At 35.9% G+C, this 72089-nt stretch overlaps 3 protein-coding genes and 1 long non-coding RNA gene across 5 annotated transcripts in view; 3 read left to right on the top strand and 1 right to left on the bottom strand.

Annotated features, from left to right (window-relative positions):
* LOC115927152 overlaps positions 1-7886 on the top strand; it is a 12254-nt gene extending 4368 nt beyond the window's left edge. The window contains exons 3-9 of one of the 2 annotated variants that reach the window (XM_030992619.1): positions 1344-1427; positions 2399-2479; positions 2847-2930; positions 3555-3641; positions 5020-5319; positions 6354-6613; positions 7592-7886. In XM_030992619.1, coding sequence (XP_030848479.1) covers positions 1344-1427; positions 2399-2479; positions 2847-2930; positions 3555-3641; positions 5020-5319; positions 6354-6613; positions 7592-7726 — 1031 coding nt within the window. In that variant the 3' untranslated portion in view covers positions 7727-7886. The remainder of the gene's footprint in view (positions 1-1343; positions 1428-2398; positions 2480-2846; positions 2931-3554; positions 3642-5019; positions 5320-6353; positions 6614-7591) is intronic. The other variant, XM_030992620.1, reaches the window with a different exon arrangement.
* A 946-nt stretch (positions 7887-8832) lies between these two features.
* LOC115927151 lies at positions 8833-12994 on the top strand. Its single transcript, XM_030992618.1, has 4 exons — positions 8833-9246; positions 10097-10613; positions 10932-11050; positions 12291-12994. The coding sequence occupies exons 1-4, from the start codon at positions 8914-8916 to the stop codon at positions 12636-12638; spliced, it is 1317 nt and encodes a 438-aa protein (XP_030848478.1). The 5' UTR covers positions 8833-8913; the 3' UTR covers positions 12639-12994.
* A 4637-nt stretch (positions 12995-17631) lies between these two features.
* LOC115927359 (ankyrin repeat domain-containing protein 50-like) lies at positions 17632-38749 on the top strand. Its single transcript, XM_030993154.1, has 7 exons — positions 17632-17948; positions 18342-18423; positions 18823-19300; positions 34175-34464; positions 36947-37097; positions 37878-37914; positions 38470-38749. Exons 1-7 carry the CDS (start codon positions 17632-17634, stop codon positions 38747-38749), a joined length of 1635 nt encoding a protein of 544 aa, XP_030849014.1.
* A 29628-nt stretch (positions 38750-68377) lies between these two features.
* Positions 68378-72089, bottom strand: part of LOC115927150 — a 4439-nt gene continuing 727 nt past the window's right edge. The window contains exons 2-3 of the long non-coding RNA XR_004065453.1: positions 71745-71871; positions 68378-71246 (exon numbers count right to left, since the gene is read on the bottom strand). This is a non-coding gene — a long non-coding RNA (uncharacterized LOC115927150). The remainder of the gene's footprint in view (positions 71247-71744; positions 71872-72089) is intronic.

Below are 72089 nucleotides of genomic sequence, written 5' to 3'. Positions count from 1 at the left end.
CATTTATTTTCTTTATACTGAAAAAGTTGTGTCGTATAATATAGCCCCTCACCCCTTGTAAACAAATGAAGATTTACATGTACATGTATATACTTTCAGAGACAAATATTTTTTTCATATTAGTTTTATTGAAGGAAATAGCCCTTATTTTCAAATATTCCTCGATCTCTTCTAAATTTGAACTACCGTAAACAGACAAAACGTGTAGCAATGAAAACTAAAATATGTTTCTCTTCTTTTTCTTTCAATCAAATTTTGACTGAAGGGGCAGTGCAAATGAGTGTTACTTGATCTCTTTAAAGCAGATAATTACAATGTCTTTACCGGTACTCCAATTTTGACATTTTTAATATTAATTGATTGATCTACTGTACATGTATGTTGATGCTGTAACAGCCCTATTTACAGTTCTTTATTCATTTCTTTTTTAATATTTATTTTTAGATTTTAGAAATAATACAAGGGAATTTGATTTTATTTTTTTTTTACGAACATGTTATCTATCATGAAGGCGCTGAAAATACTCTACAGAATATTACTTTGTAAACATTGTTTCAGAGCTGTGTTGAGAAGTTCATATATTTTGAAAGGAATTATATAATGGGGATATGTCATTTTTAGGCATTTTATTACAATTTCATATCTTTGGCTTGCAAGTACAGCCACCAGAGCCTTTAAAAGGTGATGTGTCCCTCTTGCAGGCTCAAAATACAAAGTTTTGTAAATTCAATGATAAACAAGTAATAATACATGTATTAACTAAAAACTCCTCTTAAAAGTTTAGCACTGGAAAATTAGCTTTATGTTAAATTAAGTTAAATTCTTCACAGGGTAGAAAAGTACGCCAATAATTCAGTCTGATGTTTCAGACCCTTGTACTGCATAGTCTTACATTATGTGCTGAGTAAAGACAAAATTAGTTTAATTTTGTTCTAAAGCAGGTCACTGTTGTGTACAAACTACAAATGATACCCTTCACAGATCATTTTATTTAAGCTATTATTAACATAGAAGACATAAGTCAGTCAGTCACTAGCTCCAAAGTGTCTAAAAGTTGAGTCAACAAAGTAAGGAGACTAGGTCACTGGCTTCACTGCCAACTTATAAATTTCACAGATGGGACAGTTATGGGACAGTCTCATGAATCATTCCTGCCAAATTCTACTGGATTTGTTACCTGCAAAACCTGCAAAACCAAATTACCTGCAAAAGGGACACTCTACCATGGTTACAAGTAGAATCCATATTGCTAATTAATAATAAAAATGCTATATGACCAGATATGAATGTATAAATGTATATCATAGCATACTGTATTTGATAATTTGAATTTAATCTTACAGGTTTACAGACCCCTGGAAATACTGTCACAGAGCTTGATAGTGATGCTGAAGAGGATGCCCAGCCTTTCTCTGCCAGTAACTCGGGTATGTGTTATTCCATGAATGGCTCTACAAACGAGTGTGAATGCACAAAGTACCCCCTCCCCATTTTGATTGTGTTGCATAAATAACATTAAATGACATTGAAGAATTGGACATATTGTGCAAAAAGTAAATTTGGTTATTTTAAAATAGCAGTACGGTTATAGAAATATGAAAACACTTTCTAGTAATTTTGAAAATGAGAAATGAAAGAGTCTGATATAAGAATTTGAATTGTTAATATATCTTTGATTAGAGTATCTAAAGGTAAAGCCCCTTTAAAGTGTTGGGAGCCCGGAATTCGTCAACAATTTGATGGGAGAACTTTACTTGAATTGTATGATAATGTGAAACAGGGTGTCATTTATTACACACTTCTGTAAAGATTCAGGTTTTCTGTTGTACGCAGAAAACCTATATTTTGTATTCTATCATCAATATTCGACTCCAAACACATTTTTTTTTGAAAATGCTGCATCAAATTCTTGGGGCTCCCAACACTTTAGAGGGGCTTTAAGATTGGATGTACATGTAATATCAGTATTTGCAGTGCTTCATGTAACTGCTTATTATAATAGATATATGCATGTGCTTTATCAATACGCAAAGCATGCATGTGAAATTTCAGCTCATGTACTATTACTACCATTTGCAAACCATCAAAATGCATTTTGTTACACCTCCAAATAGATTCTGATGAACAGTAATATTAAATTACGAAAGCATGCTTATTTTTCAAGTTATTTAGTTGAATAAATCGATCACACATACTTCTTGAATTTAAAATATTTTTAGGTTCACACTGGGAAGAGAAACTCAGAACAAATCTTATATTGTCTTAAACTTGTAATACGAAGCTCTGGCAGAGGCAGAAAAATAATTTTTCTGAGATCTGACTGACTATATGTCATAATTGACAGTTAATTCCTGCTCAGCTCAAGTCTAATGCGGCATTATGTTTCTTTCATTTAAAGGTTTACAGTCCACTGCAAATTTCACAGAACTTGAGAGTGATGCCGATGACCTTGAGGATGCTCAACCATTCCGTAAATCAGGTATGGCCTACAATGTGTCATTATTGATGATAATAGCACAATACTTATGTCTCTGGAAAGAGAAACTCAGAAAAAATTCAACTTGTCTTGTACTTTTAATACAAAGCACTGGCAGACTCTGGCGAAAATCTAATTTTTTTGAAATTTATCTTGACTATATATATCTCATGATTGACAGATCCTGCTCAGCTCAAATTGAATGCAGCTGTTATCTTTCTTTCAATTGATAACAAATATATGATATTTGGGAGTAAACTTGATGTTGACAAAATAGAACTTTTCTCTGATTGTACAATATTATTATAGAAATGATATATCATGCAAAGTCAAATACATATTTTTGCTTATACCCATTGAATATTTATAGATTTACAGTCCTCTAGAAATGATATCACAGAGCTTGAGAGTGATGCCGATGACCTTGAGGACGCTCAACCATTCCGTAAATCAGGTAGGGCCTACAATGTGTCATTATCAATGATAATAAAGCACAATACTTATGTCTCTGGATTTTTTATAAAGGCAGTTTTCGCTTAGATTCTGAAATGTCACATGTTTCCTGTATGCGAAATGTCAATGGTCTCAGAGACATAGTATTAAATTATACAAGGAAAACTGTTAAATTGCTAGACTTTTAAAACTGACAGACACTATTGAGTGAGTGACTGATCTGTTAACAGTTAACATCAGTTAAATGTGAATGGTATATTATTATTTGTACACAACAGTAATCCACTTCTTGAAAATTAAAAAAAATAAACCTGATCTAGTCTTTATTCAGCACTAAATTGACAACCAAGTGATGCAAAAGTCTGAAAACAGACTATTTTCTGAGCGTACCTTTCTAAATGCGTTTTGTTAGCAGTGTCCTATTCAGATGGCTGGATTTCTAAAGTGAGGTATATAATACAGAATCATCAATAGATTCTGGGGTAACAGTGTTTCGTGCTGGCGCTTATTTCTCCATTGCACACAATTTATTTCTAGTATCTTTCTAGTTTAATGTGAATAATAAGAATTGCCCTATTTAGTAATTTATTTTCCTAACTTCCATTTGTGTCCATTTTCACATCAGGTAAAAGGAAAAGAGAGGTAACATTGCTTCTGGACTCATCAGGAAGTGAAGCGAATAGTGCTTTTGAGCAAGAGCGGAGAAAACGAGGTACTTTCAACGATCTTTTTTTTCTTCACAAGACAATACAAATATGTTACCTTTTGTTTGATCCTTTCTTTACTTAATTTTCCTGCAAGTTTAGTATATGCCCATGCAGTAAGCAACTTCATAACGAATATTGTATTTAATAGTTTTGCAGAGCTTTACAAAATATGGACCTGGATATTTGATTTTCATGTTCACCTAGAAGAGCTATTCCTCTAACTGTGATTTTGCCTCTTTTATACATTCCCATATTAGGATTAAAACCCGTCTACAGTGTTTGGAGCCCCAAATTCGCAGAAAATGTATTTAAAAAAGTTAAATTCTACTCTGTGCAATCACAGCCATAGTTAAAATAAGATATGTGTTACGTGGCAAAACTAAGCTTGCTTAAAAACAATTGTATGAATACACCCTTAGCAGGCTGGCGAAGAATATGACTTTGGACAGATTTTGTAACTTTCAAACAATTAATTGCCTGAAGATAGTACTGCAACAAATTTCGGGTCCAGGGTCAGCTTACCTTCGCTGACTTCTTACTTTCTCCCTCTAATGCAATACTCACACATCCTGGATCTCCAAACTTGCAAACTAGGGAAGTAATATTTCTACTCATTTACATACTACTTGATAACTTGGTGACTAGGTTTCATCTCTGCTGTGCTGACACTTCCGAGGCTCTTTGTAAACTCACTTTCTTTGGTCGTGACCTTTACCTTTTCTTTTTTAAACTCATCAATTCTTCACTTTTCAGAAGTTGACACTGCTAAATTACAATGCAATTATTGATCAAAGTGGAGACTGTCATAGATTGATACATTGGTGTATGTATGACACATTAACACAATAAGGTTCTTTTTCTTAAACATCTGTAATACTAGTACAATGAACTTAATAGTAGTTTACACCATGGTCATATGGTTACTGTCTTAAGATTTGCCCCATTAGTTCCCTGTTTATACTTTCTATATAGGTGAACGATGAATACTGGTAAAGTGAAACACTCATGGTACATTAATTTTTCTGAATTCTGCACTATTTATTTGACCGCGAAATTTATTTGTTTCTATATGAATTAAAAAAACATGTGAAAAGGTGTTTACACCACTCAATGCCAAACATGAAAGAAGTAAAATTGAAAATATTAACAGTCTTGAGGCCATCTGATGTTAAGCTCATGGGAGCATTTAGCATTAGGGCTTCATGGGCATGTTAAAGTTACAAGGATTTCTTTGTTCATGCTAGACATGTATTTACATATCTGCATATAAAATCGAGTTGTATGTAGCTCTCACTGCGAAGTACATTTGAAATCAAGAGTTCATTCTATACTGCAACCATATTATTATAAGCCGGAAATTTTCTGTGCACCTTTTTTTTACAGTCAAAACTGGTGGAGAGACGTTATTGTCCGTTTTCAGTGGAAGATGCTGCTCTTCCGATTGCCTGGCGAGAGTGACACGAGCAGATGCAGCTGCAGCCCGCTCAGCCTTCAAGGAGAAATCTTTGTGTGATCAGCGGATATGGCTTCTGGAGTACTTCAGGACTCATTCTTCTCAAGCTGAAGATGGGAGCTTTCAGTTCTCATTCAACATTGGTCTGGAGCTGGTGTGTGCTACAGCCTGGTACCAGGTGGTTGGAATTGTGAGATCAAGATTCTACGACTGGCAAAAACGGTTCAGAGGTGAGGTTAATAATTACAGGTATTGTGATAAAAAAACGAAAGTAGTATCCCACGGCATTTTTTCCTTTTTAATTTTTGGTACCTCATACCGGGTACTTATTTTGACCTACAATTTAGCATCATTTACAATGTAATTCTTTGAAGTCATAAAACAAGATGTTGCGGAAACCTATGATTTTTAAAGTATTTATATTCCTTTCTTTCATTCCTTCATACAAATTTTAAATCTTTTTTTGGTCCACACATAATTTTACTACCGTACAAATGTTCATGTAGATTGATTTCAGTTCCATCTCTTGTTCTCGATCAGTGTTTTCTTCGCACATTGGAAGCCAACTTGGCATTAGTTCCAATGCATGTCAAGCCTATTTATGTCTAGAAATTACAATAACTTCATGAGCATAGCATCTATGATACATGTGGATTTTGTGCTTGTTCTATCGCACATGGTGGGCACTCGATCTTCATTACCTAGTTCCTCAGAAATGACTTCAAGTTGTAGGTTCTCTTGATACCTTTCAAAAGCTTAATAACAACAGTTGGTATATCTTTGCGATATCCAAAGAGGTGGGTCATAAGCAAGTATGCATGAAAATACATTATGAAACTGTGGGTCCCATTAATGCAGAATATGTATCAGTTTTTAAGGGAAATTGAGTTCTGGGAAGGTCAGTTAATTTACTGATGGAATTTGTCTATTTATTGTAAAAGGCATAATGAAAAATTATTTAAAAAGAGAAAACATGGATTTATTGTGTATTATGTTTCTCACCAAAAAACACACAAATGAAATAAGGAACTCATTAAAGAGAATATGAATTGAGGCCAAGTTTTTTATTGATTCAAATTTTTAAAATCTCTTTAGAAATTCCTGACTTATACCCAAAAGAAAGCTTTTCTTTGAAAGCAAAAGTAGAGTATTTTTTTAAATTAAAAGAAAAAAGTCAAGATCATGATAAATAAGACTTTGTATTGGTTTTACTCAATTTTTTGTAATGCTTATCTTTTCGATTTCCCTGATTTCATGATACAAGATGGAATGCTCTACCCACTACCAGCCAATTTCAAAAGGAGAGGGTACAAGACTCAGAGAACTCTCAACGCAAAGACCCAATTAGACCGAATAGCACAGAGGTATGGGGACAGAATGCCTAACCAGGAAAGACTCAATCTCCCGTCATCCTTCACAAAGAGAGAGGTGTACGAGAGGGTCAAGGACAATGCAGAGGTGTGCTCAGAGTCACACTTCAAAAGAATCTGGAGGAGTGAAGAGCAGCACATAACGATCCCAAAGGTATCGTATTTTGAAATTCCTATTCACAATAAATATAGATTAACCTTATTCAGACTGCTTTAAAGCCTCTCTAAAGTGTTGGGAGCCCCAAAATGTGATGACCAAATTAATTTTACCTACATCGCATAATGATGTGGAATAGAATGTAATTTAACACTCACTAGTCAAGGATTTTCAAGACAAATGTTTATGAAGACTATATTTGAAATAATGCAAAATTTTTGTTTTGTGTTGTACACAGAAAACCTCAATTGTATAATATTTCATCAGTGTATCGTTTTCAAACAATTTTGTTTTAAAAATACTTGCAAAAGTGAGTGTTAAATTACATTCACGTACAAGTCATTATACAATTTAAGTGAACTCCCTCAACCAAATGTTTAGATGCTCCCAACACTTAAGAAGGACTTTAAGAGAGTAGGTCATGAATGGGGATACAATTTAACCCCCTTCCCACAAATCCTTATCAGAATGTTCAGACAGAAGTATTGTTTTTTAATTTTATTGACCACAAATTATTGATTGAAATGTTATTATAAATTATGTAATTCAGAGGCAGGATTTTTAAGAATTATCTCTATTTCCTATATGAAGCAATTTGAAGCCCAAACATTCTAGCAAGTTTTTAAAATAGAAATATGTTCTGAAAAAAGTTTTTTTTTTTAAATACCAAAAATGGTTCTAGTGTATTAAAAGTCTAAGACAAATAGTGTGCAGTGAATCTTTGGATTAATTATTGACTCTTTGTCAATTTTTATTTTAGAACTATATAAAGCCTATTCTATATTCTATATCAGATGGTATTCCATCTGTTTAAAAAAAACAGATTATCAAACTTTTGAATAATGTATTTCAAAATAATGTTTGGATGAAAGAACTTTTTTAATAGTGAACCCTTTGTTAAAGAAAACTAGCATGTTAAGTGATATATCAACATCCAACAAATATTTTATGTGAATTGAAATTCATTTTCTGCAGGTGAACCGCTTTTCAAAGTGTGACGAATGCACTGAATTAAAAGTCAAGCTCGGCCAAACCAATGACAAAGTGCTAAGGAGAAGTCTCATAACCCAACACCAAAAACATGTAGAGAAACAAAGGTACAGTATATAACATACTTTCAATTGATTGGTCTTTGAAACAATTTGCTACAACGAGTCTAATGTATACTCAAGGTGGAGAAATTTGATATTATTGTATTACCACAAGATTCAAGACTTCTATATAAGACATGGGACCAGCAAAATTAGCGTGTTATACCATGTACCTTATTATAACAAGGTTCCACTGCGGTAAAATCTCAAAAAGGAGCGAGAGATTTGACAGAGGTAATATAATCACAAAATTAAAAAAAGGAAAAACCCCTTGAAAAGACCTCAACCTGAAACTGCACAAAAATAGTTTTGTGCATGAGCAGTCACAACTTTCCTGATTATGATCTATGGTTTTTTTTATGGCATTCATGATTTTTGTGTACTAGAAAGAAAATCTAGGAATTAAGTGAATGACCCAGAGCCGGTATTCAATTCAATACTTAGCATAAGTTAGAAATTTACTAAGTAAATGGCTAAGCTAAGTAATTTACTTATCTCCTATTCAAATCGCATTTTAGACTTATACTTATGTAAGACAAAATCTAGGTAAAATACTAACTGATAAGCATTATGCCATCACACGGTCAATCAAAAGTAATGCGCAATTAATGCGTTGCAATAAATGCTATAACTGTGTGCATGTTATAATACTGTGTAAGAAAAACATATGCCTGCCAATCAAGGCCTCCAAATAATTGGCTTAAGTCTGGTAGGGAGCTGTCTTTAGGGTAACATACTTAACCAAAAGTTTGAATTGAATACCAAAATTGGCTAAGTATTTATCTAAGCCAAATACTAATTACGCTTAAATTTTGTACTTAATTATTGACTTGAATACAGGCCCTGATCTCTAATTATGTTATTATTTCCCTTTAATTCTGAATACATGTACAGTCAAACCTGTTTTAAAGCTCACATTTTAAAAAAAAATCACTAAAACTTTATATTTGTAGAGCAGTTTGCATGTTACTGAATCTCTTTAGGAAGACCACGTGTCCATAAAGGCCACTTTTGCCAGCTTCCTCGGGAAGATTGTTTGGCAAGTTTGACTGCACTGTGAATCCTCAACAATGTGTTACTCACTGTTGAATACTGAATATATTCTCAATAGTGGTATTCTTGTCCCTAATTTATTGTTTCAGCAGCAATGAGAGGCAGAAATACTACAAGCACATTCAAAAAGCGAAGGCAAGCCCAGACAAATATATGAGCATCATCATCGATGGGATGGATCAACACTGCACAGCAATACCGCAACTACACCCAGCACCCAAAGCCCTCAGCCACACGGACCAACTCAACACACACATCACTGGCGCTATTGTACATGGCAGAGGTCAACACACTTACATCGACGTCAAAGAATACCCTCATGACAGCAACCTCACCATCAACATCATCCTCAGCATTCTCATCCGCTACGCCGACTCCCTTCCACCAACTTTGTATCTCCAATTAGACAACACAGCAAGGGAGAACAAGAATCGACACGTCTTTGCCTTTCTCTCTCTCTTAGTGGAGCTCAATATCTTCAAAAAGGTGAACAAATCCCTTTAAATAATCACTACATATTCTTTAAACATAGGCCAATTGCAATTTCCTTTTTCAAGTTATACCCGGTGAACATCTTGGCAATAATGGCAATACTTTGATAATGTCATTAAAATTATAAGGAAACCAAAAGCTAGCTGCCTTCTCTTTTGTTTTTAAAGCCATAGGGTACTTGAAACTCAAACTCAAGACATGTATAAGTATCTTGTAGAGCTAATAAACTGATTTGATTTTAGCGTCATGAGGTCAAAGGTCATGGGGTTCATTATGCATGCTTATAAATAGCTTGTGAACGCATTATCATAAGAGCCGACAGATGGATTACTATCAAACTTAGGACAAGTATTTATCTTGCAGAGCCAGGTGTATAAAAAATTAGCCTAATCAAGATATTCTGGAAACCTGTTAATGGATTACATACAAACTTTTTAAAATTGCTTTTTTAAATTTATACCTGTTAGTTTAAAATTAGATTCCTCTAGAACTTGACCATAAACATTGTTAATATCTTAACTCTTTTTTTACAAGTTTATACTACAGTACAATACAGTATAAGTAATTGAATTGCATTCCATACCTGATGCGGAATCTGCTATTCAGTTATGTACATCTTCAAGACCTCACGTATAACATTCAGTCATTTCAGTTGTAAAAACGGTAAACATGTTGTTTTTTTTTGCGATGAGCGACACTAAAATCTTTCCTTGTTCTTGGATAGAAACAAACATTTATGCTAGTTTTTAACTTTTATGAACAAACTGAATACATAATTACCAATAATAAAAAAAATCTAATCTTAATGTTTTTTTTCTATCTAATCTATCTTCCTGAAATGCAGATCAAGGTTGGCTTCTTAATGGTTGGACACACACACGAAGATGTGGATCAGTTCTTTTCTCGAATCTCTACCCACCTTAAAAAGCACAGCATCACGACATTTCCCAAACTACTACAAGCCATCCCTGCCTCATTCAACACTCACACTATGACAACTGCCCAGCGAATTCTGCACATCTTTGATGTCCGCGACTGGCTTCTGCCCCACCAACATAGTATGGCCTATCACAGCAAGCCACACATATTCAAGTTCACCCTAGATCAAGCCGGGAAAGCCACACTCCAAACCAAAGACTGGTCCACATCTCCACATTGGTGCGACACAACAGGCCTGACCCGCATTCTGTCGTCACTTCCAGATGGACAACCCAGGCTGGTGAAGAAGTCTTTTACAGACATCGACATTCAACAAATCGAGAGGGGGGCAGAGAAGCTGCGACCATATTTCCAGCCAGGGGACATTGAGGCTTGGAGGTCACTTTGTGAGCTCCTAACCTTAGAGGAAGAGGAATGTGAAGGTAAAAAGATTCATGCTGATGTTTGTCACAATGTTTGTCGCAATTTTTAGATTTCAGGGAAGGAAGAGAGGATCTTTGTCCCTCCTTCGAACATAAGGATGACACAAAAACCGCTGCCACTGTTGGGGGATACATTCGCAGTGCGCCACAACACAGATTGCGATATTTCTAGTTATATGTGTATTTTGTATACTACTTAATGTATTTGATTAATTTTTTAGGGATTTATATCTGATATTTATTGATGCACTATATAGTGAACAGTAAACTTATGTTATTAATTTTCTTGAATACATGCTCTTCTTTATTCATCTACAGAAGACGATGCAACAGTGAGGTGGCCCATTTGCGACTTGCTGCTAGCGGTCAGTCAACCAGTGAATGCTCCACAGCAGGAAGTGCATGCTGACATCATAGAGGAGGAACCATACAGACAGGTATTTTTCTATCATGCAGAAATAAACTAGGATATTATCACATGAACACCTAGCTTAATACTGTTAAAGTTTCATTTTTTTAATTATAGAATACTATTATACTATAGAAGTGCTCAACTTCATATATTGCATTGTTTCTTATGCAACCTAAAACACATTCCACTTTCACAACCTCAAATGTTGATTTGTGGGCCCCTGAACCCCTAAAAAATGCAAGAAGGAATGCATTAGGAACAATACTAATCTTAGTTCAAGAAATTACAGATCTCCAATGTAAATACAAATGAAAACAAAAACCTCTATATATGGCACTGTTGAAGACGTTATGTCTTTGTGTTGTCCTTTTGTTAATGCAATAACTTTAGACCAGATTAGGAGAGCATAAACAAACTTGGTATGCATGGCTATGTCAGGATGATATGATTAAGTTTTGGGGTAGATAGATCATTGGTCAAAGTTCATGAAACAATTATATGATAGAATCGAAAGAGATATCTCAATTAAATAGATCATTGGTCAAAGTTCATGAAACAATTATATGATAGAACCGAAAGAGATATCTCAATTAAATTGGGTATCTTTAAATGCAGGTTAGTGTTGAAGGGAACTGGTAGCATTGTTGAAGGTTGATGACAAAAAATGCTTAATTTTCATATGAAATGTTACTTGTTATATTCCTACTACTGTACAAACCCTCTAACATGCAAAGATTCCTGAAAAACCCACAAACCACAACCATATGCTTTTCTTTGAAAGTGGGATATGTAAAATCCCCCTGTCAATTTTCAAATTGTTTTTACTTGTAAATATGACATAAAACATTGCTTTCAAAATCGTTCATGACTCAAATGTTTAAAATGGTATAAAGAGTCTATACATTGCTTTGTAACAATTTGCATTAACCTTGATTTTAGTTTTATTAAAGTAATGTAGTTGGCAGAATTTATCAATAAATCAGATTAGTTTTCACTAAAACTCAGATTGTCTTTGATTGTACGGAAGCATTGAATTCACTACCTTAGCAGTATTTTTCATTCATCTAAACAATGTTACCATGTCCCTTTAAAATTAATATACAGGGAATGTTTAATCATGACAAGTCTGAGGCAATTGTGTCATATTCGGGAAACCCTTTATCTCAACTGCACGCAGTTGATTTTTTTCTACAAGTTGTAACTACCTTCCGATTATTTAAAGATACATGTATGGATACTTGGTTTATGCTTGTCTGTTTGCTCAGGTTCATCTTGGACCCAAAGGGAGGAAGGAGAGGAGGACAGAAATACGGGAGGGAGATATGGTGGCCACCTACATCGAGGCGTATAGCACACACTGGCCACAGATAGGACGTGTGGACAAGGTCACAGAGGATGGCCTTGTACTAGAATGGTTTACAGGGACATTGACAACAAAATGGAAGAAGATGATGGTTGCTGTCACAGGACAGCGTGGCCGGAAGCAGGTTTGGGTTGAGACCATTCCAAGGGATAGTGTAATTCTCCTTCCTTTCACTCTGACCGCTGGAGACAAACTGCCACTTCAGGTAGTGAATGGGTTGAGGGAGAAACATTGGGATTATTTTGAGTAGGTTTCTGCTTTATTTTGAGGGGTATTAGGTCTAGTTAAAGCCCTTCTATAGTGTTGGGACCCCCACAAATTTGATGGCAATAATCCACATAGTATGCGTACTGACATAGGGGTTTCATTTAACGCACAATTCTGCAAGGATTTTCAAGACAATAGTGATTGTAAAGACAAATAATAGAAATAAAGGAATTTTAGTTTTTCTATTGTAAGCATACAACTCAAATTCATTTTTTCTTCAATAATCATGTTTAAACAGATTTGTTATAAAATAATCACTATGATGATATTGATTTCATTATTGCTACAGAAAAGAATGAACTTTAGTACATTAAATTTGAGGTACATGTGTGTAACATATGTGATAATTTGTTCGCCTTGCAACTGCTCTGAAATATTTTGTTTGGCTCAAGTTTTTATCTAGTATGTATTAGAGCAGAGACAGAGGATATTCCTTGTCAACTGTTAATTTAAAACAACATTTTTCCTGTATGAGTATTAATTTATCTCCAAAAGTTTTGCACGTGGGATGTAGCTTTTTTGAAGATACTTGGAATGTATATTTCTACAGAAAGAAAAACATTAGCGAAAATCAGTGATGTCAGTTTACAGGTTGCTTTTAAAGATAATACAACGTGTTATCATGGGGTCATGGATTTGGTTAAAAAGTATATGATTGAAGCATCTATGAGTGTTATCACAGGCCAAAACAAGGCTAAATTGCTTAAAATCTCAATAATAATCTGATTATGCTGTATAGTGTCCTTTGTAGATCAATATCACTTTGGCTTTAAAACAATGATTTTTTTAACTATATACTGGATATATATATACTGGTTGAATTTATAATTTTGTTACTGTATCAAGAATTCTACATGATATCTGAAAGCATGTTGGTTAACATAACGCTTATACCATTTAGTGCGCTGTAGGTTGGTATAATGCTTATACCATTTAGTGCCCTGTAGGTTGGTATAACGCTTACACCATTTAGTGCCCTGTAAGTGGTATAACGCTTATACCATTTAGTGCCCTGTAGGTTGGTATAACGCTTATACCATTTAGTGCCCTGTAGGTTGGTATAACACTTATACCATTTAGTGCTCTGTAGATTGGTATAACGTTTATATCATTTAGTGGTCTTTAGATTGGTATAACGCTTATACCATTTAGTGGTCTTTAGATTGGTATAACGCTTATACCATTTAGTGCTCTGTAGATTGGTATAACGCTTATACCATTTAGTGCTCTGTAGTATACAAATGTACACTGTCTTGATAGGTTCTGGTTAAAACTATGCGCAAGAGGCGACTCTGATAGTACAATTTGCTGAGGGGTATATTTGTTTTATATCATGCATCAAATTTTTTTTTTTTTTTTTTTTTTTTTTTTTTTTTTAATCCTATTTTTGGGAAGAAAAAAAACTTAGAATTTTAAAAAAATGTCAATTTTTATAAAAAAATGATTTAAAATATTTTGAGTCGTTGCAAAATTTTTGGCGCTATTTTCAGATTTTAAAACCCCATCTTAAAAAAAATCCTGTGTACGCCCCTGTACGTTGGTATAACGCTTATACCATTTAGTGGTCTTTAGATTGGTATAACGCTTATACCATTTAGTGCCCTGTAGGTTGGTATAACGCTTATACCATTTAGTGCCCTGTAGGTTGGTATAACGCTTATACCATTTAGTGCCCTGTAGATTGGTATAACGCTTATACCATTTAGTGCCCTGTAGGTTGGTATAACGCTTATACCATTTAGTGCCCTGTAGATTGGTATAACGCTTATACCATTTAGTGCCCTGTAGATTGGTATAACGCTTATACCATTTAGTGCCCTGTAGGTTGGTATAACGCTTATACCATTTAGTGCCCTGTAGATTGGTATAACGCTTATACCATTTAGTGCCCTGTAGAATGGTAATATCTTTTTTATTCATTATTATTTTAATAAGGAATGAATATGACATTTGTAAATATGTTACCTGTCAATTATCTTTTTTATTCATTATTATTTTGATAAGGAATGAATATGACATTTGTAAATATGTTACCTGTCAATTGGTGATTTAAACAATAAAATAAAAATAAAATGCATCCCTGTATGAATACAATTTTTCTGGTTTGTTTTAATTGCTTTGTGTTTTAAGATGAGGTACAAGGAAAGAGAGTGAATGCATGGTCATGTAGAGAGGTTGAGATGAATTTTTATTTTGTTCTTGCAAATAGGAAATAAAAAGGAACATTTACCTTTATTTCTACCAATTAATAACAGAGATTTGTAACTTGATGGTTAATAAAAGATCAAATAAACAAGGATTTCATAGCATTTTCTGTATTTTTTTACAGTCCAGAAATGAAGAAATAGTCCAGAATGGAATAATTTGTTGTTTTAACAGTAGATGCCCGGCTCCCCCAGCCCCTCCCCCCACTCAGTGTTATTTAGGGTACGCGTATGCTCGTTTCCCCCTTTGAAAGCACCCCCCACCCCCTATCTCAGGACTGCCAACATTTCTGAATCCCCCTTTCGCCGGCTTTTCGCTTGCTTTTCCTCCCTTGGAGACCCCCCCCCCCCCCCCCAAAAAAAAAAAAAAAAAAAAAAAAAAAAAAAATCCAGAACACTGCTAAATGTACCACCCCTCCTCCAATTTCAGGTGAGCTCTAGTTGATCGAGGGGGACTGGGGGCCAATGTTTTTACTTTTCAAAATGAAATAATCCTGAATGAGCATTCAAAGCTAGCAGGAATTTCAGGAATTTGATCCCGGGATTTGATCAATTTTCTATGATATTCAAGATATTTTATAACCCCCTGTTTACATTTCTCAGGAGTCCAAAAAGAGAGAGAAAAAAAAACCACCCCTTTTTTAAAGAAATCTCCAGGTGAAAAGTCAAATACACCCCTTTTTTTACAATTCTCGGGCCGGATTTTGTCGCGCGAAAAAATACCGCTTTCCTGGAGATTTTAGGAACGCGCAAAAGGTCCCTCCGACCCCGGAGTGTGTGTGTGTGTGGTTGTCATTTGTTCACACCTAAAACTCTAGGGACAAGGAGGTGATATTTAAGGGCTGCAATGCATGTGATGTTTGTGTAGGTCTATGAATGAATTAATTTGAATTCAGATAAATAGGGCTTAATAAGAGTCGAAAACGGTGCAACGAATCGTCTTCTTTCGATAATAATTAAATCAAACGTCTAAGCTTTTCGCGCTTCGCGCGGGAAGGGGGAAACTGAATTCAGACAAGGATTAAGAGTCGAAAACAGTCACCCAATCGTCTGCTTTCTCTATTAATTTAAGGAAACGTCAAGGCTTCCGCTCTTCGCGCAAGAGGGGGAAACTGAATTAAGATAAATAGGACTTATTAAGAGTCGAAAACGGTACATCGAATCGTCTGCTTTCTCTAACAATTTAAGGAAACGTCAAGGCTTACGCGCTTCGCGCGAGAGGGGGAAACTGAATTCAGACAAATAGGGCTTATTAAGAGTCGAAAACGGTACAACGAATCGTCTGCTTTCTCTAATAATTTAATGAAGCGTCAAAACTTCCGCGCTTTGCGCGTGAGGGGTAAACCGAATTCAGACAAAGATTATGAGTCGAGCACGGTTTAACAAATCGTCTACTTTCTCTAATAATTTAAGGAAACGTCTTCGCACGCTCTTTGAGTGATTCGCCTGCTCACTACCGCCCCTCCCTAAAATGAGATCCGAGCACCGCGCCTGCATTACAAATATAGCTACGATGCTGACTAAGTTGACGAAATAATTCGTATATATATGTCGTCGAGGAAAATGACCATTTGCGCATACGCAAGTACTATAGATAGCCCGTAGGAAAAACAATTTAGCCTTCGGCCCCGGGTATATAGGGTTAAATTTGTAAATATTGGGACATTTAAATTTGTCGGTAATTGGGGGCTCGTTTTGTCGGTAATCTTTGGCCTCTACACCACCACTAAAAAAGATCTAGCGACGCCACTGACCATTATACATAATTTTCTAAGTGATGGGACTCAAAATAAAGAGTTCGCATCTTCCTGACCAAATACACAATCTTTATGTTACTACTTGTTTCGGAGTTCATTATAATAAAACACTACAGTTTGCAGCTATCAGTATTTCGAAATATGTCCGATTCTTTTACTTTATGATTGTCAAATTTGGCATGTGCGTGCATGTATGTATGCACGTATAAATTTATGTACATGTGTTTGGGTATGTGTGTGTTTGTTGTTTGTTCGTTTGTGCCTGTGTGTGTGCGTGCGTGTGTGTGTGTGTGTGTTGTGTGTTTGTGCGTGAGCGATCGCGCGCGCATGCGTAAATTAGTGTGGGCGTGTGCTCTTGCTAGTATGTGATGGCTATCGCCGATCATCACCCACTCCTCGGTACGGATTTACGCCCCTGTCTACAATATATGGTTGTGAGGAAACAGCTAGCATAATTCACAGTTGGATTACGGTTGAGTGCGTTCGGATCATAATACAGCGACTGTGATTAGAGCTGCGTCTATTGTAGCCTGTACTAAACGTCATATCATATGGGATCGCGCTGGGTCTTTTTATTTCGGAATAACAACATTGCCATGTCTGTAGGCCTAGAGGCCGCCTATACACATTCGAGATTTGGCTACATTGAGGACGTGTTGGAAGACCGTCATGTTTATTCGGAAATGGAACGTACCGATGCAGCTGAAAAGAAAAAAATAATAGAATATATAACGAGAAGAAGTGATCACCTTTCAGGGCAAGAATAATAACGGGGTCTAAACAAAGTCTGTAGGCGCATCACACCATTGTCAACCGTTATACTCGGAGCAGATAATAAGCGGCACGATATAGTCTATTTATTTATCTTGGGCGACAATTAAAAAACAAATTGAGACAAAGCTTCTTCATAACTGTATGTCTTCGGCTGTTCTAGTTGGCTCATCAAATAGCCTATACTTCAGTTATAATAATCTAGATATTACAGGCAGACACTCAGATTAGTTGAATTATTATCATGGATGGGGACAAAATTCAAAGAGCAGATCTTTCTAGGGCTGAAAATGATGAGTTGACACCTCTCCATGCAGCAGCATCCGATGGCCACCTTGAGAAGGTACAGGTTCTCATTGGCCACGGAGCAGATCTAAATAGTGTGGATAAATTTGGCTTGACACCTCTCTATGCAGCATCATTCAATGGTCACCTCGATATTGTAAAGTTTCTCATTAGCCAAGGAGCAGATCTTAAAAAGGCGGATCAAGATGGCAGGACACCTCTCTTCGCGGCATCATTCAATGGTCATCTTGATGTTGTACAGTTTCTCATTGGCAAAAAACAGATCTAAATCGGGCTCGTATTGGTGGGCGCACACCTCTCCAAGCGGCATCACTCGAAGGCCACCTCGATGTTGTACAGTTTCTCATTAGCCACGGAGCAGATATAAATTGGGCTGGTATTGGTGGGCGCACACCTCTCCAAGCGGCATCACTCAAAGGTCACCTCGATGTTGTACAGTTTCTCATCGGCCACGGATCAGATCTAAATAGTGTTGATAAAGATGTCTTGACACCTCTCCATGGGGCATCATTCAATGGTCACCTCGATGTTGTACAGTTTCTCATTGGCCAAGGAGCAGATCTAAATAGTGCTTATAAAGATGGCTTGACACCTCTCAATAGGGCATCATTCAATGGTCATCTCGATGTTGTACAGTTTTCTCATTAGCCAAGGGGCAGATCTGAATAGAGTTGGTCGAGATGGCAGCACACCTCTAGAAGTGGCATCACTCAATGGTCACCTCGATGTTGTACAGTTTCTCATTGGCCAAGGAGCAGATTTAAAAAAGGCGGATAAAGATGGCAGGACACCTCTCTTCGCGGCATCACTCAATGGTCACCTTGGTGTTGTACAGTTTCTAACTGACCAAGGAGCAGATTTAAAATGGGCGGATAAAGATGGCAGGACACCACTCGTCGCGGCATCATTCAATGGTCACCTTGATGTTGTACAGTTTCTTATTGGCAAAAAAGCAGATCTAAATATGTCTGTTAATGATGGCAGCACACTTCTAGAAGCATCTTCACTCAAAGGTCACCTCGATGTTGTACAATTTCTCATTGGCCAAGGAGCAGATCTAAATAAAGCTGGTATTGGTGGGCGCACACCTCTCCAAGCGGCATCATTCAATGGTCACCTTGATGTTGTACAGTTTCTTATTGGCCAAGGAGCAGATCTGAATAAGCTTGGTCGAGATGGCAGCACACCTCTAGAAGTGGCATCAATGAAAGGTCACGTCGATGTTGTACAGTTTCTCATTGGCCAACAAGCAGATTTAAATAGGGCTGGTAACGATGGCAGCACACCTCTAGAAGCGGCATCACTCAAAGGTCATCTCGATGTTGTACAATTTCTCATTGGCCGAGGAGCAGATCTAAATAGTGCTGGTATTGGTGGGCGCACACCTCTCCAAGCGGCATCATTCAAGGGTCACCTCAATGTTATACAATTTGTTATTGGTCAAGGAGCAGATGTAAATAAGGTTGGTCGAGATGGCAGCACACCTCTAGAAGTAGCATCACTCAAAGGTCAGCTCGATGTTGTACAGTTTCTCATTGCCAAAGGAGCAGATCTAAATATGGCTGGTATTGGTGGTCACACACCTCTCCAAGCGGCATCATTCAATGGTCACCTGGATGTTGTACAGTTTCTAATTGGCCAAGGAGCAGATCTAAATACGGCTGGTAAAGATGGCAGCACACCTCTGGAAGTGGCATCACTCAAAGGTCATCTCGAGGTTGCACAGGGTCTCATTGGCCAAGGAGCAGAACTAAATAGGGCTGGTTTTGAAGGGCGTACACCTTTCCACGCGGCATCATTCAATGGTCACCTCGACGTTGTACAGTTTCTCGTTGGCCAAGGAGCAGATCTAAATACGGCTGGTAATGATGGCAGCACACCTCTCCAAGTTGCATCATACAATGGTCACCAGGATGTGGTACAGTTTCTCACTGACCGAGAAGCAGATCCAAATAGGGCTGATATTGAAAGGAGGCGCACACCTCTTCATGCGCAGTTAATTAATAAAGGTAAGTCCAGTTTGTAAGATTGATTGTATTTTTTACTGACTCTATCGACCCCCTCTCGGGGTATTTGAGTACAAACATATTTCCAACATAGTATTAATATAGCAATAGTATAACAATGATAAACATGTGATAATATGAACAATGATAAACATATGATAATATGAACAAAGACAAACATATGATAATATGAACAATAACAAACATTTGATACTAAGAATAATGATTGTGATAATATGAACAAACTAGACATATAATACTTGTTTGGAACAAGTATAGGTGGGCTGGTCAACTAACATTTGAGACAAAATAGAGCAAAAATAAGCGACATACTGCTTACAAATTCTTAAAAGACAATATCATGTAGATTCATAACGTGAATTAAAATCACCTTCTATAGGCATAACATGCAAATTATGTCATTTTTTACATGAGGCCTTTAATCGAAATTTTCACTCTAATGACGTCATCAAAATGAAAAATGGTTTTTATTAAACTTGTAGAGAATTATCTTAGCTACAACATAGCGAAATTTTGAAGAAAATCGATCAATATATACAGAGATACAATCAATTTTTCATAAATATGCTGACGTCATAATATACAAATTCGTAGTTTTAGTTCGAAGGCCATTATGATGATGTCACGATACACTTAATGGCCAAATGAGACATGAAATCATATCGCCGACTCATACTCTATTTAAATATGAAACAAAATTGAGGGTCCCGGTGCATTCCAAAGAGCTATAATGGATTTTGCATAGGCCTGTTTTTGCCCATATATGCTATGTATTAAAAAAGCTCGCGCGTACGGACATTTATCTTGAATGGACGCTCATCTTGTTATTAATGATCATAAAGAGATAAACATGGTATCAAATTGTTTGAAAAAATATGAGAAATATCATGAAAGAAAAAAAAATGGCGATTCTATGTTGTGTAATGGTGTTACGCGCGAAAACGCGCGCGCATGCTCGTACGCGCGATTTTTTATAAAATGCTTAAAATGACCTAAAACGTATGCAAAAAAAATTTGAGACGATTTTGAGCATTATAAAATTTTGCGCGCGCACTGACGCGTGGACGTACGCGCACGCGCGGGTTTTTTGACCGAAAATTGACCGGACGGATATTGACCTTGATCATGATAAATATGAATGAGAAATGAATTTTGGTTATGAAGATATGATCATGAGTTATTTTTCACAAAATGGCGCCTAGATGACGTCATCAGTCAAGGTCAAGGTTGAAAACCTTATTTTGATTTTTCTATATGCCTATACATATGTATGCCAAATTTCAAAGCATTTGATTAAACCATTTCAAAGTTATCGTGCTAACAAAAAAGTGGGTCGAAATAAGAAAAATAAACTAGATTTGTAATACTTGTTTGGAACAAGTATAGGTGGGCTGGTCCAACTAAAATTTTAGACAAAATGAAGGGTACATTTGAGATAGCTCTTTGTCTCAGCTACATCATACTCAAAGTTCAGCTTAAACGAAGCTAAAACGACGGAGATATTGCTCGCGAAAGACGGGAATGTAGAATCCAGTTTTGAGAAAAAGTCATGTCCCATAGAAAATACACGCAAAAAGTGAAAAATTGACATGCCTCCTTTAATCGCAAAAATACGCCATGATTCCTTTGTCAAAAATGAAAAATGTTGTTAACTACATTTGTAACGAATTGTCTCAGCTAGAACATATCGAAATTTGGAAGAAAATCGATCAATATTTACAGAGATGCAATCAATTTTTGAAAAATATACTGACATCATAATATGCAAATTGAAATTATGAGTTCGGAGGCCATTATGATGACGTCATGAGAAAAGTAAGGGTCAAATGAGACTTGAAATCATATCTCCAATTCATATTCTATCACAATAAGAAGAAAAAAATTCGGGTCACCTTGCATCCTAAAGAGCTACAATGGATTTTGTATAGGCATCTTTTTGCCCATTTATGATATGTATTACAAGAGCTCGCGCGCACGGAAATTTATGTTAAACGGGGGATCATTCCGTTATTAATAGTAAACATGGTATCAATTTGTTTGTAAAAATATGTGCAATATTATGAAAGAAAAAAAATGGCGATTCTATGTTGTGTAATAGTTTTACGCGCGAAAACGCGCGCGCATGCGCGCGTGCGCGATTTTTTATAAAATGCTTAGAATGGCCTAAAACGTACGCAAAATGATTTTGAGACGATTTTGAGCATTTTACAATTTTGCGCGCGCATTGACGCGCGGACGTACGCGCACGTGCGCGTTATTTGACCTGAAATTGACCGGACGGATATTGACCTCGATCATGATAAATATGAATGAGAAATAGCTTTTGGTTATGAAGATATGATCATGAGTTGATTTTTACAAAATGGTGCCTAGATGACGTCATCAGTGAAGGTCAATGTTGAAAACGTTATTGTGCTTTGTACATATGCCTATACATATGTGTGCCAAATTTCAAGGCATTTGATCGAGCCATTTTCAAGTTATCTTGCTAACAAAAAAGTGGTTAGAAATAAGAAAAATATTTAATAAATAAATAAATAAAGGCAATTCTAACGAAATTATAAGGTGGTCTGTACGTTATACAGCCCACCTGACTAGATTTGTAATACTTGTTTGGAACAAGTATAGGTGGGCTGATCCAATAAAAAATTGTGACAAAATAAAGGGTACATTTGAGCTTTTTGTCTCAGCTACAACATACTCGAAGTTCAGCGTAAATGAAGCTAAAACGACGTAGATATTGCTCGCGAAAGACGGGAATTATGGCCATTATGACGACGTCATGATATTTGTAATGGTCAAATGAGACATGAAATCATATCTCCGACTCATACTCTATTAAAATAAAAGAACAATGTGGGGTCTAGGTGCATCCCAAAGAGCTATGATGGATTTTGTGTAAGCATGTTTTGCCCATATATGCTATGTATAACATGTGCTCGTGCGCACGGCCATTTATCTTAAACGGACGCTCATTCCGTTATGAAATATCATGAAAGAAAAAAAAATAGCGTTTCTATGTTGTGTAATGGCGTTACACGCAAAAACGCGCGTGCATTATTTTCGAAATGCTTTAAATGGCCTAGAACATATACTCTGTTTTGATTAAAAAGTGATTTTGAGCATTTTAAAATATAGACAAGCGCGGATTTTGATGAGATGTTATGTCGAACCTTGATTTGAAGTTCATGTGTTTTTAATATGGTTCAGTTTTGATGACTCGTTATAAAGATATGATTAAAAGTTGATTTCCACAAAATAGCGCCTGGATGACGTCACGATGATCTTGAGTTACTAAAAAGTAATACAATTCTAAGTTATACTAATATCACTCATCATTGAAAGTTTCATGATAATGGCTTTATTTATTCTTGAGATATCCTGCGAAAGAATTAATGGCAGAATCGTTCGTGTCTCCTTAGATCAAGATTAAATCTTGATCTTGGGAGAAGTTGCTACAAACGGCAGTGTCAGACACGTTGCCCCATGGTGCGAGATAGGACTTATGTAGCGTGCCCCCATTTAAAACAATTATAGAATAACAATTAATATTACATTTCATCAAAAGTATGAAACTATTAAAATTACTCTCATTTTACGGGAAAATATATTATATATATATATATATATATAGGTCTATATATATTTGTATTATGAATCAATTGATTTGGTCGATCCCGTTCGATGGCACAAACACGGCACTACTGGACAGAGATTCTAATAATTACAGAGCTTGGTCTTGTTGCTCTGTTCGCCAGCAGTTTAGAGATATGGATTGGTAGAATAATAAATGGGAATAATAACTTGAAATTGTCACTTTGACGGTTTAGGTGATACGTATGCTAATGTTTAAAATAATGTAGAATGTATTTTCACGATTTTATATTATGTTCTAAAATGCTCTTCCTATTAAGGTCTACCACATTGTGATATGCAGTGCACACTCTGCCTGTCCACTGATATAGGAGATGAATTTCACTATATTTTTGTTTGTCCGTTTTTTTCAAAGAGAGAGATGTTTATATTTATCAAAAAAGTGTTGTAAGTCTAAGCTCCCAAGTGCTATGCACATGGAAGAACTTTTTTTAACTAGAAGCACTTCTCAGTTTAAGAATTTAGCGAGATTTACCCGCCTTATTATGTTGAAATTTAATCAAAAAACAGAGAAAGAAGATAGTTCAAGCATTTCAAGAAGTACAATTAGAGCTGAACCTACACGTACTCGTAGCGGTAGGATAGTGAAACAGCCTACTTTGTTTACTATTTAGCTTGTAAATAGACTGCATTATAGTTATCCTTTTATTATTGTCAGTTTGTCACTATCTACATTCATTGTAAATGTACATGTACATGTATATATAATTTGTGTTTACTAGTTGGTTTATTGTTCATGTTTGTACTTTCATACACTATATACCTATTATCGTTTTTATATTTGTGTCATTATCTATGTATAATGTATGTGAATTGTATTCATAAGTCATGCATTGTTATTTATACTTTTATGTTTGTTTGTACTCTCATACCCCGAGAGGGGGTCAAAGAGTCAATAAAATTCTAATTCTAATTCTAATCCATATGAAAAGTTTCAACTGTGTAGTATATTGACCATTATGGATCTATGGAAGATAGATTGAGACAATATATGACCACTGACCTCATACAATAAGCAGTTACACCTTTGACCCTAATTGACATAACAGAGAATGCATTTTCACAATTTCATCTTCTTCCATGAAATGCTCTACCCGTCATGTTTTACCTATGTTTATTTTGGGCCATTACAGGAAGTGGGTTATTGATGTGGACCATTTAAGCTCATTTTATGTATTTTATTACCAGAGGAAAAAGAGTCGTTGAGTCACTCAATAGGAAACTGCTAACGTTTAAATTTCACAAATAGGACATAGTTACGTGACATATGCATAATTCCAGCAATGTTCTACAGAATTTGCGAATTTAACATTCATATGAACATTTAGACATGATCCCACCACCTGTTCAAAAAACTAAAAGCTCAACTTTTATAGCCTATCGTCTCAGCCATAACATACCCAAATTTGGGAGAACATAGAGCACAAATGAGCTAGATAGTGCTCAAAGATTAATGTCATGTAGATCCATGATTTGAACGAAATTGGCACCTCCCATAGGCTTAACACGCAAATTAAGAAAATCTGTCAAGTTACCTTTAATCGCAATTTTTACTATGATGACGTCATCAAAATTAAAAATAATGTGTAGTGATCTTGTAGGCAATTGCCTCAACTACAAGATAACAACATTAAGAAGAGAATCGATCAATATTTACAGGGATACAATCAATTTTCCATAAATATGCTGACGTCATAATATGCAAATTCGTATTTTGAGTTCCAAGGTCAATATGATGATGACACGATATACTTAATGGCCACATGAGACATGAAATCACATCTCCGACTCATACTCTATCCGAATATGAAAAAAATGTGAGGGTTCCCGTCCATTTCAAAGAGTGATACGGGTTTTATATAGGCATGTTGTTGCCCATATATGCTATGTATTACATGAGCTCGCGCGCACGGAGATTTATCTTGAACGGACGCTCATTCCCTTATTAATGGTCATAAAGAGATAAACATGGTATCAAATTGTTCGGGAGAACATGAGGAATGCTGTGTCAAAAAAAATCTAGGAGGAATTATTTTGCGTTCGGCCGTGACAGACGAAAACGCGAACGCATGCGCGTGCGCGAGATTCTTTATGAAATGCTATTGCTAATAATGGCGTACGCGCGCATTTTTTGACTGGAAATTGACCGGACTGATATTGACCTTGATCCTGGTAAATATGAATGAGAAATGTCTTTCCGTTATGAAGATATGATCATATTTTGATTTTCACAAAATGGCGCCCAGATGACGTTATCAGTCAAGGTCAAGGTTGAAAACCTTATTGTGCTCTTTCCTCATGCCTATACATATGTGTGCCAAATTTCAAGGCATTTGATTGAGCCATTTTCAAGTTATCGTGCTAACAAGAAAAGCTCTTACGAAAACATAAGGTGATCTGTATTATATACAGCCCACCTGATAAATATATTTACGAATCAAGGCGAACTGGGCAGTTGACCCTCCTCCTGCTACAAGTTTGCCTCACAACATTGCTTACTTGTGAGCTATCATTTACAGTATTACCATCTACTCTTGGCTCTTTTGAAAAAATGTGACATAATTATCCTTACAAATGTTGCTAATTTTTTTAGCTGGCAAGCATGAACTGTATTAAAAACCTTATCCATGTGCAACGCGCTTGGTCTAGAGCTACTACCACACAAGTTATTTAGTATATACATTTTTCTCTCATTTTGAAAGAATGGACATATACAAATATACTGAAATTCATCACCAATATCGGTTGATGTACAAAGTGGGCATTGCAACTCATGTACTACTACATTTGCATCAAATCTGTTTTATTAACAGGTAATCTATGTGTTTTACATCTAAATTTACTGAAAGTTATTGCTTCCTTCTGACATAATATCTGCAGGTACATTTCATAAACTTATTCTTAAATATCCTTTAGTTCGTGCAAATATGATTTGACCAGGTAGCTGCATCCATTCCTGAATAGACATGTCAGAAAGCCTGATTTTCACAGTATTCATTATCCAGGCAGCGCTATAGCCTTCTCCTTGAGCTCGCCAGACGTTCCCAAGTCATGTATAATCAAAACTGTCTGCAAGAAACTCAACCCATTTTGACTTTATATTAATTAAAGTTTGGTATGTCGTACGTCCCGGGTAATGTACTGTACAGGGGCGGCGATTTATTTTCATGACCGGGGGGACAATATGCGAGCGGAAATCTGTTTTCCGTTGGTATCACGGTAATACCAACGGAATACAGATTTCCTACAATATTAACTTGTACATGTTTAAGGATATTTGCGAGGATCGTAGCGACCGAGCGAGAAGATTTTTGCATTTATATCCCGTTTCTTCCGGGAACCTGGTATACCAGGCTCCCGTGGAGCCCACTCACAGACGGGAACCTGGTATACCAGATTCCCATAATAGGCAGGTAAATGACGTCTTTATAAGCCTAAAATAGCCTTTCCCTGCCATTAATTCACTACACTAGTGGATTTGAGGTTTTATCCAAAGTATATGCTATCATTATCCATTACTCCTGTTTTGTTTACTTTAATATTATTCATTATAATTGTACTTTTTCATAAGCATGTCAAGTTTTCTCTCACATGAAATTCGTACAGCAGCGTATTGCAGCTCCGCGATGTCTGTCCCAGAGATATTGACTTTCGCTGAGACCTTCCATGCACAGAATACCAATACTGCTGGTATTTCAATTGGGAGCAGCGCAAAGCTTATAACCAAAGCATATAACGGCACGCGGCACGCGCGGAACAATGCTCTTCACTGCACATGAAAGGAAAATCCTAAGGTCAGCTCTCTATTGTCAACAACAACAAGCAGTATTATAAGTCTAAAGCAAGATCGCGAGGTTGTACTCGATTTAGTCTCCGAAAATGAGTCTTGATCAGGTGTATTTTGGATTTATTATTATGATATTTTATCACCGACCCCACCCCCCCCCTCAAAGCTCAGATTTATTATTTAGTTTGTCTCTGTTTTTGTTTGTTTATATTTTTGGCTAAAGTATGATGTCCGACGTATAATAGTAACGTCAATATAGCATAATAAACATTTTTGTATAGCAGTTTGATGCAACAGAGATTTACATTCAAAAGTTCTACTTTTTATAAGTATTGGACATTAATATTCTTCTCATTTCGACTTTATCAGCCGCTCATTCTCTATAGCGTATATAGCGTATATGTGAGAGGGGGGAGAGGTATATGTTTAGAGGAGATATACATTATTTGAGAAAGAGGGGGGAGATAGAAATTTATCTCCGATCTCACCCCCCCCCCCCCCAAGCTCCGATTTTGTTTCTTTTGTGTTCGTCTCTTTGTTGTTTGATTATATCTTTTCGCTAAAGTATAATGTCTGACGTATAACATCAGGGATATGTTATAATAATTAATCTCAAGGAAGGGATGATGTCGGCATGCAAGTAAATGGCGGAATAGTAGACAACATTATGAAAGATGAAGATGGAAAACGACATACAAAGAGAGAGAGAGAGAGAGAGAGAGACAGTGAGAGGGAGATAGAGAGAGAGAAGGGTGGGGGGTGGGCGGGTGCAGTATAGATAGAAAGTTGGACGTAGTCTGTTCTGTATTTATTATGATATTTTTCTCACCGACTAACCCCCCCCCCCTCCCCCCCCCCCCCCCACGTCAGAATTTTTCTTTAGTTTTTCTCTTTTTTGTTTGTTTATATCTTTTGGCTAGAGCATAATGTCCGACGGATAATAGTACCGTCAATATAGCATACTAAATGTTTATATCAGTTTGATGCATCAGAGATTTACATTCAAAAGTTTTACTTTGTATAATTATTATTCAGCAATATTCTTCTCATTTTGACATTATCAGCTGCTCGTTTTCTATTTCGTTTCCCATAATAAATATAAGGTATAATGAGTACATCATCATGGACATGGATATGTTACAATAATCAATCACATGGAAGGAATGCTGCCGGTCTACAAGCAAATGGAGGAATAGAAAACAATATGAAAGATGAAGATGGAAAACGACATTGACAGATAGACAGACAGACAGACAGACAGAGAGCGGGAGAGAGAGAGAGAGATTGAGAGAGGGGAGGGGGGGGGGCGGGAGAGAGAGAAAGTTGGACGTAGTCTTTACTGCATACATTTTTATGATATTTGTTTCTCCGATCATCCCCCCCCCCCCCTCCAGCTCCGATTTGTTTTCCTTTATTTTTAGAAGTACAATGTCCGACGTATAATAGTACCGTCAATATAGCATAATAAACTTCTTTTTTTTTAAATATCAATTTGATGCAACAGATATTTACATTCAAAAGGGTAACTTTGTATAATTATTGTACAGTAATATTCTTCTCATTTCGACATTACCAGCCGCTCCTTTTCTATTTCGTTCCCTCTATACAAAATATAAGGTATATGTGTACATCATCAGGATTATGTTATAATAATTTATCTCAAGGAAAGAAGGAATGGTGCCGGCATACAAGCAAATGGCGGAACAACATTGGCAGATAGACAGAGTCAGAGAGAGAGGGAGATATGGGGAGAGAGAGAGAGGAAAGAGAGAGGGAGAGAGACACATAAAGAGAGAGAAACAATCATTTCTCATCATCATCTTTTTGTCTCTTACATTTTAGCATATCACATATTCTTGTTCATTCCTTTATTATCTTTGAATGATTGCAAAAACAACAAGACCCCACTCCCCCAAAAACACACACACAAAAAAACAGGGTTATACGTGTAGGATCATCAATGCTGTAAGCCAGTTCATTTCCATTCAATTATACCCTTACCTTACTTCCGCTCTTCTATTGTTCATAACCCTGACAACAACCTTTACATTCGTCAACGTTCTTTGTTCCTCTTACGTCACTAAGCTGTGGGATCATGGACCAAAGACAAAGATATAGCTCTTTTCACATATTCTATAAAGGTCCCAAATACTTGCATTTCTGCGTCATTTTTATTTGTATGTACTTTGTCAATACATACTTACACACTATATTATTGTCAAAATTTGCAAATATATTCATACATATTGATATTATATAGCGCCTTTACATAAAACATGTTTAAAGCGCTTTACATTAGTAAATAAAACAGAATAATTATTTTGCTCTCCAGGTAATACTTACGAACTATTTCGTTTCCCCTATATCATCTTCCACTCTAGAATCCTATCTTGTTTATATTTATTTATTGTGTACTTTTCCTTGTCTCCCTCTCCATTATTCTTCTGTTTTTTTTACTGAAGAGAAAGTTTCATTCTTTCTATTCTTTCTTTTATAATGTTATCCACCTACTTCTAGATGACCGTTTTGTGGTAAAGTATTATGTCCGATGTATATTATTTCCGTCGATATAATGAACGTTTCATTTTATTTTGATGCAACAGAGATTTACATTAACAATCAAAACTTTTACTTTCTATAATTTGTGTACAGTAATATTCATTTTGACATTATCAGCCGCTCGTTCTCTATTTTTGTTCCCTAGTATTTAAGATATATGCTTTCATCATCATCATGTATATGTTATCATAATTTATCTCAAAGAAGGAATGATGCCGGCATACAAGCAAATGGCGGAACAACATTGACATATAGAAAGAGAGAGAGAGAGAGAGAGAGAGAGAGGAAGATAGAAAGTTGGACGTAGTCTGTACTGTATTTATTATTATGCTAGTTGTCTCTCTGATCAATCCCCCCCCCCCCCACCCGTTCCGAATTTTTCTTTAGTTCTTTAAACAAAATATCTTTTCGCTAAGGTATAATGTCCGACCAAGGAGTTATTTCCTTCGTCCGACGTATATTAGTTCTGTCAAAAAAAAGATTGTTTCATATTAATTGTATGCAAAAGAGATGTTTTTATATCCAAACTCTTACTTTTTTAATTATTGTACTGTAATATTCTTCTCATTTCGATATCAGCCGTTAGTTCCGTTTTTTTCTTCTTCATTTTAAAAATATTGTATAATAATTTTTCTCAAAATCAGAAAGAACAATTTCGGTATAAAAACAAATAGCGGAACAGAAAGCAGTACGAGAAAGAAAGACGGAAACTGGCGTTGAGAGAGCGAGCGATCACGAGAGAGAGAAGCAAACATTTCCCCTATCATCTTTTTGTCTGTGACATTTTATTTAATCACATCCTCTTGTTTATTCCTTTATATTTCCATGATTGTAATATATTTGCATCAATATTTTAGATAGGGTAAAATCTGGCTATGCGTTATATGATTAACAATTCTTATTTATATGTCGAAACGTGCTTTCGGAAATCGCGGAACAGAAAACAGTATGAGAGAGATGAAGTATAATGAACGTTTTTTTAGAGAGTGTGAGAGAGGGAGAGAGAGACAGAGAGACAGACAGACAAGACAGAGAGAAAGAGAGAGAGAGAGAAAGTTGGGCGCATCGTTATATAGTATTAGTATGCTATTTTGGATCTCCTTTCACCCCCACCCCCCCCCCACCCCTCCCCCGTTCTGGATTCTTCTTGAGTTTCATTTGATCTTGTTTATATATTTCGCTACAGTATAATGTCCGACGTAAATTATAACAGTCAATTCAATTTGATGCAACAGAAATTTACATTGTAATATTTTACTTTGTATAAACTGTGTATTTTCTCACAAAATCGAGTATCAAAATAAAAAGAGATAAATAAGAAGAATAGGAAGAAGAAGAAGAAGAAGAAGAAGAAGAAGGAGGAGGAATAAGAGTGAGAAGGAAAAACAAAGAAAAGACGCGGAGGAGAAAGAAGAAGAACAAAATAAGGAGGTAGAAGAGGAAGAAAAGATAAAGAAGAACAAAACCCTACCGTACGGAAGAGCTGAAAGAACTTAGAGGTTGGAGCACGGCAGATTGCCAAATGATCTACGCATGCGCTAAGTTCCTGCTCGTCGAAGCGACTGGCCAGGCTTTAGCTCGGTCGAACGCACACGCATTGCGCCGCGCGCTGAACAGTCGCACGGTACAGCAGCGAAGGAGTCGAGTTTTCGATTTTTAATCTCGTTTGTGAGGTGGCTATCAGGCTAAACAATTTCGGAAGGAACGGGATATAAATCGCTGCACTCTTGGGCCCTCCACAGCTTAAAAGAATGTTGCAGTCTTTAGTTATTATTTGCTATACATTTTTGGGGAGAGCTTTTTCAAACTTTCCGAGAGGGGGACGATCCCCCTAAAATAAATGAGGGCGGACGTGCCCTCCCCCTCCCGTCCCCCGGGATCGCCGCCCCTGGTACAACTGTAAATTTATCTACCATTCCCAATTTCAAATTAATTATCATCAATATTCTGTTGAGAAAATACATAATCAAATGTTGATATTGGAGATTTAAGGGGAGATGACTATAAGTCACTGATAGATTAAAGTCAAATACCAACCTTCTTTGTAAAAGGGATAGTTCAGTTTTGATGCAGAGGGCGCTTCACAAAATAATGTTTAGGTGAGATAATGAAAAACTAAGTGACAAATTAAAAAATATATACAATTTAAATAACAAATCATCTTTGTTTGATAAAAATGGATTCAGAGACAGCTGGAATATTCAAACATATAACCACTTCTAATATTTGCGGTGCCCCACAAATAATTCGGTTATTTAGTCACAGCCATGAAAAACGAGATAGCGCATAGTACGCTTTATTCCAGCCAATGCCAATATCCACTTTTTGTTGGCCTTTTCGTGCTGGTTATAATACGCACAACCAGCCGGTCCGTGTATTGTTATGATTGATAATGATCAATTAACGGTCACGATATTATTTTGAAAGTGGAGCTGAATTGATCGTATTCAATTTAAAGTTACACATTGTGTGGTCTAAAATTTCCTTCAGAGCAATTTTAGGTTCTAAAAGGGCACTAGAAATGTCATAAATAAGAATGTTAGTGCAATAACCATGTACTTTGAAGGCATTTGTGGTCTTAAACATTACTTTAAAGAATATCATAGGCCTATATAAGCCGTTATTTTTTAATGATTAATGTATTATATTGCAACTAATGAAACCCGTCGAAATCCATGGACAGCTAGAGCAGATGAGAAATACATTTCGAAATATGAACATGTCAGCTTCATACAGATAAAAGAGAGAGGTAGAGTGAAGGAGGGACTGCATGCGGGACCACAGACCATACAAAACATTGTATGCTATACAATGTGCTTCAGAAAGTACATAAACTTTGAAAATTACGATCCCAGGGTCCGTAGGGCTATTACGATATTTCATGTATTCATTATATTGTAATGTGTTACCTTGACGTACTATACACGTTACATATTTACTGAATTGGGCAATTGGGCATTCACATATATATAAGTTACTTGTTCATTTTATCAGTCATAAGTGTAAGGCAGTGTGTACAAAAGACATGGGTAAAATCAACCTGTTGATATATGTTTTCAAAAAGATAAATTCTTGGCTTTATCATGATAATAATCTATTAATGAATTGTCTCATAAGGTTCCTTTCATATAGCAAACATTTGAAGAAATCCATGTATATCGGCATCATTATTTTTCATGAAATATATATCAACAGCAGCTTAACTTTCCCCATGCGTTTTGTGCACACTGACCTAACGATGAGGGCTCTATATCCACATTCGCTGTTTACGAAGAATGTGCTTTTTATCGTTTTTCCAAATTTGTGCTTTAATTTTGAATTAGCCTCTAAAGTTTAATTTTGTAATGCTACAAAATAGCCGAGCCAACCGTCTTCGTTTTGTTTGGAAATTATTAAGCTCGACTCCGCTAGTCACCATCATAGGCCATCTATGAAAATGCACATTCAGAGGCGGCGGGGGGGGGGGATTTTTCAAGTTATCCTTTTAAAAGTGCTTCTTTTTACATAGGAAAAGTGCCCCCATTTACTTCAGATAAGTGCCCCTATCTATTTCTTAAAGGTGCCCATTCAATATTGTTATTAGTGCCCCCTTCTCCAATGACAATTGCCGATAATCAAATCTGAGAGGTTTCCTTTTACTATAACAAGTGACCTTTTCGTTTGTAATAAGTGCCCCCTTCTCCTTCTTAAAGTGCCCTTGTGCATCTGATGAATGCCCCTTTCTAACTCTGATAAGTGTCCCCTTTCATATCGAAAATTGACACCTTCTTTTTTTCTAATAAACGCCATTTTTCCTTTTGATAAATGACAAATTATCTTTTTATAAGAGCCCCTTCCACTTCCCATGAATGCCCTCCTCACATCTTTAATAAATGCCTCTATAAAAATCGGAAAAGTGCCCCTTTCATTCGACAAGTTCCCATTTTACTTTGTAAACATTTCCCCTATTCATCTCAGGTGAGTGCCCCTTTTCAGGTACAAGAAGTGCCTCTTACCATCTTTGGTAAATGTCCCTTCACCTCTTATAATTGCCTCTTTTCAAGTCTGAAAAGTGTCCCTTATATTTTGACAAGTGTTTCTTTTCCTTTGTATGCCCTCTTTTCATCACACCCAACTGCAAAATATGATGATTAAGCAGTATCTTGGACCATGTAGTCTGTAGAAAGAGAAACAAATATTGAAAGCATTCCTGATAATGTAATCACAAAGAAGGGGTATATAAGAATTTATAAAAGTGGTACATTATCGCTTTTAGATTTCCCTTTGTAGGTGCCACTTTTTTTCCAGAAAGGGCCCCTTTTTTGTTGACCCCTCCCCTTCCCACTTTGAAAAACGCTCTGCCGCCGCTCCTGTGCACATTTGTTTACAGTGAGTGAACAGATGAGATGAATAAATTGGCGTTTCTGCTGTATATTATGTGCTATATAACACCTGATTTGGTTGTTTCTTTGTAGATCCAGCCAGGGGTGTCGAAAAACAGGTGGATAACGAAGCAAACGTGCAGACCTCAAAACTCAAACAGCTTAACTTAGACTCTTCATCTTCTGGACAGGTCGTAGAAGATGTTATTCGTGATTCCATGGAGGCATCCGATCAGCAACCAGGCTCGATTCGCATCGAGAAGTATGGCATTGAAGTCCAGTTTCATCCAAGTGAGATTTGGGGCGTTGATGACATCCAGGCAGTACCTGAAGTTCCAGCTGAACTGGCAGACTTGTTAACAGAGGACCAAGCAATCATTTGTGTTGGTCTTAAGGCGTCATCGTCTAATGCAAAGTTTAAATATCCAGTAAAAGTGACGATGCCCCATTCAGCAATTTTCACAAGTCCGGATTCTGCATCTATTGGGACTTACCATCGAAAAGGATGTAAGAATATTTACAGTTAACAACTAAATTATTCATAACCTCACCAAGTTTCTCTTATTTCTTAAGTATGTGAAAGTTGAATTGTCCTGATTTATGTTTCTTGAGAATCGTTTTATATGTAAACATGTTACATTTGACAAAACCACATGTTATTGTTAAGTTAGGAAAAACACAAAAAGCATTAAATTAACAAGGAGTATTATTAAGTTACTTGTTACTTGCAAGTCTCTGTTCGGACGCATGTAATCACCCATAGCAACATCGAGTGATAAGTTTAAGCGTGCTTCATTAACATAAACAGAGTCCAACTTCTCAAAATTGTCGGTTCAATTTAGGGTTTGACCCCAAATGCAACGATAGAGTTTTAATATGAATGGATGCTCCGACCCTCTAAACCGACACTATAATAACATCTATATGTTGGATGTATTATCTTTTAAAGCTATTCCAACGTAATGGCTAGTGAGTACCTTTTTCTTTTCTTTTTTTTTTTCTTTTTTTTTAATATTTTTTTTAAATTTATTTTTTTTTATTTTTTATTTTTTTATTTATTTATTTATTTATTTATTTTTATTTTTATTTTTATTTTATTTTTTTATTTTTTATTTTTTTTTTTTTGGGGGGGGGGGCTGGACAATTTGAAAAATCGACCCCCGCCCCCCTTGAGCGCCAGGGGGGGGGTTTCTCTGTCTTCTTGTTTATTTTATTTTATTTTATTTTATTTCTGCTCTTTTCCAAATGTAATAACTGAATAATAAAGAACATATAAACGTATAATACACAATTAAAAAAGAATACAAATTTCATGTCAAAACGTTTTGTTTACTTATGTTCATATAGTAACGAAACCTAATATTTCTAGAACATATTATTATAAAGTTTAAGTGTTATCCAAACTATCTGTTGAAAAAGTGCAGGAGATCGCAATCATAAGCGATGATTGACTAGGATGACGGCCTCAAATACAAATATTAAGGTGAAACTTAAAATGAAAATGAAGTGTAAATAAACGTTCTCCTTCTTCCATTCTTAATGTTGTTGTTTTTATTTTGGTTTCAATTTAATGCCATGTAATTTTCTTGCTTATGTAAAGTGTAAACTGTATATTATGTATAAGTTTGGGCTACTTTCTTTTCATTGTACATGCATATTCTTTTTATATCATAACAAAATCAGCCCGAACCAGGATACGTGACACCGATAAAGGGAGAAGAATATTTTGTGGCATGGCGTTCTGGCGATCTTAAAGTAACCTGTCAGGTAGACGACACGGACATATACACCAAGGCAAGTTAATAGAATGCTTTAGTTACAAAGAGAAACTAATTCAAAATTCACTGATTGATTTGTTGGCTATTCAGAGCAATGTATTTGTTTGGTAGGTGTGTTGTCGGTCTGTATGATCGGCCCATAGCGTATTGAGAAACATAGTTGTGGCACGCGAAAAAATAACCAAGTGACAGGGCTCCAACTAAATCCCTCCAACATAAAATCTCTCTATATAGAAGGGAACTTATTTGGAACTCCATGAATTAACATTTGATCGCGAACTTGTGCGCGTGTCACACCTATCTCTCTCAATACTGTGACGGAGGTATATACTAGAGAGGGAAAATAAGTAGGTATACAAGCAATTTTTCTCGCCGTAACAGTTGAATGAAAAGTTTACATTACAATTAAAGTTACTCGATTATATTACCTGAATATGAATGTTTATCTATCCTGGCAAATATATGCAACATTTCTTACCAAATGTGTATTAATTTGATATTGCGTATCAATTGAATAATACTAATAATAATACTGTTTATTTACCATGGCTCGACGATAGTGTGTCTGCGTATTTGGTTGCCAGCAGACGTGGGTGTGCGTTGGATTACTCAAACATTTTAACTCATAGCATTCCATGAGGCTGCGTGCACGCTACCGTTATAGGGCTTTGTACATGCGGGCTAACCACTGATTAACTGCCATGTGCGTGCTAGCACGCATAGCACGCATTCGTAATAACGGTTATTGTGCATGCTTATTGGACTGTGCTGTGTGTTTCGTATGCGCTATTCATAGAACCATCACTTGAATCAGATAATCTCCAAAACAACCTGGCACGGGGGGATTTGGGGCTTGGCACAACGGGGATTAGCCCTGTGGCATGATAAGAAACAATTTATTTGTTATAGGATGATACCTACGGGGTCTAATAGAGACACATGTAACACCATTACTGTAGCCTATCTGTAGAGGAAGAGATCATCTTTAATCACGCAAATCGTTTAGGTAATACTATCTAATTCATGGGCATGACGGGTATACATTTAATGTGTATCTAAAAATGTTATCCTATGTCTTTCTTAACAGAAACAACAGGAAACTCTGTTTCATAAATCACTTGAGGTCAATGTACGGTTCGTCGTTAACACTTCAGCCGCTGACCAATCTAAAGTCTTCGTTCAGTTCATCTTGGAACAAAGCGCAAAGATAGAAATTATTTGTCCGATGAATCTGTCAGGTAAGTGTTCATCGCTTGAAAACATATACATGTAGGCCCCTAGCTTAGCTTTCAGCTTCATAACGGAGAAAAGAAGAAGGAGAAGGAGGAAGAAGAACAACAACATTTAGTATACAGTAGATTTGCGGGAGCACCATGTGAGAGAGAGAGAGTGTTGAGGAGTCCTGAAAAGGACTCTGACTCAGTAATCTTTCTTGGGGGTGTGGTAGTCCTCAAAAGGACTGTTTGTTATCTTTCGTAGCATATAGTTCTAAAGGGAAATATAGCGCTTGGAGAGGATGAATGATAGTCAACCTGTTCGAAACGTCGAGCCATTCATCCTCTCCAAGCGCTATAGTTCTCTTTAGAACTATATGCTAAGAAAGATAACAAACAGTCCTTTTGAGGACTACCACACCCCCAAGAAAGATTACTGAGTCAGAGTCCTTTTCAGGACTCCTCAACACTCTCTCTCTCTCTCTCACATGGTGCTCCCGCAAATCTACTGTATATCTACATCACCATGCAAGCCGACACTTACAAGCAACATTTAGTAGTATACATGTTAATCTCATCAGCTGTTCAAACGTTTAAACGACAGGAATTAGGTTTCGGAAACAAATACAAGAAATTGTAAAATGTTAACAAATTATAAAATCGTCCCAAGAAAATATGTCAGGCAAATATTACAGTTGGAAATAACAATGGAATTCAGTATTTGATATACAAATATATTTAGGAAAAAGGAAACACCAACGTGGAACAGTGTTTCGTTTTTTTCTTCTTCATTTCTTACTATAGGGGACCACGTGACACCAAGGGCAAAAGGAACTCAAAAGTAGGTCTATTTTTTTATTTTATTTTATTTCAAAATGTTCTATTCCGCTGCTGATCTTGTCCTGGGCGTAAATCTGCTGACCTTTTCTGTACTTTATTTTTGACCACTTTCTCTGATTTTAAGTTGGGTCTGTTGTGCGACTTTGGTTTTCACAGAGTGGAATTTTCTTGGCTCGGGCAATTTATTTGCGCACTGGTGTTTTCTTCTCCATTTCATTGTCATTTAACTAAGTGACAGTCTTGTAGATAATCACTAATTTGATTGGTTTGAACAGTTTGAAAGGAGCCTCATGAGAAAATGCGTTGGTTTGTTTATGATATTATGACAGTATATAAATTATAGTAGCCTATATATTGTTTGTCACATAACTATGCTCTACATGTAGAGCTTATATAACACTTTCGTCACCTTTAGACAGGCTGTAAATTGACCACAGTTAAATTTGTCTAATGAATTAACTATTATCATTGAAAAACTTTTTGCCATAACCAGCTGTAGGCCTACATATTAGTGTTGAAATCACAAACTAAATCGTTGTCTCTCCTTTAATCTCAGGCCTACCGACTCAACAGAAGTAACAGATATGCATTTGCTAAGAATCTCACAGGAACTCCTTCCGGCTCATTTCTCTGCTCTGCACCTTACTCTGGGGATCAAACCAAGTATTGCACAAGGTATCCTAACGCAGAAGATAAATGACTATCCAGATACATACATGCACCTTCTGCAGCTGTGGAAGACAGAATCCCATAGGACCCTGAGAGACCTAGACCAGGTTCTTGTTGAGTCTAAGGCTGGTGGTCTTAAATCCAAGTATAAACAAGAGCAAAAGTAGAACATCTAATTACACTGTTTTGTTGACAGTGAAGGTGCCTGCTCATTTGTTTGCTGCAGAAGAAATTGTGAGATTTCTTTCTTCTTCTTCTTCCCCTACCAGTATAATACTGACCGCCGTTGGAGTTGTAATACTCTATGTGCAGCTAAAACAGAGTTTTAATTCATATTTTTATTTGAAATATGTTAATGTGTTCGTGATGATTGTGGTGGTTATTTTTGGTTATTTTTCCTGACAGCTAAGATTATACTTTATTAAACTGATTATCATAAATATCATATTACCACTTCAAATTATTTACTATGATGTACATGAAGTAAAAATAACTACTGAACTTTTTACTGCTAAAAGTTTATAGGCCATTAAGTCAGGCCTTATACTGCATCTGATATGCTGATACTTGTAGTTTTTATTTGCTAATGCTATTGATAAGGTTTAACAAATTACACTGTGTTATTGTTAATACGAAATAATTAACGTTTTTGTGAAAATGTGAATGTATTGTATTTGTTTTTTAGGCATATGTAACTATTTTGTAAAAGTTTATGCAAACTGGATGTATAAAATTGTAAAGTTGAAGTGAGCGAAAGCTTGACTTCCTTCAGATTGGATGCCACTTCATAAAAGTCACTATTTTGAAGAAAGTTTTGTTTAAATGTAACTTTTAGGACATTTGTCAAGGTATCGCACGAAGTCATTATAGACTAATGAAAGTCTTGTGCAACATGAGAGTTGGATGGTAACATTCATGCATGTTGATTTAGCACAGTGTAACTGGTGTCGACCTGTGAGTAAAATTAAGGGTTCTTCTGTAAATGTTGTTTAAGGGTTCTTCTGTAAATGTTGTATCTATTTATGCCAAGATGATATTTGATGAGGTAACATGCATCGTTATCATTTAGAGAAGGTGTTAAACTCAAATCGGTTGACTCACAAGCGTTAATGCCCTTTTGGCTCTGAACAGACGATGTAAATTACAGAAACACAGTTAATGTTTTACAACAGTTCCATTAAACACTATTCACGACAAATTATAAAGACCAGGCCTCTATTCCGAACAAAAGTTTTGTGATTGGTATTGTCAATTCCTAGTAACCCTCTCCCCTCCATTGAATCAAATACACTGCCAAGTTAAAATACTAAATAGCAAATTTGTTTTACCTTTGTAGTATGACCCATTTATATCTATACTTTTTGTAATCTTCCCTCCTTATATATCCCTAAGCAATTTGTAGGAAATAAATTGTGTATACACTAATAACTTTGATTTGATATTTCTGTATCGTATTATAAAAGGTTACAAAACACATTATCAAGAAACCATGGTCGAAAGAATATATATGGGAACTTATTGTTAAAGGTATAGACCGGTAGTGGTAAAATTGCAGTTCAAGGGTTTTGGGTGCAAACTATCCATTAAATATTGTTTAAATATTGCCTTCAGATTTAGATGGCAAAACTTAAACCTAAATTCGCAAAAAAGCTGAAATATATGGCCCAAATATTCAGTGATGAAGTGCATATCTATATCATTCGCGATATCTGTCCAGTCCGGATCGATATGATAATTTACCAAATATATCAATTAGTAGGCGGTTTCCCGGGAAAATATTTATCATCACGTATTAGTCGAAACATTTTCCTTCACATGATTGGCAATAAGAGCTTCCATTTCATTTTGTGAGAGGGGGCGTCATCTCCGAAACTGGTCTATACTTTTAACAGGTGAGCTTGCTCTGTCGAACACCTCATGAATCCACGTTTCTAGTTAATGGTGATGGATATTCAAGTGAAGTTACTTTAGCAGTATTAGTATCAAAACATAATCAAAGAAATCCAACACAGCAAAGCTCAGCAAAAGACGATTTGATAAAGAAAGTGTGACCATGAATTGGATAGAAGCAACTAACGATCTCATAATAGTAGGGCAAACAGAGAGGGCGCTTTTCAAATTCAATTGGGTTAATTAATTTGTTAAATATGTTATTAATGGTTATATGTTTCAAGATTGATTCTAAAAATACTTCATAATATTAATTATCATTCTACGAAGTTTGAATCATTAATTCAAAGGGGGGGGGGGGAAATAGAAATTAACATCTCAAACAAGACGATATTATCTTTTGGCTCTGTAAACGTATGTACTTACTCATTTTTTGAGCTCGGAAGAAGCGTAGTCCGCGACAGATGTTGTACAAATATTTTGACTCATGAATTTTGATAACGCCAAGAAGTGTATATTATGCCATTTAGTTTAAGGTAAAATTGGCATAGCACTTACACTTTTAAAAACCTTTCTGCCCCTCTGATTATTGTGTAAATCCATACTCTAATTTAACCAAGTATGTTGCATGTATCCCTGATTTCGATATAAAACTGGCAACAAAAAAAAAAAAAACAAAAAAAACAAAAAAAAAATTCTTCATGAAAGGTGAAAAGGGGTTAAATTTGTCTGTTCATTGACATATTAGTTTATTTTTTTCTATTGCAAGAAGTTTGAAAAATTGAATGCGTCTAAGCAAACTCTTCCATTCTTGAACTGATGTAAAAATTAATGTATTAATTGATTCAATTGGATGAAGTCTTTTCATTCTAGACACAAAAGTCATGATGCTAACACACGCTTTTAGAATACGAAACAAAGATAAGTACTAGTATTTTGAGAAAAAGCCAACATAATTCTGGTTATTAAGCGTCGTTCATTCGTTTCTTGCATCTCTGGTTTAAGCTAGACATGGAACACTTTAATGAAAATAGTTTTCTGTTTTTGTTGAGGACCAAGTGTTTCATGTGAAAAGAAGATTTGACACCGGCACGACCACGGCGGGATGGGGGGGGGGGGGGCACTAAAAAAGCGCTTAAGCAAATTATTCAAATGGTAGATTCTTGACATTGAAGATAGTGATAAGTATGAATACAACATTTGACTTTGTTATAAAGTAAATGAATGGGAAGGATTCCAATTTCTTTTAACCATTTAATAGAACACTCCTGTTATATCTCCTCATATTAAATCTTATCGCCATATATTTTATCCTGTTGAGTTTTATCTTCTTAATAATGTGTATATACGTATTATATTCTTCAAGTATGTCTAATAAAATTCTTATTTTGCGCAGTCACTAAATGGCATTCTCTTCTGATTTTAAAAATGGGGAGAGTGGGGGACTATAGTTCTACGATTCTGAAGGTTCAAACACAGCAGCTAATGGTGTCAAGCGAGTCGACTCTACATTTAAAGGGCTCACACGTGTATTTATTCACTAGTATGTTCTACTTCTATTACTATCAATGCTTACACTACTACTACTAATACTACTACAACTACTACTACTTCTTTTACTATACTACTATTACGCTACTAATATTATTGCATTGCTACTACTACTACTACTACTACTACTACTACCACTCAGGGGCGGCGAAGTATCTTTCAAAGTGGGGGAGGGGGGAGGTGGTTTACCAATAAAAAGTTATTTTCTGGAGAAAAAAGGTGCATCTACAAAGGGAAACCTTACAGCGAAAATATACAATTTTGTGCCATTAGTATATAAACCCCTACATAGTGATTACACTGTCTGGGATGATTTCCATATTTTCTCTCTTTGCATGGTTCAAATCACTGCTTAATCATCATAATTTGCAGTTGAGGTTGATGGTCTGAATATTCATTTGCGAGCGAGGAAACATTTAAAGATATGCGAAGTCGTAGTGCGTAAAATTACATCTTATAAAGAGGGAAAAATAAACAATCCTGATGTGTTTATGACAGGCTTAAAAGACCTTAAATAAGAAACATAATTATATAAACTATAAATGCAGGCGAGCAAGCTTTGGGGAAATCAAAGAAAAAACAAAAACAAAAAAACAACGTCGCTTTGAATTGGTGGCACATATTTGTATGGTAAAACGGAAAGGGGGAACTTATCCAAATGGCAGAGATCACTTATTCAAACAGAAAAGGAGCACGTGTCAAATTAAAAAAGGGATATTATCAGAAGAATAAAAATGGGGCACTTCTTGCACCTGAAAAGAGGTGAAAAAGGGACTAATGAGAATGGAAAAGAGGCATATAGTACAAAGGAAAAGGGGCACTTGTTAAAATAATGGGGGCACCTCTAATATTTGTAAAGGGGCAATCGTGACGTTTGAAGGGGGCACTTATTAGAGGTCAGAGGTGGTAAGTGGCACTTATAAGAATGTGGAACGGGCAAAAGAATGGGGCACTTTTCCTATGTAAATATTGGCATTTTCGGGTACTTGAAAATGTGGAGGCGGGTTGGATGATGATTAATATACTACTTATACTACTGCTGCTACTACTACTACTACTACTGCTACTACTACTATCACCACCACCACTACTACTACCACTACTACTATTACTTCTTTTATGCTAGTACTAATTCTTCTAGCCTACTACTAATACATTTTATTACTACTACTACTTCTACCACCACCATTACCACCACCACCACCCCCACCACCACTACTACTACCACTGATAGTACTATTTATTCTTATTATTATAAATCTTTAATAAGTGAGCTGCAAATGTGCATCGTCAAACCTTGGACCGAGGCCATCTTGCTTTCCAAGAAAATTCATTTTCCCCTTTCAAACATATTTTCAATTTTGTTTCTCTCTTTTCTGAAACCATATTAACAAGAAAACTGTAAAATGACAATCATGCCGAGGCAAGCATTGAACATTACGGATTGTTCCTTTAAAATAGCGTCCGCGATGGTACGCAGCCTTAATCTTAGTCTTATTCGAGACACAAATATACACATTAGTTATTCGAGACCCGACTGTACACGCCGTGAAACGCACGGAAAGAATAAAATCATGGAAAGAAGTAGATATGACGTAACAAATTCCTTCTACCCTGCAGAAATGCGTAGTATTGGAATAAGAAGTGATTTTTTTTCTCAGTCGATCAAGGTTGACTGTGTTCATATGGCGGGAGGCTGATAGACTAAACTACTCTGAAAAGTAATATCTAGACCCATGCACATGGTCATTGCACTTACTTGTCCATATCACTTTTGATTGTTCTTCTCGTTTTGTTAAATTGTATCCTTCTATAGCATTCTTTTAGAAATATGATGCAGTGTTTTTATCCTTGATGTTCAGAAAACTTATCTCCTAGCTTATTCAATTTTCTTAGCTTAATTAAGTAAATATACTATATGAGAATGTGAACATTTATATAGTGCATAACTAATTTTATGGAGCTAAACAGGTCCATGTCAAAATAACCAAAAAGTGGACTATTTCTTTGAGTTGGTTTGATGGGTGGATATTTTTTCATCAAAAAGAAGGACAATATCTTCTTCATTTCTCCATGCGGATAATAATTATTGTATGCATCTCAAACAAAACAAAGACAAATTGAAAATAAAACACGTTTCTATCATATTTTTTATAATCTGTATATAACTACAACATTAATTCAAATAATGACATCAAACATATTCCGAGCTTGACGATTTAACCGCTGACGATCCGGGGGGGGGGGGGGAGGGAGGGAGGGTAATGAATGACCCCTATTTTTGGCGTTGGTCCATTTTGTGAGAAAATATTTAGCAGCGAATCAGCCCGCCGGCGAATCAGCGAAAGTGGGAGGGGGGTAGTAAGAACTTTTTTTTACCCAACCCCTCCCCCCTCATTTGTTCCGGGGGCGTCTTATTTTTTTCTTTTTAAAGGTAAAATTAACGTGACCATTTTTTTTAAAAACCTGTTTTTCTTGCCAGAGGAGAAGGAATCAGCCACACCCCCCCCCCCTCCCCCTGGATCCGAAACTGGGGGTTGAGAAGGGAGGGATTGGTGCCCCTGATGTTGTCCTGTGGAGTTCATAGTTCAGGTAGAGAAATCGTTATATCGCGGTTTATTTTTTTTCTCCTATATACTTTAACATGGTTTATAACATTCATTTTGGTTCTAATTAGTTCACATTCTGTTGTATTTATGCTATATTTGGTGAGGAAAAAAAGCCCTTTTTTCAGAGGAATCAAGATTTTAGAAAATTGTACGCAATTAAAAGAGCATGGAAGAGTCGGTGGGATTCCCAAAATAATCATGTATAAGTTAATGTCCACAAACATATTGCATTCCCCTTCTCACCATATTTAGTGCGCCCCTGCAGATACTTACTAATTATCCATCATGAAAACGAGATTTACTAGCTTGAATCTCAATGGACGGTAGTATAGAAATTATTATTTAAAAAAAGATTTTGCATTTGTCTTTTTTCTCCGTTGCCACGCAATGCATCGAATTTCATTTTAATTGTATTCAATAATTTTCTTTGTTTTTGCCGAATAAATAATATTAATGATAATAATATTAATTGTTACATTTGTTAGTGTAGTACTTGAATAGTAGTAAGTATTTCCAACATATGTGTGTGCCAGATCAAAGGGGCACCACATCTTTAGAGGTGCGTGGTCTAGTGGGCCCGTCACAGAACTGTGAATCCCATTTTTGTGGATCGAGTTCCAGCAGCTGCACTAACGCTCTCAATTTTCGGTTTCCGGTCATTGGTATAACTCGGTAATTGAAGTGTAAAAGAATAAGGTGGACGGGGTATGGGAGGGGCTCGTATCATATACTTTTCATTAAATTGCCCTTTCTCTTTATTTATTTGCGTCTTCTTTTCCTTGCTTTACCCCTCTCCTCTTTGAAAATGTTTTAACGCCTGTATATGGAGTGGAGAGGGGGAGTGGGGAGGGGGTGGGTGGTGTATAAGGCGAGTGTCGCACAAGGAAATGCGGGGGGAGTAGGGAGGTTTGAGAGAGGTCGTACCGTGTTAATTCTACTTCCCCCTTCCTCCAAATTGTTTTTTCACTCTCCAATTTGTAAGGATTTGTGTCACCACTGCATGAAGCGGAGAAAGCTGCCGGGGATGGGGGGGGGGGGGGAGGGGGCATGTGTCACAAAAGTAATTACATGTAAGTAATAGAATGAGAATGGGTGTAGGACGGGGTTGTATAATAATCTTTTCGCATTGCCTTCCCCTGCCTCCTCCTCCCTCCCCTCCTTTTCCTTTTCTCCTATCCCTTGATATTTCCTATAAAATAATTTGTGATAAACTAACAATAACAACTTGTATAAAGCTTAAAAATCATTCCTTTACGCGGATGCAGCTCACGAAATCGGCAGGCACTAAGGCCAACCGCGGTTGTCGAGCTCTTTGACCAGGCAACAATACTTTTCGGTTCATTGGACTGGCAACCCACGAGACCGACTTTTTCCTATCTTCCCTTGTGTAATTCATGTCTTTGTCATTATCGTTCCCTTTCCATCTAATGGGTTATCGGTCTATTAGGATGGTCCTTCCTATGGCAGGCCAGTCGTGAAAAGCACCCATAGATTCGACGATAATTTTGTATTGTGACGCTATTTCTGGGAAATCAATTGAAGGTTGAAAGTTTAAGATATTCATCCTTTCGTCTCGTGCACAAATCGGGCTTTTAAAACATATTTTCACGTGTTGACCTATGGTGCACGTATCTTTCGAAGAGTACTACAAAAGTGCTATGAAGTAGAATATCTTGTAATTACGGGTCTTTGATGGAGTACGGTTGATTTTAGGCTGAATGGGCATGTGTATTACTTATCCTAAAATGATGACAGTGTCTAAGGGTAATTATCTTTAATACATTATTTATTGCAGAATTCAAATATTTGTGTTCATTATTGAAAAGGCAAGATATTTGGCTCTGACAAAAATTTAACAAGAAAGTAGTTGTCATAGGATAAAATTCCTACGAAAGAGAAATCTGCAAATGCGCTACACTGCCGTCATTAAAATGAAGTACATACGCTAATTACACGTGTATAAGTTAAAACATAGATAAAAATCGTATCATTATTAATGAATAATCATCATGTGTACACATATTGGACTTTCTGTTAACAATTTCCTGAAGAGGTTACTATGTATTTCGACCTTACAAATGGTTACAGGTTCATATATGTGTAGATACATTAGTTATGCTCCTTTGTTTATGTAAAGCGCATTGAGACATATTTTATGATGCGCTGTAAAAACATATTATTATGAATATTATTATTATTATTATTATTATTATTATTATTATTATTATTATTATTATTATTATTATTATTATGTTAATACAATGAAAGTATGAAACACAAAAATGTACATTATCAAAAGAAAACCTAAGCACTGCTATGCATTGGAAATAACAGTGAGCACAGCTCATCTGTTAAATTCACTGTTGAAAGCTTTGCATGCTGCAATCAAAAATGACTGTCTATCTCTCTCAGTCCTCACTTTTGGCAGTCTAATCCTACCAGATCTGTTTACAAACCCCTCATCATGGAGTGGGTGTGATTCATCTTTCATTATGATATCAAGCCTGGCCAAGAGGGCTGATTGTACAATGTCTTCTAATTGTTGCATGGGTATTCCAATAATTCTACTGGCTTGAGATACAACCCTTGTCAGTTTAGACTTTTTTTTCCCTGTTAAACCACTGAACCAAGCTACTGAAGAGAAACATATGACAGACTGGACAACACTTTGATAAAAGAGAGCAAGTGTTCGACTCCTAACGTTAAATGATCTGAGTTTTCTAAGGAAATAAAGTCGCTGGTTTCCTTTTGACTGAATTTTCTTAGTATTTTCGTCCCATTTCAGTTTGTCATCTACAATCGTTCCAAGATATTGATACTCTGACACTTGTTCTATAGCATCTCCTCCAATGGAAATCTCCTCATGTTCCTCTATTTCGGTTTTACGAAAGTCAAAAATTATATCTTTGGTTTTGCTAGTGTTTAGAAACAGTGATGTCTGTTTACACCACTCCATAAACTTGTCAACACCCTCCCTATAGGCTGTTTCTTCATTGTTATTTATTAATCCTACGATACATGTGTCATCTGCATATTTCACGATATTGCAAGATGGGCTGACTGGACTACCACTTGTTAAGAGAGTGAACAGAATGGGAGATAGCACACACCCTTGTGCTGCTCCTACATTCAGTGTTCTACTGTCAGAGACTACTTCCCCCAGACGGACTCTTTGTATTCTGTTAGTCATGAAATCACCTATCCACATAGAGAAATATGGGTTAACCTTCATGACATAGTGTAGCTTCTCAATCAGTAATTGTGGTACAATGGTGTTGAAAGCTGAAGAGAAATCAACAAACATTACTCTGACATATGACTTAGTCTGCTCTAAATGCTTGATTATTGTATGTAACAAGTACGTAAGTGCATCGTCAACACATCTCTTACTCCTATAGACAAACTGAAGTGGGTCTTGGTGTTCCTTTGTCTCTTCAATTAGAGACTCTTTCACAAGTTTTTCAAACATTACTCTGACATATGACTTAGTCTGCTCTAAATGCTTGATTAATGTATGTAACAAGTAGGTAAGTGCATCGTCAACACATATCTTACTCCTATAGGCAAACTGAAGTGGGTCTTGGTGTTCCTTTGTCTCTTCAATTAGAGACTCTTTCACAAGTTTTTCGAAACATTTCATAATAACAGGAGTTAGAGCAACTGGTCTGAAATCATTTAGAATAGCAGGTTTGGGAACCTTTGGAATTGGTATGATAATTGCACATTTCCAAATATTGGGTACATAAGAAGCATCAAGAGACCACTGAAATAACTTGCAGAAAACATGGGACAACTGTTGTGAACATGACTTGAGAACCTTACAAGATAAGCCATCAGGTCCCATTGATTTATTTGTTTTGATGGATACCATGACATTCTTCACCTTCATGACATCTACCAGTATCTTGTCACTACTATATACACTTTTCTTTATTTCCTGCTGACAATAAACAAAATAATCTGAAAGTGTTTGGTCGTTCTTTTCAAATCTACAATAAAACTCCTTCAAGTTTTGTACAAATTTGAAGGCATTGTCCCCAATGATATTGTGTTTCTTCTTTGTCTTAGTACCTGTCATCAACCTTGGATTTCCTTCTTGGAATTTGTTTTCCATCTTCTTTCCAAACTCTCGTTTCCTAGCATTAATGTGTCTCTTAAAATCACTTTCAATCTTCTTCAAGGCTTCCCTATCATTATTTTGAAAAGCTACAGTTTTTCTGGTGAATGAACTGTCTGCAGCATTTGTCCACCCACGGTTTATTGTTTGGGTAATGTTTGAGAGTTTTTTCCGGAACAATCATATCTCCACAGAATTTGATGTAATTTGTTACCACTTCTGCAGCTTCATCTATGGATGATGATGATGAATCCAGAAGAGTGTCCCAATCTATACAGTCGAAACATGCTTTCAGGGTCTCTGTGGTGTTGTTTCTCCAGTCCTTCACCGTCTTCCTTGCTGGCTTCTGACATTTCAGCTTCTGCCTGTATTGTGGAATCAGCTGAATGATGTTATGGTCAGAGTTTCCTAAAGGTGGTTTAGCGCATACTTTGTACCCCTTTCGTATATTTCCATAGCACTTATCCAGTGTGCGGGTGCCTCTAGTCGGGATATCCACATATTGATGAAAATGTGACATGACACAAGGCAACTCACAGCTATTGAAGTCTCCTTAAACTATCTGCACTGCATCTGGCGATGAGGATGCGATCCTTGAAGAGACTTCTTGTATCTTATACTGCTTTCTCACTGGCTTCTATCGGAGTCACACCGATGGAAATACCGGTTGAATTTTCCTTATGTAAACAAAGGTGAAACCGCAGTTTTCCCCCTGTCGCTTTCTAACTGCCGGTGAAATTCACTCGCTGTGGCTAGCCCTTGCCGGAAGTGAAGAATTATTGCGTAATATTATTAAGCCGGCGCTCCATCTAGCTAGCATGCAGCATGTTCAACCATAAGTCAACAAACACAGCTGGTTACGATAAAGCGCGCGTATACTGCGACCTTTGACCATTTTAATCGCAGTTTTAATCACCTTTTTCTCCCGAACGTTTTCTAACTGGCAATTTTATCGGTGTCACACCGATAGAATGATAATTTCTCCTGCTCTTGAGCAGGACAATTTAATTGCCTATTTCTCTTCTATTCATCGGCTATTTAATCGCCTTTTTCTCCTCTGTTGCTTTCTTATTGGCCGTTTCATCAGATGCTTCCGGATGCATCCGATGAAAATCAGTGCAGTTAGAAAAGGGTAAAAGATGCAGCACTATTAACATCTGCATTTGGTTGGATGTAAACAACCATGATATAGATGTTTGCAAATTATCGTACACCTCTTACATCCCCGCCCTCCCTCCTTGTTTCTCTGTCTCGTTCTGTTTTCTCTTTCTCTCTCTGTTATCTCCCTCTTACACTCTCTTATCTATCCGCATTCTCCCTCAGTTATCTTCTTTCTTTGTATCCCTGTGTGTATCTCCCTCTCTCTCTTTATCTCTCTATCTATATTAATGTTCTTTTAATGTTACCTTTATGTTGGATAAGATTACTAGACAACGTTTGTTTTAAATTAGTATGACCAGTAATGGAGTGGGGGTAATTTGGGTGGTGGGGGGGGGGGGGGGGGGGGAGGGGGAGGGGGGTAAGGTCAAGTTAACGTTTGGACAAAATCAAGGACATGACATTAAAAAGAACAACAACAAACAAATAAATATAATGAGATGAGAGTGAATGTATAAGTTGTTGATCGTGGCCTTATGTGTTCTGCTATAAAGTCATTTTTATTGCTAGTTCTATTAGTAAATTTTTTCATATTTCATATTGCTTTTGTATGTGCTATGACTCATCGCACAAGAGAAATAAATGTATTGTTCATAAGATATAAAGCAAATACTCGGTTTTCGGACACCTACACCCTGGACATCCACCCCTGATAACCAACCCCAGTCAACTACCCAAGGACAACTACCCCCCAGAAAACAACCCACTAGGACAATTACCCGGACAACTATCCTGGAGGGTAGTTGTCCTAGGGGCTAGTTGACTGGGTGTTGTTTTTCGGGGGATGGATTTTCAGGGGGTAGGTGTCCGGATACGCAAATATTCACGTAATTTACTCTGGCAGGACGACAAACTATCAACCTCGGTGATAGGTTGTCCCATCGCTAGAATAGTCATTCATTATCTGCTTTGCCTTTAATGATAAATGTATATTAATGATTATATTTCCATAAGTATTTATTTCAACTGTATGAAAAACCTTTTTTCATAACAAGGATGAAATTCTATTTTTTACGAAATAGAGGCATTATTTTCTTCTGATGACAGAGAGCTTACAAATTTTGTTGTATTGATAATTGTGTCCCTTTGTTCAAGATCATAACAAGGTTTAAAGGATAATTTCGTTAATCTCTGTAGATAGATATATATACTTTGAACCTGATTCAAGTGTTTCGTTTTTTTCCCGATTCACGACGTAAATTTATATGGAAACAGTTTCAAACGTCGACGAGTCTTATCTCGCTGATATGATATCAAGTATTTACTTTAACAAAAAATATATTTTTATCTTAAAAACAATGCAAATACTAAACGTATATTGCACGCAATTTTGAACGACGCGACGGGTCGTCATGAAAAATATTTCACACTAAATGGCGTAATGGCATAGTAAGAAAGATAGACTGGGAGGAACAGGGATGGGGAGGCGAAGTGGGACACCTCATTCGAATTTTAAACATCTTACACTGTTGGTCATAATGGTGGAATAATTATTTTTACCCCAATTTATTGAATGATTTTGACACTGATTTATTCCTAATAGATCTAGATAATAGTATAAATTCTCAGATTTTATTAAATGACAATGGGGGAGTGTTTGTTTTGCGTGACTTCTAAAACATGTGTGTGCTACTATGCTAATCAACTAGGGGAACTACGTCCTTACGTCATAACTGACAGTAATGGGGATTAATGCCTCATAAAAGGGCACTAATATAGCACATCGACACGGTATTTGTCGCTTTCTAACTGCCGGTGAAATTCACTCGCTGTGGCGAGCCCTTGCCGGAAGTGAAGAATTATTGCGTAATATTATTAAGCCGGCGCTCCATCTAGCTAGCATGCAGCATGTTCAACCATAAGTCAACAAACACAGCTGGTTACGATAAAGTGCGCGTATACTGCGACCTTTGACCATTTTAATCGCAGTTTTAATCACCTTTTTCTCCCGAACGTTTTCTAACTGGCAATTTCATCGGTGTCACACCGATAGAATGAGAATTTCTCCTGCTCTTGAGCAGGACAATTTAATTGCCTATTTCTCTTCTTTTCATCGGCTATTTAATCGCCTTTTTCTCCTCTGTTGCTTTCTTATTGGCCGTTTCATCGGATGCGTCCGGATGCATCCGATGAAAATCAGTGCAGTTAGAAAAGGGTAAAAGATGCAGCACTATTAACATCTGCATTTGGTTGGATGTAAACAACCATGATATAGATGTTTGCAAATTATCGTACACCTCTTACATCCCCGCCCTCCCTCCTTGTTTCTCTGTCTCGTTCTGTTTTCTCTTTCTCTCTCTGTTATCTCCCTCTTACACTCTCTTATCTATCCGCATTCTCCCTCAGTTATCTTCTTTCTTTGTATCCCTGTGTGTATCTCCCTCTCTCTCTTTATCTCTCTATCTATATTAATGTTCTTTTAATGTTACCTTTATGTTGGATAAGATTACTAGACAACGTTTGTTTTAAATTAGTATGACCAGTAATGGAGTGGGGGTAATTGGGGTGGTGGGGGGGGGGGGGGGGGGGGGGGGGGAGGGGGGTAAGGTCAAGTTAACGTTTGGACAAAATCAAGGACATGACATTAAAAAGAACAACAACAAACAAATAAATATAATGAGATGAGAGTGAATGTATAAGTTGTTGATCGTGGCCTTATGTGTTCTGCTATAAAGTCATTTTTATTGCTAGTTCTATTAGTACATTTTTTCATATTTCATATTGCTTTTGTATGTGCTATGACTCATCGCACAAGAGAAATAAATGTATTGTTCATAAGATATAAAGCAAATACTCGGTTTTCGGACACCTACACCCTGGACATCCACCACCTGATAACCAACCCCAGTCAACTACCCAAGGACAACTACCCCCCCCCCCAAAAAAAAAAAAAAAAAAAAAAAAAAAAAAACTACCCACTAGGACAACTACCCCCGGACAACAACTACCCGGACAACTATCCTGGAGGGTAGTTGTCCTAGGGGGTAGTTGTCCTAGGGGCTAGTTGACTGGGTGTTGTTTTTCGGGGGATGGATTTTCAGGGGGTAGGTGTCCGGATACGCAAATATTCACGTAATTTACTCTGGCAGGACGACAAACTATCAACCTCGGTGATAGGTTGTCACATCGCTGGAATAGTCATTCATTATCTGCTTTGCCTTTAATGATAAATGTATATTAATGATTATATTTCCATATGTATTTATTTCAACTGTATGAAAAACCTTTTTTTCATAACAAGGATGAAATTCTATTTTTTACGAAATAGAGGCATTATTTTCTTCTGATAACAGAGGGCTTACGAATTTTGTTGTATTGATAATTTTGTCCCTTTGTTCAAGATCATAACAAGGTTTAAAGGATAATTTCGTTAATCTCTGAAGAAAAAAAATCGTCATGAAAAATATTTCACAGTAAATGGCGTAATGGCATAGTAAGGAAGATAGACTGGGAGAAACAGGGATGGGGAGGCGAAGTGGGACACCTCATTCGAATTTTAAACATCTTACACTGTTGGTCATAATGGTGGAATAATTATTTTTACCCCAATTTATTGAATGATTTTGACACTGATTTATTCCTAATAGATCTAGATAATAGTATAAATTCTCAGATTTTATTAAATGACAATGGGGGAGTGTTTGTTTTGCGTGACTTCTAAAGCATGTATGTGCTACTATGCTAATCAACTAGGGGAACTACGTCCTTACGTCATATCTGACAGTAATGGGGATTAATGCCTCATAAAAGGGCACTAATATAGCACGTCGACACGGTATTTATCCTTGGGGCTCACAGTAACGAAGCCGTTGCTTAGCCAATGATTCATGACTGTACGCAGCGGGCGCTTGGGTACGTCGACGCCCCCACACAAAAAAAAATGAACAAAGAAAATAGAATAAATTATCAATGATTCATTGCATTTTCCCCCAATCCCCAAGAGGAAAAATGCCTGTGTAGGGCCATGCAATATGGCCTCTTTGCTGTGAGCCCCCAGGATAAAAAAAACCGTGTCGATGTGCTATATTAGTGCCCTTTTTTGAGGCATTAATCCCCATTACTGTCAGTTATGACTTAAGGACGTAGGTCCCCTAGTTGATTAGCATAGTAGCAAACACATGCTTTATAAGTCACGCAAAACAAACACTCCCCAATTGTCATTCAATACAATCTGAGAATGTATACAATTATCTAGATCTATTAGGAATAAATCATTGTCAAAATCATTCAATAAATTGGGATACAAATAATTATTCCACCATTCTGACCAACAGTGTATAACGGATTTTGTTCAACTTTATTATTGGGGACTATGTCAAAATAAAAACATTATGAAATTTCATATTCATCTTTTCTTAATTGTCAGAGTTTTGTGCTATTAGACAACTATTATATATATTCCCCTTTTTCATCCACATATAAGCCTATTAAAACCCGGTCTATAGACTCACTTGTCTGTTCTTTCGTGATGGAAATCGGTGAATGAGACGCAAATAATTTGAAAGGTCGACATATTTTTATGTTAGAAATATGATATCATGTTTTAGATTCAACTTCAAATATCATTTAAATAGTAATAACAATATTTGTGGTTATATAGCGCTTAATACGTCGGGAATTTCCAAGTTTCTATGCGCTTTACATTATTACCCCGGTCATCAGATTCTGGCTTGTCCGCCCACAATGTATGCACTTTCCATTTCAACAAGAGCTACTAGTCTCAAATTGTTAGGCATACCACACTGACCTTCACATCCTACCGGGTACCCATTTAAGACCTGGGTGGAGAGTGGCAAATGTAGATTAATGTCATGCCAAAGGACATTAGTGCCGCGGCGGGACTCGAACTACGGACCTAGTGATCAAAATACGGTGACAATACTGCACATGATACACATTCAACGACATTTCTTCATTAATAATACTCCTTCAAAATAGATGGCTGGCGAATTCCAAGCAAGTCTAACTGTAACCCAAATCTTTACCTTGATTTGTTTTATGTCTCTGATCATCTGAAAAAAGGAAAGACCTTCACGTTACTTACTGATAAAACTTGCATTATCAATTAACGTCATCTCGAAATCAGTATTAGGTACCTACTTATGAGAAAGTTTTAAAGGTGAGAAACGGTCTAGAAAATACGATTATATTGTACGATGGAAATCAAGTATTTAGTCTTGATAAAGAAGTTTTCCTTATCATTTCATTTTGTTGGGTTGCTTCTTTTTGATAAAAAGAATTTTTTTTGAAAAGTTATTGTGATATAGTATAATATAATTATAAGCTCTGTTCCACTACGGCTGCCAAGGAGGAGGACAGATTGAGGTTCAAAACAAACATGAAAATGTATCAAATAACATTAAGAAATTTTACGAAAACTAAGGCTTTCGCAATTTCTCTCTCGTCTCTTTAATTTTTTACTAAGTAACATAATCTATTTGCCAACGGCACTACGGAATTCAGTCTAACAAAATTGTCTTGACACGATCACTTAAAGGAAATACACAGTTTTGGAAATTTTGAAAATTGGCTGGATTGTGATTCTTTACAATTTTGATATATTTGGATGCCCCTGTGGATGTATTATAAGCACTAGAAAATTTAGCCCCTAAAACCGTTCATCTTTCGAGAAAAGATGAATATAACAATTTCGAAAAGGGCCTATGGCCTTACAATGGTAGCTGCGCAGCGACCATGAACATCTCAGAATATGTAGTTGAGATATATAACTTCCAAACAAGAATAGCTAATCGGTTGATTTTAGTCAAGAAACATTGTTTAATAGCTTAATTAATATCTTGACCTTAAGAGGGAGCTATACAAAATAAAGAGTTTATTATTTACAACTTGGCACAGACAGACTAGATTTGAAGCACTGGAAAGTGTCGTCTGATCCGCCGATTGCCGTCTGCTATAATCGCGAACTAGCCTACGTTTGTGCTGGCGAAAATGACACAACCGGAGCAATATGCATATCAATAATGATTTTGTAATTCCATCTTGACGAGTACGTTTATTTAGATGGATATGGACATGGGTGTGTAGTTCCGTGTGGGTTTGTGTATACATGTGTGGGTAGATATAAATATATATATTGATATATATAGGCCTATATATATGCATATACAATCTTTTCTCGTTTTACTCCCTCCCTCTCCGTCTCTCTCTCTCTCTCTTCCTTTCACCTTTTCTCTAAATCTCTCCTTTACTCTCCGTAAATTATCTTTTATGTCTGTTTTACTGTCTTAATTTGTTTCTCCCTGTCATCCCATTGACTCCCTGTCTTTCTTTCATATGGACGCTTTTTAATATTTTCTTACAAATATGCAGCAGTTTAATCAAAGTAAACAATCTGAGAGCTTTAAATTAAATTATGAAAATAATATTCGTTAAATCAATGGAATTAAGTGGAGCCTTTCCCAATCCACAGTATGTGCAATCATATCAGGTTACAGCCGTCGTGCAGGTATATATGTATATATATATATATATATATTGTAATTGTTATTATCATCTTATGACGATGGTCTAAACACGGAATGTGTCAGGTAGGAAAACAACAATTCTTAACAAACTTAATTTATACACACAATTAACCCCATCACGCGATGCCATATATATTAAAATGAATCCTGTAAAACTCCTTGCTCCATATTTTTAGTCATTTTAAAATTATTATTATTATTATTATTATTATTATTAAATTCACTATTATTAAAAAGATTGTTCTAACTATTGCGATGTGATACTATTTTGTAAATGTTTATAAATTATTCACTGTATTACAGTCATTACTAATTTCTTTTAACATTTAAATTGAATTATCTTTTTATTTGAATACTGGACGCCTGCACCTTCCAGTTCACCTAGTAAAATGTATAAGGTCATTATAAGTTAACCAATGTTTTATAATTTATGAGCAGAGCATATGATGGTGTATAAAATATTCAATCTCTTAAAAGACTCCAAAGCGTTATCAGTAAGTACTTAAAAACGCCGGAGGTAAGCAATCATAACATATTTAACGACATGATAGCTGCTATTACCATAAATAGACCGAGTGAGCAAACATTCCTTATCACAAGCCTATGAGAAAAAATGCCGGTCACAGGTTACGTATTTTGCATTCTGACTATTGGAATACAATCGTTCGTAACAGGTAAATGAAATATTTCGTAATGAGGCACTTATTACAGACGTATGTATTAAACGTAATTATATAACACAAATGAACCATTTCTGGCAGGTTTTACAAGCTTTCATAACATCTTGCAAATGGTCAATTGATATTATTTTGGTTTTATAAATCAGCTATATTGGCATTAAATAGTGCTTCATACTGAATACATAAAAGCGGTCATTCGTCATAATGATAATGAAAGTCATTTTTGTATGAAAAACTGAAATGACTTGTCCTTTTGATATGATAGAGGTACCTTCTTTGGTTATATAGACTTTATTTTCCATTTCCACTTGTAAACTCTATACGGTGTGAGTCAACAACAAGTTTACACCTAGAAAATTGCTAATCATTAAAAAAGTAATGAACAGTAAATGATTATACATTTTATGGAAGAGTGTTTTATCCCAAATCAATTGGTATCATTTTTGTGTGGTATATGTTCACGCTTGGATGAAAAGGATGCAATGTTTGCGAGAGTGCACAAATCGACTTGCGTCAAAGTGATGCCTACAGTATGTAGTATGTTTGGATTAGCGGAGTGAGATAATGAATTGAATGTATCGAATGAAATGCATTGCATATGCTTTTTGCAGAAGCAAAGTCACACACACACAAACACACTCACGCAGAATGATATTCGATATTCGATATGTGTGGCATGATTATTTTTTTCAAGGATGTTATTTGGATCTGCAAAGACCAAATTAATACAAAACGAAAAAAAAAATGGCAGTCCTTATTCAACCCGATGCACTTTTTATAGGCATGTTTTTGCCCATATATGCTATGTAATACATGAGCTCGCGCGCCCGGATATTTTTCTTGAACGGACGCTCATTCCGTTATTAATAGTGATAAAGAGATGAACATGGTATCAAATTGTTCAGAAAAATATGAGGAATATCCTGTCAAAACAAATATACAAGGAATTATTTTTCGTTCGGCCGTGACAAACAAAAACTCGCAAAACTGCCCGTTTGCGCGATTTTTTATGAAATGCTTATAATTGCATAAAACGTATTCAAAAAAAAATTTAAACGATTTTGAGCAATTTAAAATTTTACGCGCGCGTTAACGCGTGCACGTACACGTACGCGCAGTTTTGCGCCCATTTATTGACCTGAAATTGACCGGACAGATATTGATCTTAATCCTGATAATTATAAATGAGAAATTCCTTTCCGTTATGAAGATATGATCATAAGTTGATTTTCACAAAATGGCGCCTGGATGACGTCACGATAATTTTGACTCTCTAAAAAGTCACGCAGTTCTAAGTTAGACTAAGATCTATCATCATGGCAAGTTTCATGATAATGGCTTTATTCAGTCTTGAGATATCCTGCGAACAAATTCGAGGAAGAATAATAACAAATAATAAATAATAAATAAATAAATAAATAATAAAAATCTTGACGAAATCAAAAGGTGATACGTTGACTTCGTTACGTATCACCTAACTAGACTTTAATTCGTCACTTTGACGAATTAGGTGATACGTATGCTAATGGTTTACATAATAAAGAATGCATTACACGATATCATATTATTTTATGAAATGCTTCATCCATTAAGATCTATCCATATGTCAAGTTTAAATTGTGTCCCCTTGATCATTATGGATCTAGGGAAGATAGATTGAAAAAAATATGACCATTGACCCTGCGCAGTAACCAGTTACACCTTTGATTCTAATTTATATCATGAAGAACACATTTTGACGATTTTATCTTATTCAAAGAAATGAAAATGTAATTGATAAATGATTATCATCATTATGATAATGATGATCATGATAATCATGATGAAGATCATGATCATGAGCGGGATCCTGACATCTTATTGAAAAAATGAGGGGTGATTTAGATAGCACATAGTCTTAGCTATAGCATACTCAAAAATCAACAAAATCCAAGCAGAAATAACGGCGATATTGCTCGCAAAAGACAGGAATGTAGAATCCAGATTTGAGAAAAAATTATCTCCCACAGGGATTACACACAAAAAGTAATGGATTAGGTGAAAATAGGGAAACACTAAAGTAAATAGGGTTGTTTATTACATTATTTGCGATTCTACGTGTTTAAATAATCAAAGGAGATGGTACAGTGAAAGGTCAAAAGGAAAAAAAAAGTGGAGAAAAAATTGTTGGAGACACCCGGACTCGAACCCGGGATCTCAAGGTCGGAAGTCAAGTGCGTTACCGATATACCAAAACATTTCCCATAGCGATTACACGTAAACGAAAATGGAATTCTAAAATCCCACTTTGCAAGTAAAATATGAGCATGATCCCGGCATATGATCGAAAAATGAAGTACACATTGGAGATAGTGCATTGTCTCAGCTACAACATATCCGAAGCTCACGGAAAACAAAGTTAAAAAAACGGAGATGTTGCTCGCGAAAGACGGAAATGTAGAATGCAGTTTTCAGAAATAGTCATGTCCCATAGACAATACACGCAAAATGTGAAAAATTGACATGCCTCCTTTAATCGCAAAAATACGCCATGATACCTTTGTCAAACTGGACAATTATGTACACTGCATTTGTAGAAAATTGTCTCAGCTAGAACATATCAAAATTTGAAAGAAAATTGATCAATATTTACAGAGATACTATCAATTTTCCGAAAATATATTGACGTCATAATATGCAAATTAAAATTTTGAGTTTGGAGGCCATTATGATGACGTTATGAGTTAATTGAGGGTCAAATGAGACATGAAATCATATTTCCAACTCATAATCTATCTAAATATGAAAAAATATTGGGAGTTTCTATCTATTCTGAAGAGTTACAAAGAATTTTGTATAGGCATGTTTTTGCTCATGTATTGTGGATAAAGATAACGCAGTTCCGCGCCCGCTGTCAACTTTGACGGACGCTCATTGCGTTATTAAAAGATGAACAAGTTATTAAAACGCTTGGAAAAATGTGCCAAATATGATGATAGAGAAAATTCGGCGATTCTATGTTGCTAAATGCTAGTACGCGCAAAAAACGCGCGCGCATGCGCGTGAGCGTGATTTTTTGTCAAATGCTCTATATGGCCTGAAACGTATGCAAAAAAAAATTGGGATGATTTGGAGCATTTTAAATTTTTGAGCGCGCGCAACTACGCGTACGCGCATTTTTACGCGCATATATTGACCTCAAATTGACCGGACGGATCTTGACCTTGATCATGACAAATATGAATGAGAAATGGCTTTCTGTTATGAAGATATGATCATAAGTTGATTTTAACAAAATGGCGTCTAGATGACGTCACGATAATTTTGAGTCTTTGAAAAGTCACGCAGTTCTAAGTTAGACTAAGATCTATCATCATTGAAAGTTTCATGACAATGGCTTTATTCATTCTTGATATATCCTGCGAACAAAATCGAGGAAGAATAATAAGAAAAACTAGACTTTAATTCGTCACTTAGACGAATTAGGTGATACGTATGATATTGGTTTACATAACAAAGAATGCATTACACGATATCATATTATTTTATAAAATGCTCTTCCCATAATGATCTATCCATATGTCAAGTTTAAATTGTGTCGATCCCTTGATCATTATGGATCTAGGGAAGATAGATTGAGACAATATATGACCATTGACTCTGTGCAGTAACCAGTTACACCTTTGACTCTAATTTACATCATGAAGAACACATTTTGACGATTTTATCTTATTCAAAGAAATGAAAATGTAATTGATAAATAATTATCATCATTATGATAATGATGATCATGATGATAATGAAGATGATCATGATCATGAGCGTGAACCTGATATCTTATTGAAAAAAATGAGGGGTGATTTAGATAGCATATAGTCTCAGCTACAACATACTAAAAAATCAACAAAATCCAAGCAGGAACAACGGCGATATTGCTCGCAAAAGACAGAAATGTAGAATCCAGATTTGAGGAAAAGTCATCTCCCATAGGGATTAGACATAAAAAGTAATCGTTTAAGTGAAAATAGAGTAATAATAAAGCAAATAGTTTATTACATTATTTGCGGATTTACGTGTTTTAATAATCAAAGGAGATGGTACAGTGAAAGGTCAAAAAGAAAAAAAAAAGTAAAGGGGAAAAAAATGGTTGGAGACGCCCAGACTCGAACCAGGGACCTAGAGGATAGAAGTCAAGTGCGTTAACGATATACCAAAACAATTCACATAGCGATTACACGTAAACGGAAAATGGAATTCTCAAACCCCACTTTGAAAGTGCAATACTAGCATGATCCCTGCATCTGATCAAACAATAAAAGGCACATTTGTGATAGCTTATTGTCTCCGCTACAACATACTCGAAGCTCAGCGTAAACAAAGATAAAACAACAGAGATATTGCTCGCGAAAGACGGAAATGTAGAATCCAGTTTTGAGAAATAGTCATGTCCCATAGACAATACACGCAAAATGTGAAAAACTGACATGCCTCCTTTAATCGCTAAAATACGCCATGATACCTTTGTCAAACTGGAAAGGTGCGGACACTGCATTTGTAGAAAATTATCTCAGCTAGAACATATCGAAATTTAGGAGAAAAACAATTTATATTTACAGAAATACAATCAGTTTTCCAAAAATATGCAAACGTCATAATATGCAAATTGAAATTTTGAGTTCGGAGGCCATTATGATGACATTATGAATTAATTGAGGGTCAAGTGAGACATTAAATCATATTTCCAACTCATAATCTATCCACATATGAAAACATATTGGGAGGTCCTATCTATTCTGAAGAGTTACAATGAATTTTGTATAGGCATGTTTTTGCCCATGTATTGTGGATAAAGATAACGCAGATCCGCGCGCGCTGTCAACTTTGGCGGACGCTCATTGCGTTATTAAAAGATGAACAAGTTATCAAAATGCTTGGAAAAATGTGCCAAATATGATGATAAAGAAAATTCGGCGATTCTATGTTGCAAAATGCTAGTACGCGCAAAAAAACGCGCGCGCATGCGCGTGAGCGCGATTTTTTATTAAATGCTCTAAATGGCCTGAAACGTATGCAAACAAAATTTGGGATGATTTAGAGCATTTTAAATTTTTGCGCGCGCGTAAACGCGCGGAGGAGCGCGCACGCGCGAATTTGCGTACGTTTTTTGACCTGAAATTGACCGGACGGATATTGATCTTAATCATGATATTTATGAATGAGAAGTAATTTTCCGTTATGAAGATATGATCATAAGTTGATTTTCACAAAATGGCGCCTAGATGACGTCACGATGATGTTGAGTTTATGAAAAGTCACGCAGTTCTAAGTTAGACTAAGATCTATCATCATAGCAAGTTTCATGATAATGGCTTTAGCCATTCTTGAGATATCCTGCGAACAAAATTGAGGAAGAATAATAATAATTTCTTCTATACAGACACAAAATAAATACTAGACTTTAATTCGTCACTTAGACGAATTAGGTGATACGTATGATAATGGTTTACATAACGAATAATGCATTACACGATATATTATTTTGTAAAATGCTTCTCCCATTTATATGCTTCTCCCATTATGATCTATTCAAATGTCAAGATTAGATTGTGTCTCCTTGATCATCATGGATCTAGGAAAGATAGATTGAAACAATATATGACCTTTGACCCTGTGCAGTAACCAGTTACACATTTGACTCTAAAATACATCATGAAGAACACCTTTTGACGATTTTATCTTATTCAAAGAAATGAAAATGTAATTGATAAATGATTATCATCATTATGATAATGATGATCATGATCATGATCATGAGCGCGATCATGACATCTTATTGAAAAAAATGAGGGTTGATTTAGATAGCATATAGTCTCAGCTACAACATATTCAAAAATCAACAAAATCCAAGCAGAAATAACGGCGATATTGCTCGCAAAAGACAGGAATGTAGACTCCAGATTTGAGAAAAAGTCATTTCCCATAGGGATTACACCCAGAAATTAATGGATTAAGTGAAAATAGGGTAATAATAAAGTAAAAAGGGTTATTTATGACATTATTTGCGAATCTACGTGTTTAAACAATCAAAGGAGATGGTACAGTGAAGGTCAAAAGGAAAAAAAAGTGGAGCAAAAAATTGTTTGAGACACCCGGACTCGAACCAGGGATCTCGAGGTTGGAAGTCAAGTGCGTTACCGATATACCAAAACATCTCCCATAGCGATTACACGTAAACGGGAAATGGAATTCAGAAATCCTACTTTGCAAGTGAAATATCAGCATGATCCCGGCATCTAATCGAAAAAATAAAGGGCACACTTGTGATAGCTTATTGTCTCAGCTACAACATATCCGAAGCTCAGCGAAAACGAAGCTAAAACAACGGAGATTTTGCTCGCGAAAGACAGGAGTGTAGAATCCAGTTTTGAGAAAAAGTCATGTCCCATAGAGAATACACGCAAAATGCGAAAAATTGACATGCCTCCTTTAATCGCAAAAATACACCATGATACTTTTGTCAAAAATAAAAATTGTGAATACTACATTTGTAGAAAATTGTCTCAGCTAGAACATATCAAAATTTAAAAAAAAATTGATCCATATTTACAGAGATACAATCAATTTTCCAAAAATATGCTGACGTCATAATATGCAAATTGAAATTTTGAGTTTGAAGGCCATTATGATGACGTCATGAGTTAATTGAGGATAAAATGAGACATGAAATCATATCTGCAACTCATAATCTATCCAAATATGAAAAAATATTAGGAGTTTCTATCTATCCTAAAGAGTTACAATGAATTTTATATAGGCATGTTTTTGCCCATGTATTGTGGATAAAGATAACGCAAATCCGCGCGTGCTGTCAACTTTGACGGACGCTCATTGCGTTAATAAAAGGTGAACAAATTATCAAAATGCTTGGAAAAATGTACCGAATATGATGACAGAAAAAAATCGGCGATTCTATGTTGCAAAATGCCAGTACGCGCGAAAACGCGCGCGCATGCGCGTGTGCGTAATTTTTTTTAAAATGCTCCATATGACCTGAAACGTATGCAAAAAAAATTTAAGACGATTTTGAGCAATTTAAAATTTTACGCGCGCGTTAACGCGCGCACAAACGCGTACGCGCATTTTTGCGTGCATTTATTGACCTGAAATTGACCGGTCGGATATTGATCTTAATCATGATAAATATGAATGAAAAATTACTATCCGTTATGAAGATATGATCATTAGTTGATTTTCACAAAATGGCGCCTGGATGACGTCACGATGACTTTGAGTCTTTGAAAAGTCACGCAGTTCTAAGTTAGACTAAGATCTATCATCATTGAAAGTTTCATGACAATGGCTTTATTCAGTCTTGAGATATCCTGCGAACAAATTCGAGGAAGAATAATAAAAATAAATAATAAAGAAAAATCTTGACGAAATCAAAAGGTGATACGTTGACTTCGTTACGTATCACCTAACTAGACTTTAATTCGTCACTTAGACGAATTAGGTGATACGTATGATAATGGTTTACATAACGAATAATGCATTACACGACATATTTTTTTGTAAAATGCTTCTCCCATTTATATGCTTCTCCCATTATGATCTATTCATATGTCAAGATTAAATTGTGTCTCCTTGATCATCATGGATCTAGGGAAGATAGATTGAAACAATATATGACCTTTGACCCGGTGCAGTAACCAGTTACACATTTGACTCTAATTTACATCATGAAGAACACCTTTTGACGATTTTATCTTATTCAAAGAAATGAAAATGTAATTGATAAATGATTATCATCATTATGATAATGATGATTATGATCATCATGATCATGGTCATGAGCGCGATCATGACATCTTATTGAAAAAATGAGGGTTGATTTAGATAGCATATAGTCTCAGCTACAACATATTCAAAAATCAACAAAATCCAAGCAGAAATAACGGTGATATTGCTCGCAAAAGACAGGAATGTAGACTCCAGATTTGAGAAAAAGTCATCTCCCATAGGGATTACACGCAAAAAGTAATGGATTAAGTGAAAAAGGGTAATAATAAAGTAAAAAGGGTTATTTATGACATTATTTGCGATTCTACGTGTTTAAATAATCAAAGGAGATGGTACAGTGAAGGTCAAAAGGAAAAAAAAAGTGAAGCAAAAAATTGTTGGAGACACCCGGACTCGAACCAGGGATCTCGAGGTTGGAAGTCAAGTGCGTTACCGATATACCAAAACATCTCCCATAGCGATTACACGTAAACGGGAAATGGAATTCTCAATCCTACTTTGCAAGTGAAATATGAGCATGATCCCGGCATCTAATCGAAAAATAAAGGGCAGACTTGTGATAGCTCATTGTCTCAGCTACAACATATCCGAAGCTCAGCGAAAACGAAGCTAAAACAACGGAGATTTTGCTCGCGAAAGACAGGAGTGTAGAATCCAGTTTTGAGAAAAAGTCATGTCCCATAGAGAATACACGCAAACTGTTAAAAATTGACATGCCTCCCTTAATTGCAAAAATACACCATGATACTTTTGTCAAAAATAAAAATTGTGAATACTGCATTTGTAGAAAATTGTCTCAGCTAGAACATATCAAAATTTAAAAGAAAATTGATCCATATTTACAGAGATACAATCAATTTTCCAAAAATATGCTGACGTCATAATATGCAAATTGAAATTTTGAGTTTAGAGGCCATTATGATGACGTCATGAGTTAATTGAGGATCAAATGAGACATGAAATCATATCTCCATTTCATAATCTATCCAAATATGACAAAATATTAGGAGTTTCTATCTATTCTAAAGAGTTACAATTAATTTTATATAGGCATGTTTTTGCCCATGTATTGTGGATAAAGATAACGCAAATCCGCGCGTGCTGTCAACTTTGACGGACGCTCATTGTGTTAATAAAAGGTGAACAAATTATCAAAATGCTTGGAAAATGTACCAAATATGATGACAGAAAAAAATCGGCGATTCTATGTTGCAAAATGCCAGTACGCGCGAAAACGCGCGCGCATGCGCGTGTGCGTAATTTTTTTATCAAATGCTCCATATGGCCTGAAACGGATGTAAAAAAAAATTGGGATGATTTGGAGCATTTTAATTTTTTTCGCGCGCGTAAACGCGCGGACATAAGCGTACGCGCATTTTTGCGCGCATTTATTGACTTGAAATTGACCGGACGGATATTGAGTTTAATCATGATAAATATGAATGAAAAATGGCTTTCCTTTATGAAGATATGATCATAAGTTGATTTTCACAAAATGGCGCCTGGATGACGTCACGATGACCTTGACTGTCTGAAAAGTCACACAGTTCTAAGTTAGACTAAGATCTATCATCATTGAAAGTTTCATGATAATGGCTTTATTCAGTCTTGAGATATCCTGCGAACAAATTCGAGGAAGAATAATAAAAATAAATAATAACTAGAAATTTAATTCGTCACGAAGACGAATAAGGTGGTCTGTCTAAGTCTTATGATAGATTTGAGAATGGGAGAAGTTATATAGACATGTAAACAATGATGATCATGATGAACATGATGATGATCATGATAGTAAAGGTGATGATGATCATGATAATGATAATGTTATATGATGATAAAAACGATAATGTTACTGATGATGATGATAATGATCATGATCATGGTGATGTTGATGATCATCGTCTTCAGACCATGATGATGATGATGATGGTGACATTGATGATGATGATGATGATGATGATATTGATGATGATGACGATGATGAGTATGAGCATGATCCTGACATCTAATTGAAAAAATGAGGAAATATTTGTATAGCAAATAGTCTCAGCTACAACATACTGAAATTTGGGAGAAAACTGTTGAGTAAGAACCGAGATACTGGTCAAAACACATTGTCATGCAGATTCATGTTTTGAAAAAAGTGGCCTCCCATAGACATAACACGCAAATATGACAAATTATGCATTGTCGCATTTAATCGAATATTTAACTATGATGAAGTCATCTAAATGAAAATAAATGACATATTTCTGATAGAAAATTATCTCAGCTACAACATTCCGAAATCTGGGAGAAAATCGATCACTGATGAGCGAGATAATCTCAATTAAACAAAGACAAAAATGACGTCATCAACAAAATACATTTTCTTTAGTTTCCCAGGTCGAAAATCCCATAGAAACCAGTAGAGAAAACAAGTATTTCTAACGGTTTCTAGTGGGCAATTCTCTACTGGTTTCAATATGGAAAGTGGCGCTTTTTCCATTAGAAACCAGCAGAAAAAAATCGTACTGGAACCAGCAGAAGACCAGTAGAAGACCATTAGCAAAACCTAATGGCACCATTAGGAGACCAGTAGGAATCCCAACTGGAACCATTAGGAGACCAGTAGGAAACAAGTACAAATCCCCACTGGAACCAGTAGGGGACCAGTAGAAATCGATATAAAAACCATTAGAAGACCAGTAGAAAAGAAGTGCTGGAACCATTAGACAAGTAAAAAAGAAGTCATGGAACCATTAGGAGACCAGTAGGAATCCATACAGAAACCATTAGGATACCAGTAGAAAACCAGTAGAAAACCCCAATGGAACCATTAGGAGACCAGTAGGAATCCCAACTGGAACCATTAGGAGACCAGTAGGAATCCATACAGAAATCATTAGGATACCAGTAGAAGACCAGTAGAAAACCCTAATGGAACCATTAGGAGACCAGTAGGAATCCCAACTGGAACCATTAGGAGACCAGTAGGAATCCATACAGAAACCATTAGAAGACCAGTAGAAAACCATAATGGAACCGTTAGGAGACCAGTAGGAATCCCAACTGGAACCATTAGAAGACCAGTAGGAATCCATACAGAAACCATTAGGATACCAGTAGAAGACCAGTGGAAAACCCTTATGGAACCATTAGGGACCAGTAGGAATCCCAACTGGAACCATTAGGAGACCAGTAGAAAACAAGTATGAATCCCCTATGGAACTAGTAGGAGACCAGTAGAACACAAGTAGGAATCCTCAATTGAACCACAGCATTGGTTACATTACATGGTTGACATTTTTTTGATCAGTTTAAATTCTACTACATCAATGCACTTCCAACACAGTACTCCTCACAAAATCTGCCAGCCCTTGTTTTGTTTTTTTGTACTTTAAAAGGGCATGCTGGTCTGCAAAGTAGACACGAAAATGACAGTAGCTGGCATGAAGTTTGCTTCCAACACAATTAACTATTTTCTTGAGGTTCAGCCATTTCTCTCGCAAACGTCTTTTAACAAAAGGCATCACAATCATGTTGGTTCATCTTTATCATATTTAACACTTAACAGTGTATCCTTTAATTATCTGTCAGAATATCATACATCATATAGTGATTACAATGACATGAATTTTAAAAGCAAGGTTAACAGCTTAAATGAAACAGGATTTTTTTTACACATTTCAACAACAAAAGAAGAAATATAAAAAAAAAACAATGTTAAATTGGCTAATTATTGTCTAGAAATTATGGCCAGTTTTAACAAAGAGAAATCAATCTTGAAAATTTGAAGTAGATGTTTAAAAGAGTAGGTTTGGCAATTTGCAATAGTTATCTTACGGTAGCCATCATGAGTAGAAACAATGAGAAATAGTTTTTGCTGAGAAATTTCGTTTGTAATTTTCCACCATGGAGAATAAGTTCATTTGCACAAATTTAAGTACTTCATTCATGTATATTAAATAGAGAATAATTCACAAATGATTACGCAAAGCATGATTTTGACCTGTAGATTGTCATAGTACATGTAAAAGATTGATATGAAGTTGCAGCAATTGGAAATGTAATATTGTGTACTACATAATATAAGCCTGCTACATTCACAAGCAAAACAAATTCATTTACGGTCTTACTATTTTGACAAGTGCTGTGATATGCTGTTCATCAATAAATGTAACTTGATAGTACAGTGTATTATGACAAAGTATGACAAATCGATAAATGAAATATGGTCCATATTTAAGAAGGGTTTGAATTTAAAAATGAAATAGATTTCATAATTACGAAAAATATAAATGGTGCATAATTCTGGAATTAAAAAAGGGGCGTTAATAACGATATTGAAATAGGGTTCATAATTCGGCAAATGAAATGGTGTTATTTTGAATATGAAATAGGATTCATTATATTGACGGTTCGTAATTCCAAAAAGGATAAAGGGTTCTATTTGCATTTTCAGAATAATAAACTTTTGGAAGTATATTGAGCCCTATTTAATTTTCTGAATTATGAACCATATTTCATTTTTGGAATTACGAATCCTAGTTCATTTTCAGAATTAGGAATCCTACTTCATTTGTAGAATTATGAACCCTTTAGAATTTATAAAATTATGAACCCTCAGAAAACTACATAACAGTTCAAAGATTTCCTATCCATATGAATACATGTACTGTACGTAGGTCATTTTCGTATTGTAATCAAATTTAATGAATACGGTAGGTCCTTGTTAAGTGCCTCATTACCAATTATTAAATTCACCTGTTACGAATAAATGTATTTAAATAGTCAGAATACAAATTGAATACATTACGTGTTGCTAGTACTATAGGTAGGACAAACATTATGTCTTGCCCTACCTAACAACACATAATGTTTGCATATCGCATTCTGACTATTGAAATACAATTATTCTTAATAGGTGAAAGAGATAATTTGTTCCGCGGCACTTTGATTTGATTTATAACGAAAATGGCCTAATCACATTATGTTACATAGGGCTTACCCTTTACACTTTTTAAAGGGAAATCCAACCTTAACAGACAACTATACTTTTAAAAAATAGCAAATTAAATCTGACAGAAAATAAGGTGGTTATGGATTGTTGAAAGCTGTAATCACTAAACCTAAGGGCATTTTAAATTGGCTGAATCGGTAATGTCACTATGACGAGCTGCTGGACTACTTTCCCATTTATTTCAACACACAAAATTATTTAAATATTTTTTTCTTCAAAATGTATGATTCACGAGTGGCTTTTCTATGTAGAGGACCTGTAATAATGTGCTATTCATAATATATTTTGAGTAGTTCTCAAAGGGAGAAGGCACTTAAAATAAAAAGAGAATTTATTATATTTCATTAACAAATGGGAGAGTTGTCCCATGACTACAGGTGTAATAATAATAATAATAGTGGGTTCTTGTGTAGCGCTCATGTCAGTCAGATTTGACCCTCCTGGCGCTCCCGATTATTACCCTGGCTTTAGCACGGCTGCCATACGGCGCTCTAGCATTTCATTGAGATATGCATGGATTTAGTGATCTCATATTTATATATTATCACAACTCCCTTTATATTGGCCCGATTTATTTCAAACTTTCGCCTTTCTATTTCTCTTATTTTTCAGCTTCCATTTCAATGAACTTATTACAAGGGTTGAATTGTCTTTTAAGGCTCGTTCATATATGATGCTGGAGTTGACATAAAGTTCTATATGCTTTACATTTCTATATATTATAATACAGAGATCACTGAATATGCGCAGTCCAAAATATACAAAAACATGTAGGTCCTTTGTTACCGTTCACTTTAAACATAAAACAAAACTGCAGCATTTTTGGAATTTTTTGGGCGGTTCACGTGCCATACCTGAATAAAGTCTTAAGTGCTTAAGATTGGAATCGATTTGTATTGCATCTACCTCATTCAATTTTTCTCTATTACTAACTTATATAATTTGCCACAGGTTTTAGGAATTGACATTGTGATATGAAGGGGCTGGGGTCGAGTATGAGACTGATCTACTACATAAGCATTATGAAACAGGTCTACTTCATAAATAGTAATAACAAATTTATGCAAATACAGAGATCTTTTACCCAAAGTGTTAATATGTATGTTTGTAAACCCTGGAATTCATTAAAATGGCAAGTGACATGAATGGGCATCTCAGTTCTACATCTAAGCTATTCAGGTTCGTGGCTATAACTCACTCCCCCCCCCCCACCCATCTCTCTCTCTCTCTCTCTCGATATCTCTATAATGAAGGGGAAAGTAACCTCTGTGTGTGTGTAGACCTCATTTTGGAAATATTCCTCTTCAGCTTGGACTCATGGTTTAGATTTTGGGTGGAATCTCCTGTATAATGCAAGTGCTGCTTGATCCAGGGTACATACACGCAAAGAATTCTAATGCATGAATAAAGAGCAAAAAGAAAGGAAAACAAGTTAAGAAAAACTTTTTTCCATTTTAAAACTAGAATGTAAACAATGAATTAAATAATGAATTCTGTCAGAAAAGTGCAGTTTCAAAGATTTATCAGAAATAAAATAATCTCTCATTGCTCACAAACATAATATAAAACATACCTTTGCATTTTAAACATTTGTTGTCAATGCAAACGAGAATCAGGATTTTTTTGCAAATAATTATCAATACACTTCTAGTTTGCTGATGAGAGTAGAATCAAAGCTCTATTGCTATTAAAGGAGGGAAAAGAACACTGTTTGAAACTCACAAAATATGGTCGGTTATTGCAATATACCTGCAGGTTTTAGTGATCTAAAATTAATTGAATTTTATATATTTGAAACTTAGGAAAAATAAGCATTTCAAATCAGTGTCATGATCAGGGAAAAATTAAAAATATATGTACAGAAATAATACAAGTACATCTACACAATTACCGATAATGGCTTCAACTGTGTCACGAGGCTGCTGAATGCTGATCCAGGAGGTTGAGAGAAAGTAGCATTTTCTGCATGGTCTCACGTCAATAAAGGCCTACTGTGTCCACAATATGCTTTGAATCCACTGTTTGGCAAAAGATGTCAAAAGATGCCTACAATTAATAAGAACAAAAATAAAGTTAAAACAAATTGAACGGTTGATGCATGTGCAACACACATACATGTAGGCCTACTACAAACTTCTTTGTACAGCCTGCGGGGGAGGAATTTTGTTTACCATTTACGGGTCTAGCTGTTTATTTCCAGATGAGGGCTTATATTGTGCGAAACTGCGAACACACC

This window comes from Strongylocentrotus purpuratus, unplaced genomic scaffold, assembly GCF_000002235.5.
Source record: "Strongylocentrotus purpuratus isolate Spur 01 unplaced genomic scaffold, Spur_5.0 spur5_scaffold_20, whole genome shotgun sequence".
NCBI classification, from domain to species: Eukaryota; Metazoa; Echinodermata; class Echinoidea; order Camarodonta; family Strongylocentrotidae; genus Strongylocentrotus; species Strongylocentrotus purpuratus.
The sequence above is the reverse complement of the archived record's forward strand: the minus strand, read 5'-3'. Positions and strand labels throughout refer to the sequence as shown.

Coding starts and splice junctions, on each gene's coding strand:
- LOC115927151 (XM_030992618.1), top strand. CDS start 8,914: ATGAGCATCATCATCGATGGGATGGATCAACACTGCACAGCAATACCG. Junction 9,247..10,096: donor AGCTCAATATCTTCAAAAAG/GTGAACAAATCC, acceptor CCTGAAATGCAG/ATCAAGGTTGGCTTCTTAAT. Junction 11,051..12,290: donor AGGAGGAACCATACAGACAG/GTATTTTTCTAT, acceptor CTGTTTGCTCAG/GTTCATCTTGGACCCAAAGG.
- LOC115927359 (XM_030993154.1), top strand. CDS start 17,632: ATGGATGGGGACAAAATTCAAAGAGCAGATCTTTCTAGGGCTGAAAAT. Junction 17,949..18,341: donor GTACAGTTTCTCATTGGCAA/AAAACAGATCTA, acceptor TTTTCTCATTAG/CCAAGGGGCAGATCTGAATA. Junction 19,301..34,174: donor CCAAGCGGCATCATTCAATG/GTCACCTGGATG, acceptor GTTTCTTTGTAG/ATCCAGCCAGGGGTGTCGAA.